The following is a 72,089-nucleotide window of genomic DNA, read 5'->3' as shown; positions in this document are numbered from 1 at the left end:
GCATTATGTATAGCCAATAAATTAAAGAAAGTCCTAAATTACATTATTGATGACTCTCAAAATGGCTTAATGTCTGGTAGATATATAATTGATAATATATGACTCGTCCTTGATATCTTAGACTATTCAGATTTAGAACTAGACAACAGTTTCATTCTCTTTCTAGATTTCCATAAGGCCTTTGACTCTATAGAGCATCAATTTATGTTCAAAGCTCTTGATTTATTTGGATTTAGAGAATGTCGTGTATGATACACTAATATTGTTCTAAGCTGTTTAAGTAGATAACTGGAAAGCGCACACGGCAGACTTATGACAGTAACGTAGTATATTTATTATTACGCTGTAACAACCTAGCTATCCTGAGTAGAGCGGAGTACCAAGAGAGCGCCCTGGTGGCGATTCTGCCTTATATACTCTTCAGGAACAACCAATAGCTGACCGCCACCTCATTCAGCACCAATCACATTTGAATGTGCACATTCAAAACCAACCAACCCACACTGGTTAATATTCTGTGTTGGGAACACCACAGCTCCTCCCCTGTAAATTCAAACTTCATTTTTTTTCTTTCTAGGGTTCTAACATATCCTTTTTGCTCTTAAGCTCATAACCATGTACAGTATTTCTTCAACAGTAACCATACATTACATTACAGATTTCTTTTCTCTTTTTTTTTTTTACATAACCAATCTGCATGTCAGTCACAAGTTCAGTCTATCAGGAGGACGTCTGTCTCTCACAGGACGAGTGTTCCTTTCCACAACTGGTGGTGGAGGTTCTACAGGTCGTTCTTCCACAACCTGTGGTTCAGGATGTTCTGACACATCAGTGTCTGCATTGAAATAATCAATCTCCCAAGAAGCTCTATCACAAGAGTCCATTTGAGTCTGATTTGGATTTCCCTTGACACCCAACATCTGGTTCACATGTCTTTTCACACAATTTCCATTTACTTCAACACTGTATGTGACAGGACCCAACACTTCACTTATAACTCCATTCAACCATTTCTCCCCTCCCCCGTAATTTTTTTTACCAACACGTGTTGACCAACCTTAAAAGACCTAACATGGGGAAGATTTGGCTCAGACTCGGTCTGCATTCTCTGAGAGAACTTTGGTTTGATAAGACACAACCTGGTTCTTACCTGTCTTCTCAGAAATAGCTCAGCTGGGGTCTTTCCTGTCTTAGTATGGGGTGTGTTTCTGTACCCAATCAGAAAATTTGCGACACAGTGCTCAAGCGTCATACCACCGATGGCTCTAATCTTTGCAAGGGATTTCTTAAGATTTTGGACCAATCTTTCAGCTAAACCATTACTTGCAGGATGGTATGCAGGTGACTTGATGTGTTTTACTCCATTTTTAGTCAAAAATGACTCAAACTCTTGCGATACGAACTGAGGTCCGTTATCAGTTACAACCTCTTTAGGCAACCCATAAGCTGCAAATAAATTTCTCATTGCTTCAATTGTCTTAGATGAAGTAGTAGTGGTCATGGGAACTATCTCTGGCCATCTAGCATAGGCATCCATCACTACTAAAAACATCTGCTTGTGGTCCTCAGCCAAATCAAGATGTACTCTTTCCCATGGACTCGAAGACCATTTCCATGTATGTATCGGTGCGGTAGCAGGCATACTACGCTGCTGCTGACAAATAGTACAGATTCACTTCACGTTCAATACTGTCATCTAATGTAGGCCACCAGAATAAACTTCTGGCTAGGGACTTCATTTTAACTATTCCCCAGTGGTGCTCATGTAATTCCGACAATAGCCTGTCTCTTAGTTTATCAGGCACTACCACACGGTAACCCCATAATAAACAATCATCCTCAATGCTAAGCTATAATTTTCTCTGAAAATAAGGCTTCAGTGACTCATCCTGTACATGTTTAGGTCATCCAGTTAACACCAACTGTTTAACCACTCTTAACACAGGATCTCGGTCTGTTTCTTTGGCTATTTCTCTAGCAGTACGAGGTAAGTCTTCCAGGTAAGACACTCTGTAAATTGGGTTTGACACCACATCTACATCAGGCTTCACAGGTAATCTTGATAAAGCATCAGCATTGCTATGCTGCTCTGACTTCTTGTACTGGATTTCGTATGTATACGCTGCCAAAATTAGAGCCCACCTTTGTAATCTAGCGGTGGCCAGTGTTGGCACACCTGTTTTAGGCCCCAGAATTTTCAACAGTGGCTTGTGGTCTGTCAATAACAAGAATTTCCTTCCATAAAGATACTCATGGAATTTCATAACTCCAAAAACCAGACCCAGTGCCTCTTTTTCCAGTTGAGAGTAATTGTGTTCTGTTTTAGTTAACATTCTGGATGCAAATGCGATAGGTCTCTCACTTCCATCTTTCATTTTGTGGCTGATTACAGCACCAACTCCATAAGGAGAAGCATCACATGCTAGTATGATATGTAACTCTGCATCAAAATGTACTAACAATTTATCTGACTGAAGAGACTTCTTTGCACTATCAAATGCACTTTGACATTTCTCTGACCATTCCCAGGTTGCATCTTTATGCAGCAATGCTGTCATTGGATGAATCAGAGTAGATAGATTAGGGATAAACTTCCCATAGTAGTTTAACAGAGCTAAGAATGACCTGAGTTCAGTTACATTTTTCGGAACTGGAGCCCTCTGAATAGCATGTCTTTTCCTTCACTGGATGTATGCCCATGGCATCAATGACATGCCCTAAGTATGAAACGCTGTTCTGCATGAATGCACACTTCTCTCTTTTAACCCTGAGATTGTAAGTTTCAAGTCTACTAAGCACCTCTTCCAAGTTAGTCAGGTGCCTTTCTGTATCCTTTCCAGTAATTAAGATGTCATCTAAATAACAGATGACCCCTTCCATGCCCTGAAGAACCTGATCCATAATCTTTTGAAAAATAGCAGGGGCGCTAGCAACACCGTAGGGTAACCTATTGTAGTGATACAACCCTCTGTGTGTGTTGATAGTTCGGTAATGTCTTGAATTGTCCTCTAACAGAACTTGCTGATAAGCCTGCGACAAGTCTAATTTGGTAAACTGCTGACCTCCTGCTAGTTTAGCAAATAAATCTTGGGTTTTGGGTAGTGGATACTGTTCCACATTCAACCATGGATTGATGGTGACCTTGTAGTCTCCACATATTCTCACACTGTCATCCTTTTTAGGCACACAAACTATTGGAGCTGCCCACTCACTGTAATTAATGGGTGAGATGACACCTTCAGCTTCCAATTTTGCCAGTTCTCTCTCTACGGCTTCTCTTAATGCATAAGGCACGTTTCTAGGCTTACAGAACTTGGGCACTGCATCTGGAACTACATGTAGTCTGGCTTCAATACCTGTTAACTTGCCTAGCTCAGGTTTGAACACTGATGCATGTCTGGCACACACATCATCCACTGTATCAGGAGCCACTCTGTTGACTCTTGACCAGTCTAGCTTTAATTGACTTATCCAGTCTCTGCCCATTAATGCAGGAACCTCTTCCTTTCACGACCAGTAGTTCTAGCTTTTCTGAGCGTTCCTTGCATTTCACCTTTGCTGCGAATTTTTCTATCAACGGCAATGATTCCTCACTGTAGGTTTTCAGCACACAATTTGCAGGACTAAGCTTCACATCTTTAAACCTGCGTTTAAGTAGAGTTTCAGATATCACTGACACGGCTGCGCCAGTGTCTACCTCCATTTTCACCCTTGTACCATTTACACTGACATACACATAGTAGGGTTTCACAATGTCACCTTTACCCGTGTCCATTGCAAAAAGTTCGGCCCCTCCACTGTCCAATGTCTGACCAGTGTCAATGTTCTGTACAGCATCCACCATGCACCTTGTCGGCACACAGCAGTCGTCTCTGGCACTGCAGAGCTGAGGCTGGATAGGATCTCCTTCTGCCCGAAGACTGTGAGCGTTGCTCTGGTCCACGTGCTTGAGAGCGTGGCAACATTCCAAATGCATGGTCCCTTTCGATACCTTGCCATAGCTTCCTTCTTTAGGTGAACGGCATGCTTTTGCGATGTGTCCCTTTTTCTTGCACTGGTGACACTCTGCGTCCTTGAACCTGCATTCATCCAGTCTGTGGCCCTTTCCATTGCAGCGATAGCAGGGCTTTCCATTAGCTGTAGACTTTACCATAGCCTCTCTATGCTTTAGGTTAGCCTTCTTTTCTACCACATTAGCTTTATAGCCTTTCTGTGCAAACTGTTGCGCACCGTTGCCTTTTGTTACCTCAAAAGAAAGCGCCATTTCAACTGCGAGCTGTAGCGTTAAGTCTTTTGTGTGAGCCGCATTGAGTAACCGATCTCTTAGCTCACTGCTCTTAACTCCACAGACAAACCTATCACGCAGTGCTTCATCTAAAAATGTTCCAAATTTGCATGTGGCTGCTAACTTTCTTAAACTTGCAATGTACTCACTTATTTTTTCGTTTTCCTTTTGGTTTCTTCCATGAAACTTGCATCTCTCGGCAATAAAGTTGGTTTTCGGGATGTAGTGCTTTTCTAGCATTCCCACCAGTACTTCATATGTTTTACCCGATGGCTTATCTGGTGCACACTAATCCATCAGCAAGCTATGTGCCCGTTTTCCTACCACCGTAAGAAATACCGCTTTGGTTTTCTCATCTCGAGTGTCCAATCCATTTGCTGCGAAGTACTGCTCTAACCGCTGGCGATAACTGTCAAAACTTCCCTCACTTTCCTCGAAGTGGAAATCTTCTGGCTTACCGAATGCCATCTTCTGTTCGACGGTCCTTTCACTCATCGAACGTCTCTCTCTGGTTGTTCGTCGTTTACTTCTGCCTCGCTGGAGCCGCTTGACCTGCTAACTCTGTGACTTCCAACTTAAACATCCCATCCTCGTCGCCAAACTGTCGTGTATGAAACACTAATATTGTTCTAAACTGTTTAAGTAGATAACTGGAAAGTGCACACGGCAGACTTATGACAGTAACGTAGTATATTTATTATTACGCTGTAACAACCTAGCTATCCCGAGTAGAGCGGAGTACCAAGATAGCGCCCTGGTGTGCACATTCAAAACCAACCAACCCACACTGGTTAATGTTCTGTGTTGGGAACACCACAGAGAACATTTTTAAAAAAAATCAATACACACTTTATATGCTTTTGGGAATAGTTCAATCACGTTACCTCATGGAACTACAGAAAGATTTAGAATAGAACACGGAATCTGTCAGGGATGGCCCATCTCCACATATTTTTTTTACTTCCTGTGCAAATTTTAGCCTATTACATTAAAAAGAGTAGTTTAAAAGGAATCTTGATAGCAGAAAGCATAATCTCTCTGAGTCAGCTAGCAGATGATACGACTCTATTTCTACAGGATAAATCTGAAGTTGATATTGCAGTTAAACTCTTTGATAATTTTTCTGCAGCTTCTCATCTCAAGTTTATCATATCCAAATGTGAATCGCTTTGCTTCCCATCAAGGCCTGCAGTGATTCAGAAGTTTCAGGAATTCCTGTAAAATTAAAAGTTAAATACCTTGGGGTCACCATTGTTAAAGACCAAACTGCAAGAATGAGTGAAAACTTTAATCCACCTATTTCTTCACTACAGCAGAGATTTAATTTATGGATTCAGAGAGACTTAACCATAACTGGGCGAGTCTTGCTCTCCAAAGCTGAAGGTCTATCTAGACTTGTCTATACTAGCTCAGCTCTCGATATCACAAAAGCTATATGTACAAAAATTGATAAGAACTTGTTTTATTTTATATGGAAAAAAATCATTTCATTCGAAAAAAATGTAACGATTAACAAGCTCAGTAATTTTGGTTTCAATGTTTTAGACTTTCATGCTCTACACTCCACTTTTAAAATTAAAGATACTTGACAAATCCAAATTCGTTATGGAACTTTATATCAATATATGTATTTGACACGTTAGGAGGATTTAATTTTATATTAAGATGTAATTACAATATAGAAAAGCTCTCTCCAAAACTCTCCAATTTTCATAAACAGATACTATTATGCTGGTCCATGGTATACAAACATAATTTTTTCCCCTCGCCAATACTACATTTGGAATAACCAGGATATATGTTTCAAGCACACATCATTGTTTTTTTTAAGAAATGGGTTGATAATGGCATACTACTTGTCTGTCAGTTGTTTAACAAAGAAGGTCATATGTTTACTTACAATGAATTTTTATCAGAATATAACATCCCTGTATTCCCTAGAGAATTCACTATTGTCTTTGATGCTATTCTGTCAGGTATTAAATCTCTGTTGTCATCTTCTACCAGAGATATTATCATTCAAACTACTCCACCAGAATTAAACATAGGGAATTCAGATCCTTTTTTGAGTAGAAAAACTAATAATAAATGTATAAGGGAAATAATCCAGAGGGGCACAGTTAGTAAACCTGCTTCTGTTTTTGTTTGGAATAATTTATATATTGCTATAGACTGGGAAAAAATCATGGTTATTGCCCGATAACTATTTTGCTTCAAATAAGGTGCGAGATGTGTCTTTGAAAATATTGCACAGATGTTATCCAGTTAATTCTGTTATTATAAAATATAGGCTAAATGTTAATCCTCTTCGTTCATTCTGTCACCACACAGATGAAACTATAACTCATCTTTTTTGGGACTGTACCTTTAGTCAGTATTTTTGGTATGACCTTCATCTGTTGTTAAACAGAAAATTAGATATTCAACTCAAACTCAAAATTGAATTAATTTTATTTGGTCTCTTTGATGACGAAATGCCCGTCAAGAAAATGTATGTCATTAATTTTGTTTCTCTATTAGCAAGATTACATATACACACCAGCAATTTTGCAAAACAGAAACCCAACCTTACTGTTTTCATGTCTTACTCAGACTGTGAGGAATCTGGGTGTGATCCTGGACGACCAACTGTCGTTTGCTGCAAACGTTGCATTGGTTGCTCGCTCCTGCAGATTTCTCCTCTATAACATCAGGAGGATTCGCCCATTCCTCACCGACGAGATGGCACAGGTGCTCATCCAGGCTCTGGTCATCTCCCTGCTGGACTATGGCAACTCTCTCCTTGCTAGCGCCCCGGCGTCGGCCATCAGACTTCTGGAGTTTGTTCAGAAAGCTGCAGCTCGTCTGGTGTTCAACCGCCCTAAGTTCTCCCCAAATGCCCTACACAACTCCCCTTCTCGTGTCCCTACACTGGCTCCTAGGAGCTGCTCTCATTCAGTTTAAGACTGGCGCTAGCCTACAGGGCAGTGAAAGGAACAGCTCCTTCCTATCTCCAGGCCATGGTCAAGCCCTACACCCCTGCCCGACCACTTCACTCTGCTGCCTCGGGACGCCTGGTTGCCCCATCGCTCAGAGGCCCCTGCTGCCGATCGACCCGGTCACGGCTCTTTTCTGTCCTGGCCCCACAGTGGTGGAATGAACTCCCCACCGATGCCAGGACAGCGGAGTCGCTGCCCATCTTTTAGCACAGGTTGAAAACTCACCTCTTCAAGAACTACTGCCCTGTTACTTGCTCTTAGCACTTATTGTATTCACTCATTTAAAAAAAAATCTTTCTTGCAGTTTTACTTTAGCACTGGTTTTGCTCTTAGATGCTTGTTTGAGAGAAGATGCATTTTGACCTCTGATGACTAGTAGTTCTTCTGATTTCCTATGTTAAATGCCCTTATTGTAAGTCGCTTTGGATAAAAGTGTCAGCTAAACGACTGTAATGTAATGTAATGTACTTAAAATCCTACCTGGACACACTAAAATGCTGCACAAAATCTAAAGATGTGAAAACTAGAGCCTTATGTAATGAATTTGATTTAATCTGATTTGTAATTTATTTTAATTTTGTTTATCCATCCATCCATTATCCAAACCGCCATTTGGTTTCTTGCGTCCCGGCTGTGGCGGTTCCCAGCTGCCCCACCCCTCCACCCACCCCACCCCCGAATTCGCTACAATATTTTTAAAAGTATGAATATTAGGAAAAAGTTGAATGTAAGCAGAAATTTCCTAAAAAAGCTGAACATTTTGTTAGTTGAATGGTTTTTGTAGCACAAAGTATGCAGAATTAGTTAGACGCCGAAAAACGTACGGAAGAAGAATAAATAGAATAATAAGAAAAATAATAAAGAATAGAATAACCATAATCCAGGTAAGGAAATCCCAGAAAGTTGAATCAGTTCATCTGGACACAAAGTTTAGAGGGATCAATGTTTCATCGCTCATCTAAGTGACCTCTTCAGTTTCAGCTGACTGCAGGTATTCCCACCCTTATAGACAATACAGTGGCATAACAAGCTACGATCTAACACAGGTATCATATGCACATTTCCATTACCATTACATAGAGTTACAATGGCAATGTTTACAATTCACATAGGATCGGGGAATGGTTGCAATCACAGCATTGTAAGATGGCGACAGATGTACTCTTAGCCCCCCCCCCCCCCCCAGTTCAGGAATGGTCATTCCCTCTTCACATAGATGCCCTCTTTGACTCCCTATTCAAACCAACCTTCCCCCCAATCAAGGATGGGCACATCCTCATCACTGAAAGAGTGTCCACTGGCCCGTAGAAGGGTGTAGACTGCTGAGTCCTGGCTGTAATATTTGCTAGTAATATTTGATTTGCTAATGTCCCTTACGGCTTTCCGTAGCGCCACAACAAAGTCACGTGATGTACGTAACAACGTCAGTCGGAATCCGGTCGGTGAATAAACACCCAGCACGAGAGAAGTCGTCCTTGCTTTATTAATGTTATAAGTTAACATAGCCAGAGGGCACAGATCATTACATGGTGTCAGAGTAGCGGAGTTTAAATACCCAATATGGATTCGTACGGCGTTCCAGCTCCACGGATGGACTGGGAATCGGCGAACTTACCTGAAGCATGGAGACGATTTCGACAAACAACGGAGCTAATGTTCACGGGCCCCCTGCGCGGGAAGAACGAAGAGGAGAAATGCAGCTACCTCCTGCTCTGGATAGGGGAAAAAGGGCGCGATGTGCACAACACTTGGACACTCAGCGGAGAACAAGCCAAGAAGCTAGAAACGTACTACGATAAGTACACTGAGTACATCACCCCCAAAGCAAACCCGATTTATGCCAGATATAAATTTCATGAAAAGATGCAGGGAGAGAGTGAATCCTTCGAACAATTTGTAACTGAGCTAAAGCTCCTAGTCAAAGACTGTGGCTACCCAAATGCCGACGAGATGGTCAGGGACCGCATCGTGTTTGCCACCAACTCACCCAGAGTGAGAGAAAAGCTACTTAGCCAGGGAGCTGAGCTAACGCTAGAAAAGGCCATAGATGTAGCCCGCTCACACGAGCTAGCAAAGCAACAGCTAAAGTCTATGGGCCAGGGCAGCACACATGAAACGGTGCACGCAATAGGCAGAAAGACTTACAAACCGAACGCACCCAAAGCAGCTAACGCTAACTTCAGACAAAGGGAGGGTAACGTTAGCACCGCCGCTAGGGCGTGTAGCTATTGTGGAGGGCTACACGGCGCTAAAGCCACTTGCCCAGCTAAGGGTAAACAATGCATTAAATGCAAGAAGCTCAATCATTTTGCTAAAGTATGCAAGTCTAGCTCCCAGGGACAGACAAAGTACTACCGCGGCACAGTACATGCCGTCGGAGAGAACCCAGAAGAGTACACCACTGACAGAGAGCAGGAAGAACTGTACTTCGACAACATTACAGTGGAGAGCACCGCTGTGGGAGAACAGACAGAGCTGTACATAGACTGCATCTCAATAGAGAACAACGGAAAAAGCAACGAGCAGGCCTACGTAGAGGTTGGAATAGGCACACCTCCACAGAAGGTAAAGTTTAAACTAGACACTGGGGCACAGGCCAATACTATTCCCACCAACCTGTTCCAGGCGCTGTTCAAAAATGTGACACTGAAACCAGCAATACACAGACTCACTGAATATGGAGGAGGCGCGCTGAGCGTGAAAGGCACATGCAAACTCAAATGTAAGTACAGAGACAATGCAATTATGCTGGACTTTTACGTCATTGACACAAACGCCCCACCAGTCATGGCAATGAAAACATGCCGTGACCTAAACTTGGTAAAAATAGTGATGGCTGTGAGCGAGGAAAACAATGTCACATCACAGAGCATAATGGATGAGTATGCAGATGTTTTCCAAGGAATAGGAGAGTTCCCAGGCGAGTGCACCTTCCGCGTCACACCAGATGCAACGCCGGTCGTCTGCCCGCCACGCAGAATCCCCATCGCCCTACGCAGCAAACTGAGGGACGAGCTTGACAGCATGGAGAAAGGCGGCATAATCTGTAAGGTAACAGAACCCACAGAATGGGTGAACGCACTCGTCATTGTTGAGAAGCCAAAGACAGGCAAACTTAGAGTGTGTTTAGACCCCAGAGCTCTTAACAAAGTGATACAACGACCTCACTATCCCCTCCCCACGCTGGAGGACGCCACCACAAAGCTCGCTGGAGCTGAGTACTTTAGCGTGTTAGACGCGCGGTCAGGCTATTGGGCCATCAAACTGAGCACTGAATCCTCAATGTTGACGACATTTAACACAGTGTTTGGCAGGTATCGTTTCCTCAGACTGCCATTCGGAATCGTGTCCGCTCAAGACGAGTTCCAGAGACGCGTGGATGAAACATATGAAGGATTGGACGGTGTGACGGCCATAGTGGACGATATACTAGTGTTCGGCAAGACTAAAGAGGAACATGACCAGCGTCTCAGAGCGATGCTGAAGCGCACAAGGGAGCGAGGGGTGAGGCTCAACCCCGACAAGTGTCACATATGCGTGTCCGAGGTAAGCTACTTCGGCCACACGCTCTCACACGAAGGCATCAAACCAGACCCACACAAGGTGAAGGCGGTCAAGGACATGCAACCCCCACAGAACAAAGCAGAGCTGGAGACAGTCCTCGGCATGATCAACTACCTCGCCAGATTCGCTCCACACCTCTCACAGATAAACTCACCCCTCAGACAGCTTCTGAAACAGGACAGTGAGTTTGTGTGGGATGCAGTCCACGACAAGGCGTTCCAAGAGATGAAGAATCTCATTACACAGCACCCAGGTCCAGTACTCTCATATTTCGACCCGCAGAAAGAGCTGCGACTCCAAGTGGATGCATCCAAAAGTGGCCTTGGGGCTGTCATGCTCCAAGATGGCAAACCAATTGCCTATGCGTCCAAGTCACTCAACAGCACTGAAGAAAACTACGCACAGATAGAGAAGGAGCTCTACGCTGTGGTCTTCGGCTGCAAGAGGTTCCACGAGTACATGTACGGACGAAAAGTGATTGTGGAGTCAGACCACAAGCCTCTGGAGGCAATACTAAAAAAGCCACTGGCAGCAGCACCACCCCGGCTGCAACGGATGATCCTGGCGCTCCAAAAATACGACATCCAAATCATCCACCGCCCCGGTAAGGACATACCGGTGGCCGACACACTGTCACGCAAGTCAATAGAACACCACGACAGTGACCTACAGGAAGGGATGGAGGCCCAAGTGCACACAGTCCTCAGCAACATCCCTGTGAGCGACACAAGACTCACAGAAATCAAGCAGGAAACAGCGCAAGATCCACAGCTCACCGCACTCAGACGAGCCACACTCACTGGCTGGCCAGACACAAAGAAAAAGTGCCCGCCCAACATCCAGGAATACTGGAACCACAGAGCAGAAATCTCAGAAATGGACGGTATCCTGTTCAAAGGTGAGAGAATCATTGTCCCCCAAAAGCTTCGCAAGGACATGATACAGCGCATCCATGCCGGCCACCTTGGCGTGGAAAAAAGCAAATGCCGAGCAAGAGACTTACTGTTCTGGCCTGGCATGGGGAAACAGATCGAGGATGCGGTAGCAGACTGCAGCATATGCCAAGAACGGCGCAGTGCAAATGCAAAGGAACCAATGATGTCACACGCCATACCCGAGCGGCCGTGGCAAGTGATAGGCACAGACCTATTCACATGGAACTCACAGGACTTCATAGTCACTGTGGACTACTACTCCAGATTCTTCGAGCTAGAAAGACTTTACAGCTGCACCTCATCTGCCGTCATCATGAAGCTGAAAGCAGCAATGGCTCGACACGGAATCCCCGAGACTATCATCAGCGACAACGGTCCGTGCTACAGCTCTGGTGAGTTCCGCAACTTCTCACAGACATGGGGTTTCTCACACACCACCACAAGCCCCCACTACCCACAGAGCAACGGCCTCTCCGAGAAGACTGTCCAGACGGCCAAACGCATCCTGGACAAAGCCAAAGCTGAGAACAAAGACCCCTACATGAGCTTACTGGAGTATCGCAACACACCGGTGGACAACCTGAAATCACCGGCACAGCTACTGATGAGTCGGAGGCTGCGGTCCATTCTCCCATCAACAGCAAAACACCTGCAGCCACAGATCGCCAGTCAGGAGGATGTTCACAAAAGGAGAGAGGTATGTCAACAGCGCCAGCAGGCATACTACAACCGAACAGCCAAACCTCTGCCCCACCTGCCCGCAGGCACACCAATCCGCTTCCGGCAGGAGGATGGATCCTGGAGACCTGCAACTGTGGAAAGACCAGCGAACACAGACAGGAGCTACCACATCCAAACCAAAGAAGGTCAGATCTACCGACGCAACCGTCAACACCTGCGACAAAGCAGAGTGAACACTCACACTACACACACACACACTTCACAGCAGACTGTTACCAGCGCTAACAACAACACACAAGCCCATCAGCAAGAGCATGCTGAACCTCCAGACACGAACAATCAGCGACAACCAGACACACAGCCTGGTTACACCACGAGGTCAGGTCGCACGGTCAAACCAAGACAAATCCTTGACTTATGAATGTAAAAAAAAAAAAAAAAAAAAAGATGAAATGTTATTACGGTGTCACATTTAGACAGGGAAGGAAATGTTTTACACTACTTTGTTGCAGTCCAGTTATATAAGAGTTCCACTTTCATATTCTTTCTTATTAAGATTGTATTCGCTTATAAACGTGCTCAACGTGGTCTGTATCTCTGCAGAGAAAGCAGCACTTTTCAGAAAAAGGGAGATGTAATATTTGCTAGTAATATTTGATTTGCTAATGTCCCTTACGGCTTTCCGTAGCGCCACAACAAAGTCACGTGATGTACGTAACAACGTCAGTCGGAATCCGGTCGGTGAATAAACACCCAGCACGAGAGAAGTCGTCCTTGCTTTATTAATGTTATAAGTTAACATAGCCAGAGGGCACAGATCATTACACTGGCCTGACGTGTTAGCTCTTCTGTGCTGTGCCATCCTCTTGGCCAGTGTCTGTTTGGTTTCCCCAATGTACAAGTCACGGCAATCCTCCCAGCACCATACAGCGTACACTGTACTGTTCTGTCTGTGCCACTAAACCTCCCACTAAACTCTGTGCCCAGATGAACTGATTCAACTTTCTGGGACTCACACTAAGTTATTAATCTGCCCACTTCTCCTGAAAAGTCAAGCCAAAACCCATTTACTGTAGGCTTTTTGTGTGAAAGCATTATTACCACCTGAAAGGGAACTTGTTCTGGCACATAGACATGTACCGCGAACAAAGGTGTCATCACATATTGGTCCACGCTGTGTGACATGAGTGTGAGAAGAGCCAGGTCTCCCATAGGTCCTAGTAACATCCAATGGTGTTGCTTAGGGCTCCTGTTTCTCAGCCATTATGCATTTGATGGGAAACTATGCAAAGATTAAAGTCACAATCAGGGACAAATTCAACCAGTCTTGTAGTGCAACAGGTGCATGTATAGGCTACATGTTTTCAGAGACTGAGCCAAATTAAAGTCATGTTTATTCGTATAGCCCAAATTCACACGGTAGTCCCACGGTAGTCCCAAAGGGCTTTAAAATCAGAACAATATACAACAATATATGACAGTATACAACATGCGACACCCTCTATACTTGGACCCCAGACCTGAATGAGCAAAAACCCCACAAGAAAAACCTTATCAGGAATAAAATAACATGGGAGAAACCTCAGGAAGAGCAGAAGAAGAGGGATCCCTCTTCCAGGACAGACAGACATGCAATAGGTGTCAAATGCACAAAATTAACAGAATTATAATGTAACATAAACATAAATGAGAACAATGCAAACGATAGCATAAATCTCCAGGAGGGTGGGATTGTGACCAAGAGAAAACAGGACACATCACAAACAGGTGCCAAAGTCATCAGGTGGTCCAGAGAGAGAAAGAGAGAGAGAGAGCAACGAACATGTGGTCAGTGCATGACAGATGAGGTGGAGACAGAGGTGCACTTCCTCCTTAAATGTGAAGATTTTGAAAAACTGCGATGGGCTTTTGTCCAGGAGCTAGAACATGTTCCTCCAGAGTACCAGGAAATGGACGACGCAGGTAAGTTGCGGGTGGTCCTGGGAGGGGGGCAGCGGTGAGCATTGCAGCAAGATTTATACTTTCCTGCCACAACCTGAGAGACAGTGGGTGACGGCACCTATTGCTACTGTTGTTGTTTGATATCATAATCATTGTTGTTGTTGCTGTTATTATTATAATCATTGTTGTATTGTGTTGTTGTTTTACATGCTTTGGCAATATGTACACGTATGTCATGCCAATAAAGCACATATTGAATTGAATTTAATTGAGAGAGAGAGAGAGAGAGAGAGAGAGAGAGAGAGAGAGAGAGAGAGAGAGAGAGAGATGATCCGTAGTCATCAGACAGTCCATAAAGGAAGAAAGATTGTCCTGGAAAGTGAGGAAGAGAAATAGTCATGATGTTGAACTATTTGTTGACTCTGGTGTTCTTGCTGTCAGATTAGCTCTGAGTGTCAGTTCAATCAAGCACTTCTATTCTTCACTGAGCATCACTCAGTTATCAAATGATGTAGTGGAGAAAATAAATGCACAATATTATGAGCTTGAGGATCTTACACCCACTGTCATTTAGTCAGGGAAAGAGACTATCATTTATTCAAGGTTTTTTTAATCATCACATTCTGGTTTTAATACTGGTATGTTTTGCACCAAACACAATAACATAATCAAGGGGATATTTGCTCAGTTGTTTTCTGTGATTAACAATTAAATGAAGATGCTGTACACAAAAAAAAAGTATGACAGCAGGAATTTGAATGAGTATGTTATGTGCAGTTTTAATTTTTAAGGCCTAGTAATCATAGAGGGATTCTCTTCTTTTCCACAATGCTGGCAGGTGTGGTTTCAACCAGGGGAGATGTAGTGAATGAAGTAAAGATAATTATTTATTGTAACAGATGACTGAGCAGAAATGAATACATGTCACAGAAGACTTTTCTGCTTAGACTCAACAGGGAGATTTTTTAATCGAGGGGGCAGCAGCATAGTAAATACCCCCATGGAGTCCAGACACCAGTGGTGGTGGCTAATGACCTCTGCAGAGATGATAGATCGATATTCCAGTTCTTCTTGCCATGCCTCAGTCATGGGCATTATGCCTAACATGCATGTCTTTGATGGTGGGAGGAAACCTATGCAGACACGGGGAGAACATGCAAACTCCATACAGAAAGGACCTGGGGTGGCCCGGGTTTCGAACCCAGGACCGTCTTGCTGTGAGGCAATGGTGCTAACCACTGACCATCGTGCCACCCTAGAAAGCTGATGATACTGATGAAGAGATGGAACTTATGATCTGTGAGGACTAGGTGGTGATGGAGAGGTGGGGGGGGGGTATCAGTCAGTCAGCTAAGAGTACATCTGTCACCATCTCACAATGCTGTGATTGCAAACATTCCCAAATCCTCTGTGACTAGTACACATAACTTTGAAACTCTAGTTAATTGTCACACCCATATTTGCATATGAAACTGGTCATTGGTTTTGGTCGTTATGCCATTTATTGTACTGTATTGTTTATAAGGGGTGGGGGTACCTGCAGTCAGTTTAGACTGAAGATGTCACTTAATTGAGTGATGAAAACTATCTGTCAGTAAACGTATCCAGATGAACTGATTCAACCTTCTTTGAGTCTGCTAAATCATTTTGTAAACTAAGTTGTTTGTATTGATTACATCCATTCAACAGAGGAAGCCGTACTACGAGTACAAAAAAATGGGCTCTTTGGGAAGGATAAACCATTTTGGCCTTCAACTTAAATTGATGCTATTCAGAACTATGTTGAACAGAGACATATAAATAGTTTAATTTATCTATGGTAAGGGTCTTTTCTTAGTGACTCAAGGATGTCAATGGGGGTGAATCAAAACAAGTTTTCAGGACAGGCAGTATACTTTAAAGTGAAAAAAAACCCCATAGTAAATCCAATAAGTTATATAAAAAAGACAACTGCATGTCATGACAGTTCGCAGCTGAAGGTGTCATTCTGCATCATTTCTGTAAATGAGTTTAATATGAGGCGTAACAATGATTTCTCTTCCTAAAGACTCTGGGTGTGTGTCTGTTTTACAAGCAGCAGGGGGCGCTGTAACCCCAGGGTTTTGAACTGACAAGCGATCCCATATTGTCCTTTGCAGTGACACGTTTGTAAGAAACACGCACAGACCCTCTCACACGCAAAATTAGGGATGTTGCCCTCTGATCTGACAATATGAACAGATGATGAATTTTGCAGACAGAGGAAGATGTGTGTGGGGGGGGGGGCGGGGGGTAAGGAAAGCTTTCAGCATTCAACATTCAAGTGCTGTTGGTGAGAGAGCAGAACAGATGCCAAATAATTTTGGGATGACAAAATGAAAATAAAACTCCTCCTGTGCTGCCTCACATCCTGTTTTTATTGCCTGGCTGTTCATCCTGCCCGGCACCCCGTGCTCTGCATGGGCACAGGAAGGGTTTTGTTGTTCTAACCATACCAACCATATACCTCATACAGACCTCGCATTGTTACAGCTGGGCACTGCTACCATGCAGACCGTCCCGCCCCCATGTGCATGCTTTCACTGGATGGCTCTGAGCCATGCTGAGTCTGAACTCTTGTCAGCATCCACCCAGGCCTCAGCAGACCCGATCACTTTGTCCTTTGTTACTTCAGGCTTCAGACAAGGCCTGGGGTATTCCCTTTCACAAGCACCAATGATCGGCCAAGCGTCTTGTCTTCAAACAGAGTGTGGAGGTTTCTCCTGACGTCTGGAGAGCCAGACTAAACTGAAGATATTGCTTTCAGTCTTGTACTCACCGCTGGCACTGAAGAAGAGAGTTTTATCTACTCAGTGCGTGAGTCAGCGCCACAGAGCGAGAGAGGGTGTCAGAGATGTCAGACTACTGATAGAGGGATGAGGAAGTGGATGTAATACAATCAGGTGGAAGGGAGGGTGAAAAGTGAATGGTGAGAGATGGAAAGTAAAAGAGGACAGAAAACGCTAGACTCTGGATCAGATGCTCTCAACCCTCATCAGATTTTCATGCCCTGTCAGTTCTGGGACTACATAGAAGATGGAGAGGTTTTAGGTACTGTTTAAGGGTCAAATGTAGATAGAGAGAGGAGGGCTAGGTGGATGAGAAGGTTGTTGAGCTGTGGGAGTAGGATGGCAGGAAATGAGGGAAAATAACTTTCGGACACTGAATCATCAACACATGGGTTTCGAGGCTACCTGGGGGAGAGACAACAGGACAGGCTGGTATTCAAGTCTCCTCTGCTTACTTTGACTCTTTCGCTGGGACAGAAGAGGGAGAGATAGTGAAGAATAGTGAGAGGTCTATTTCACAGTGGTAATAGAGACCGTTTTTTTCTTCTTTTTTTTTTATATTGAATTCAAGCTCCAGCCAGTGACTGACTGGTTAAGAGTGAATCGCCCGCTATTCAAAGCTCCTCTATTCAGCCATCACTCTCTGTCTGCCTCCCTATCTCCATGCATCTTTTTTCTTCACTCAGCATGCAGTGTCTTTGGGGATCCTTTGCCCAGCACCCCCCAACCCCTCTCGTTTCTCTGGTGAGTGTCAGCCCCGCTTTGACTTTTCTCTCGGGCCCCCGGGGGCAGGGCCAAAAGACAGTACTTTACAGCCTGGTGGTCTTAACTAATGCAGCCTGCCTGTCTATGATTACACACACACCCATGCACACACACACACACACACACACACACACACACACACACACACACACACACACACACACACACACACACACACACACACACACACACACACACACACACAGAGCAGTGACTTTTGGAATGGACATATTCATCAAGGAGTAGTTTGCCTTGTGTCTCTACCAGTGTCATAAAGGAGTCTTATTTTATCCATTTTTGGTGATTTTTATTATATTCCCTAGTGTCCATGCGGCATGTTGAAGTTTCTTTTCAAGGAAAAAAAAATTAGATCAATTAATTTTTCATTATTTGGTAACCTCCATTGGCATAAACACCACCATTCACCTAATTGTTATGAGTGATATGTTTATTTCTCTTACTGTTTAACTGTATTGTTCGTGATAATATGTGGAGTGTCTGTTATCCATGTATGTATTGTGCTGCAGAGTTTAAAGTGTACCAAAAACAAATTCCACCGGCCTTGGTCGTGTGGCTAATAATCTATCTATCGATCTATCGATCTATCGATCTATCTATCTATCTATCTATCTATCTATCTATCTATCTATCTATCTATCTATCTATCTATCTATCTATCTATCTATCTATCTATCTTTTCCTTCCCATGGAGCAAACACACTGTTTTTGGTGGGTGTTATTAGAAACACCACTAATGCGACAGGCATGAGCACAAGTCCATGAATACTGGGATGGCATCCAGCGCTTTTTTACCTGTGCCCCCGTCCATAGGGTTAGTGGTTGTGTCAAGAAGGGCATCCTATGTAAAACTTTGTGAAATCAGTATGCGGATTGACAAGACCATACCAGATCGGTTGAGGCCTGGGTTAACAACAACCGCCATCAGTACCCTGCCCTCACAGGGTACCGATGGAAACTATAAAATCTGCTGTGACAACCCCCGAAAAACAGGGAGCAAGCTGAAAGAAGTTATCAGAAACACCACTCAGATTAGCTGCCACACTTGCGCTGACAGATGCGCTGTCCTGTGGTTGGGTTTATGCTAACTGTGGGTAAAAGATGACTGGTTGGAGCAGTTGGAATATTGAAATAATCCCAGTAATGACATCTCAGTAATGGCTTGTAAAACCACGTGATTTTAAAATGCAGAAAGTGTAGCAAAAAAAGAAAAATCCCAACGTCCCAATGCAGTGACTGGGACACTATGCTGTAGGAGATGCCGTCCTTCAGATGAGACGTTAAACCAAGGTCCTGACTCACTGTGGTCATTAAAGATCCCATGGCACTTATCACAAAGAGTGAGGGGTTCCCTGGTGTCCTGGCAAAATTCCCAACCTGGCACCCTCCATCTGGCCACCTAATCATTCCCCCATGTAATTGGCTCAATGATTCCTCCCTCTCCACCTCAAGCTGATGTGTGGTGAGCATTCTGGTGCAAAATGGCTGCCGTGCATCACCCAGGTGGATGCTATACATTGGTGGTGGTTGAAGTGAGTTACCCCCTTCACTGCGAAGTGCTTTGGGTATCAAGATAAAGCGCTATATAAATGTAATCCATCCATCAAAACATGAGAGTATCTAGCTTTGCTATTTCCCCATCTCTCACATTAAGTTCTACTTTGCTTACTTATGGAAGGGCAAGGGAAAATCAGTTTATTAGAATAGGACTCCATTAATTTCCACATAGATGATAAAGACAAGAACACATAAAAACACTTCATTCAGTTTCAGTGAGACCACAAATTTTCACATAAACTCGTCACACTTACCCGATTTGTGAGACGCGTGTAGCACGTGTGTGTGTGTGTGTGTGTGTGTGTGTGTGCAGTTAAAAGTTAGCATCATTCATGCACTGTAAGGACATAGAAGCTCTTTGAGCAGCATGTCTTTGGCTGCCTGTCTGCTGAACAGCCTTTCTCTGTTCCACTGGAACTGACGTGTTTCCCAGAACACCGTCACTCACATACATCAGACCTCTCATACTGTACGGCTTTATGGTTTCATTATCTTTGTACATCTGAAAATAAAAGACTTCATTTTTCATGATTTTTTTTCCATGTCGTTTAATAATGTTTCTACAAGTAGAGAGCAGATTATGGGGTTACATGAGGGGGAAAAAAAGACTATAAATAAAACATGACTGTAAGGGGGACAGGAAAACGTTTACATATCTAGACCACATATACAGTATACAACTCTTAAGTGTCAACCGAAGGTAGAAACTGTGCTCTTTCAGTGTGGGCTGTCAACCTCGTCATCTGGTTAGGCCATGCCACATAAACCCTCCAATCATATGCTAGATTAGACTATATTAATTAGTGTTGTGTTACTCACTTCTCTTACCTCACAACCTCCTCATTTTTTCTTTACATAGCATAAAGCTGGCGCAGCTCATCAGTACAAAACACTTCACAACCGGTGTCTGTTGGGCCACGTCACTATTTTCCTCTCGGTGTCTTTACGTCCAGCATTGGAACCCCATAACATTCATTGCATTGCACTGCGCCGCTGCTGTGCAAAACTGATGCTGACTCGCAATTGTTCGACACACAATATGTCTATTCGGGTCTACTTTGCTACACTTTTGAGAAAGAATATGCTGTAGCAGTTGCTGCATTACTAATGCAGGATGGATCCATGAAGGAAGATAGGGTTAACTGCAACCCTATTAAACTGGAGTAGCTAAATCCAAACCCCTTTAAGGTTTTTATGCGCTTTAGCTAATGAATGCCACACATGCATTGTAGTCCCCTCATATTAGAACTCATACTGAGAAACGAACATGGTCACTTTGGTGATGTATCTCCCCAACTGGACGCGTCTCTCCAGCTCGCTCATCTCTACTTCAGCCTCCAGCGTGACAGGACCCTGCACGGGGCTGACTAGCATCAGCTGGCCAGTCTGGCGGTCTGAACGCTGCACTGTGAAGTGACGCCGGGCCTGCCTTCCCCCAAGCAGGGAGAAGCGCAGTGTGTCGCCCATCGGACGCATGGCCGACACCCGGAACATGACACGAGGAGCTGACAGGTTGGAAACCACGGAGAGGTAATGGTAGGAGAAGGAGTTGGGGGCCTGGGAACATGCCTTGTTGTCCACAGGGCAAGGGTTACGTTCGCAACGCCTGGAGAAGAGAAGGGTAAATGAAGAGGAACGCTCAAGCTCAAGAACTTTTCATTGTACAAGCACGACAAAGTTGCAGTTGTGTCAACCTCAAATGGTGCATCCAAAGAATAAATAAGAGATAGTAGAAATAAAATATCAGCAAAGCTCATTTCAGGAACCACCTTGCTTTAAGTGTACGCTTGAAAAATGTTACCCATTTCAATTTCAATCAATATGCAAATTTCTTGCTGATATTTGGATTATTTTCCTAGAATTACATGTAGTCCTAGCTGTTTTCATTTGACATTGAACTTCATTCTCCCTCATGAGCCCTACATCCAAGATAGAAAAGAGCTTCCTCTTGACAAAAAGAAAAAATACTGGAAGAAGAAAAAGACAGATGATATTACTCACATAGGGGATGTCTTGACATAGGTAGCATTAGGAATGCGGGGACAGTCCACACGGACGCACTGGAAACCTCCGTAAGTGTTAATACACGTGTGGTCCCTCGTGCAGTTGTTCTGTCTGGTGGCACACTCATCGATGTCTGTGACACAAAGAAAAAGGAAAATAGCAAGTAAATTGCATGGAGAAAAGAGGCGTGCACTAAGAGCTCTACAGAATCCAAAACATTTGTTGTTTTTGAAAGAAACTATCACAAGAATCTGACAGAGGAAATGTGTAGAGCAAGTCATTGAAAAAAGTCACTAAATGGGAAACTGCTGCAATGTGGCATTTCAGAGTAGCAAGTGCATTGCGTCACTTGGTCCTTTTTTCCTGGGCTTCATATAGACCATGTAAGAAACATAAAGAGAAAAATATACACGCATAAATGTACATGCATACACATGTACACGCCACATGTACATGGATATATGTGTACAGAACATATACACGCGTTGAACATTTGACCTGAAATCGGTCTGGGTGATGCCAAGCCGAGCAGCTTCCCTGATTGAGCTATTGCGCTCTCTCCTATCAATTCTAATTGGCTTGTGTAACAACCCACATAAGCTATATCAACCTGCATGACCTGTTTCTATGACAGCCGCCAAGTATTGTATCTGAGAACGGAATTAAACACATGGCAGAACTCGCCCAACGCCAGGAATAAAGATTCGCCCCTAGGAGATGGGTTAAACCAGTTGTTTTAACCGTCACAACCTTCGAAAAAAAGCTTTTCTATTATCCACACAGGAAAAAAAATGCATTCCTAGAAGACGACCTTTTAAGTTGGTGTTCACAATACAGCTACCATGCAACATGCTTTGGGGAAAAAAACTGAAATGAGATGTTATTTGCAAGGTTAAAAATCTCCTCTGATTCCTCTTGGAGAAACCTGCAAAGACTGAAAAGCCACTCACCCAACACAATAACTCAAGACACTCCACCATCTATGCAGCCCCCACTCCTACACTCGTCCTCGGTGCCTCAAAGAGAGCCAACGCTGCAAAGTTCAACATTAAATATGTGACTCCGTTGAACACACTTTCTTCAAACAGGTTACCCGAGCCTAGTTCCGAAGTGTCCAGGGGCTCTTTTTAGACGGGCAGGGTGTTTATCATACAACTGACAATTCCTTATAATCTGCTGCTTTGCAGTTTAATGACGAAGTAAAGAAGTAGTAAAGGAAGTCTTATGCCGGGACCAGACTACACAATTTCAGCCCGATTTTGCCACGATTTCGTTGTCACTGACAAATTTCCATCGTCGGGCCGAATTTTGAACGTCGGGAAGGACGAACGGGCATCTTTATCTCGTGTAGTGTGAAGACCAGCGATATGGAGTCAGGGACGCCTTAAGACAACCCGACGAAAAGTCTATTATGTCACATTTTTTTTGTATTTTCTTGCCTAGTCTGACGTGTCCTATGACGTATTCCTGGACGTTGACCAATAGGATCACAGAGTGCGCTCTGGTACACATACACTTATATGTACAAAAGTATTGGGACACACCTCTTAATCATTGAATTCAGGTGTTGCATACAGACCCATTGCTACAGGTGTATAAAATCAAGCAGCTAGGCATGCAGCCTGCATTTACAAATGTGTGAAAGAATGGGTCATTCTGAAGAGCTCAGTGAATTCAAGCGTGGTACTGTCATAGGATGCCACCTTTGCAATAAGTCAGTTTGTGGAATTGCTTCCCAGCTAGATATTCCACGGTCAACTGTAAGTGGTATTATTGAAAAGTGAAAGCATTTAGGAACAACAGCAAGTCAGCCACGAAGTGGCAGACCACGTAAAGTCACACAGCAGGGTCAACGAGTGCGGAAGTGCATAGTGCGTAAAAGTCATCAACGCTCTGTTGACTCAATAACTGCAGAGTTTCAAACGTCCTCTGGCATTAACATCAGCACAAAAACTGTGCACCGGGAGCGTCATGGAATGGGTTTCCATGGCCGAGCAGCTGCATGCAAGCCTTACATCACCAAGCACAATGCCAAGCGTCAGATGGAGTGGTGTAAAGCACGCTGCCCCTGGACTCTGGAGCAGTGGAAACATGTTCTGTGGAGTGAAGAATCACGCTTCTCTGTCTGACAGTCTGATGGATGAGTCTGGGTTTGGCAGATGCCAGGAGAACGTTACCTGCCTGACTGCATTGTGCCAACTGTAAAGTTTGGTGGAGGAGGGATAATGGTATGGGGTTGTTTTTCAGGGGTTGGGCTAGGCCCCTTAGTTCCATTGAAGGGAAATCGTAATGCTTCAGCATATCAAGACATTTTGGACAATTGTGTTTCAAACTTTGTGGGAACAGTTTGGGGAGGGCCCCTTTCTGTTTCAGCATGACTGTGCCCCAGTGCACAAAGCAAGGGTTAGCCATTCATAACTCACCCAACCATTAAGACATGGTTGGGTGAGTTTGATGTGGAAGAACTTGACTGGCACACACAGAGCCCTGACCTCAACCCCATCGAACAACTTTGAGATGAACTAGAACGGAGATTGCAAGCCAGGTCTTCTCATCAAACATCAGTGCCTGACCTCACAAATGCTCTTCTGGATGAATGGGCAAAAATTCCCACAGACACACTCCAAAATCTTGTGGAAAGCCTTCCCAGAAGAGTGGAAGCTATTATAGCTGCTATGCAAGGGGGGGGGATCAACTCCATATTAATGCCTATGAATTTAGAATGGGATGTCATAAAAGCTCCTGTAGGTGTAATGGCCAGGTGTCCCAACACTTTTGTACATATAGTTTATGTAAACATGGCAAACAGAATATGATGCTGCTGCTGCTGTCAGGTGAACGACGAAACCGAGGAAAGGTTCGTTGAGCAGCGGCAACAATACCCCTGCCTTTTTTGACGATTCCTCGAGGGTATACGGTCACAGAGTCAAAAAGATTGGCTAAGTGTTGGCGAGAAATAGTTAGTGGAGGGCTGGAGGCACTCAGCAACCCGACGAGAAGCTGGTTAAGCTATTGTAACCAACTATGTTTGGTAACAATCCCGCTGCGAGATTCGACCCAGATTATATTGCACCATGAGGCGACATCGCTAACCGCTCGACTAAGGTGGGCCTTCCCCGTGGCAAACCGGGCAGTCATTTTGTAGGTTACAGTAGTCACATTCTCCCGGAAGCGCGCCCTCGTGCTTTGTTATTCGCGCGCTCCGAAGAGACTTTTGAGGATTGCATGCTTCCGGACACTTCCGGATCCCACCGCTGCCACCAGTGAAACCGAGCACGTTTCCACCCACTGCGGGGTTTGATCCAGGGTTGTACTGCACCACGAGGCGACATCAGTAACTGAAAGGGCCGACCCCCTGGCGATCGGCCAGTGAGTCTTTTTGTAGGTTACACTATGCTAAGTTATCATGCCCCAGTAGCCGCAACAGCGTCCACAATCGTTTTTTCTTCTTCTTTCTTTTCTTTTTTGTTTCGGAACACAAGACCGCCATCATCACTCAGCGTTTCTGTAGCCATGATTGATCATTTCTCGAGCCTCCTCCCTGTTGACCTATGAACTCGTGCATGATCGTGAAAGGCAGCATACGATGATCAGTCGGGGTAATACTTGTGTTGCCGGTCTCCTGGCCAAGACACGGCAAGGCTTTATGGCACTATGATTGCCTAATCTGACATGGTGACCTTCATGAAAGACAAAAATATTGTGTTGTCTTGGAAAATAAAAGAAATTCCCTTGACAAATAAAGGGGAAGAAGACCTTTCCCAGGTAAAACCCGAGAGAGAAGTGACACGAATGACCCAGCTGTACATAGCCCCCACTGCAAAGCATTGAATGCTACATTGTGGTGTGAACATTTTTTTTTTGTAAATCGAAAGTTGGAAAAACAAAAAGGTGTCCCTCAGGGGTGTGTCCTCTCATCTCTGCTCTACTCAATTATACACCAATGACACTCTGACATTGTAAAAATGGCTAAGTTTGCTGATGATACAGCAATGGTGGGACTGATTTCCTGTAACGATGAGACAGCTTATAGCAAGGACAAATAATCTGGAACTGAACATCCACAAAACTAAAGAACTTGTGGTTGACTTCTGTTAAAAAACAGGTAGCGCTACTACTGCTGGCCATTAACAACCATGTGTAGAGAGCGTGGATCATTTCAGATTCCTTGGGACTACAATCTCCTCCTCCCTGAAATAGGGAGACAACTTCACCACCATCGAGAAGAAAGCCCACCAAAGACTATTCTTTCTAAGACAGCTTAGGAAATTTGGAGTGTCAAGGGTTGCAACGTTACAGATCTAAGGAGCTGTAATACAAAGTGTGCTCACTTTCACAATAACTGTATGGTAGGCAATTCTGCAGCCCACGAGAAAACATTGTTTTCACCCGGCCAACCCCCTGTCCAATCATCTCCCTTTGGGTAAAAGACTGCAGTATTAAGACCAGAACATCTTGCTTCCACAATAGCACTTACCCTGCAGCAATCTGCATCCTAAATCCTTACTGACTGTACAAGTATAGACTCCTTAAGCACATGCACTTTAATTTGTCACTTTAAGGGCATGAGACATATGATTGCATTAACTGAATTATAATTGTAACAGCATGTTTTTGTGGGCACTCCTTGTATGCATTGTGTGGTAATATGTTTGCTGTTGTTATCTTTGACCACGCCGAAATAAAGTCCAAATCAAATGTAAAACTGATATGGCAAGAAATTCTTGAATCTTGAATCTTGTATGTGAGCTCACCTTTACAGCTGCGACCATCACGGGTCACGTTATATCCAGCGGGGCAGGTACAGCGGTAGCCTCCAGGGGTATTGACACAGGAATGTAGGCATAGTCTGCCAGCCGGTCCATTATGGAACAGCTCACATTCGTCAATATCTGGCACAATAATAAAAAGGATGAACAGATTCTAAGGTAAAAGAATGAACAAAACACACAACTATCGAATCCCGTGTGTATGGTACAACAGACTAAATGTGGATTTGTGCCTCTGTTTCGCCACAAGTATTGGTTCTACCGGTGCAGGTGTTGCTGTCCCTCCCAGAGATAGTGTATCCTGGTTCACAGGTGCAATGGGTGGTTCCCTGGACCTGCGTGCAGCGTGACGGACGGACTAAGGGCCCGGTGGTGGCAGCTGGTAAGCTGGTGGCAGCAGCGACCGGGAAGGTGGCTGCAGAGGTGTTTGTCATGGTGACGAAGACTTCAGGAAAAGACAAGACAGAACAATTTGGGACATTTTTTAATTCCACAAGAAAACGTACATAGCAAAACATGCGAGGCTATCATTCAAAGCCTACTGCTAAATACTAAGTGGTCGAAAGATTATCATAGCGTTTTTTTTTAATAACCTGTGTGAAAATGAAAGTTACCTGAAATTCCATATGAAATACCTCAAAAATAAAACGGATTACATTTGTCCAAAATATGAAGCTGAAAGAGTGAACGATAATTATCCATAATGCGTTTTACATTCTTGCAACAAAGTTATTTTTTTTCAAAATAGGAATCTTATTTTTAAAATGGTGGATCTCTCATTTTGAAATGAAAGACATATCAGTAGGCGTACATATTTGTGTACTCCTTCTCATCTGTGTGTGTGTGTGTGTGTGTGTGTGTGTGTGTGTGTGTGTGTGTGTGTGTGTCTGTGTCTGTGTGCACGCACACACATGCACACACTCTCCCGTCTGCAACATGATGAAGTTATGGCTGTCAGGGAGGATAAGCAAAGCCCACACAGACTGGCCAGTGTTAGGGCCGATCAGTGAGAAACCTGCCATGGTCAAGCTACTTTTAAAATCCACATCACCCTGAGTATAAACTCACCCACAGTGCCTCACTGTATGCTAGAGTGGAAAAAAAGGGGGGGGGAATAAAGAGAAACAAAACCAAAGTGGTCCTCATCACTTATTCACTGTCTCGGTGAGTAGATTGACTCAGCCACCCAGATCAGGGAGCTGACTGCTGTCTCTCACCCGGCAGCCTTTCAGATTCACCTTCACATTCGTTACAGTCTGCTGTGTCATATTTAGATTTTAAGCAACTCTAATCTGTCAAGTTAAATTCCTGAGCACAAAAAAACACTAGTTTTGTAAACTGGAAATATTGTACGCTGGCACAGGAAAGAATACTGCTTGGTAGCACAGTCTGTTTACATCATTAAGATATATTTTTCATGAAAATCCTTCTGACATCACCATGAGATTTGATTGCTGATGGCCTAAATGTGACCTGCTAATAATGCAATAAACAAAGTGCAGCAATATCAGGTACGTGCAGTCTGGGAGCAACCATACGCTGACCGACACCAAGAATATGTGGTGTGTTATACCTACATGTTGGCACAGGGCTCTGGCAGGTCATTCCAGCCCAGCCTTTGGCACAAGTACAAGAAAACTTGTTCACTTCATCCACACATGTCCCACCATTCAGGCAAGGGGAGGATGCGCATTCATTAATGTCTGAGGGAAGAGCCAGAATAAAGGGTTTATACAAGGGGACATACAATAATATACTATATTCTAGCTCACCAGAGTCTAAGACGCAAAAAAAATACTGCATATAAACCTACAGCTTGGATGCATGATATCCCATTATGTGTGTATGTGTGTCTGTGTGTCTGTGTGTGAGTGAGTGTGAGAAACAGAAGGAGATGTTAAATAAGTATATATTCCATGTAGCCAAAGTGGAGTCAATGCCCCGTTTTTAGCCTTTAGAGCGTTATCTGAAAGTTGGAAAGCTATCAGAGGAAACCCAGGCTGGAATATCACATGGCACTGCACTCTATATGAGCTCTTTGGATGACCGAGAGAGTGCATAAAAAGGAAATATGATCACAGCACACATATGAAACGTGCCTTATCTACAGAGAGAAAATGCTAGCAATATGCATGGCGCACACAGAGGAGATGAGAGGCTGAGGCAGGTAGAAAGAGGATGATGACAGGGTTGTAAGAGAGATCTGGGGATTAGATAAAGGGGTGAGTGATGGCCGGGGCTGAGAAAGTGTGGAGGAGGGAGAGGAGTGGGAAGAGGATGAGGAAGGGGGAGAAAGTGAACATTGGCATTTCGTTCCACGGAGGACAAAACAGACGAGCAGCGTGTCTATACCGGGTGGCTGGGTCACTTACTACGACATGTAGGCTGCTGGCCACTCCAGGTCAGGCTCTCCTGACACACTCTGCTCTCTGAACCCATCAGTTCATAGCCAGCATCGCACAGGAAGTGAATCTCATGGCCCACTGTCTGCGCCTTGCCCAACTTCCTGCCATTGAGCGGTGCATCCAGTTTTGGGCAAGTACCTGTCGGACATGGAAGACATTGATGTAAAAACAAAACAAAACAAAACAAAACAAATTAAACTGAACGGGGAATCCTTTCATATTGCCGGTAAGTCTGTCAAGAGGTTTTTCTCACTGTTGTTAGCTCGTGAAGTCTGTTTCGACGTACTCTGCAAGAGGTTTATTTTTTTCCTCAGCGCGCGTAGACTCTGCAGGTAAGCGGCTTCATGGGCTGAGAGAAGCTTCTGGACCTGCTTCAGAGAGCTGTGCATCTCCTGTTGGCTAGGACAGTCCTAAAGTGTAGGTAGATGTGGGAGGAGCAGGTTAGATTTGATCAAAAGTTATGTGATTCCATTGTGACACACAAGGAAAGACCGTTCATTACACAGGGTGATCAGACAAGTTAGATCATCTGACAATGATTAATATACTGGCATTAAAGAACATCTTGTTTGCAAGGGATTTGCCAAAAATGTTTGGTGTTACATAGGATGGACTCATTTTTATGTGCCTGGATTTGGGGTAAATATATTGTTCAGCAATACCATTAGTATGGAGTTTAATCAGTTTAGCCTCACAAAGGCTGAAAAGTCTGAAAAGTTGAGCCCATACGGATATAATTTTAGATTTGTCAGAGCTTTTAAATGACAGACTGAGTTTAAATGAACTACAGCAATTTGGACCCTACTGATTTGACATTTTTGTGCATATTATCGCAATTTTCAATTTGCAATGAGAACCTCCTGATTCATCACGACTGGTCCCTGTGGATAGTCCTACCCCGTCTAAGTAATCCATCAGTTTGATACTTCTCTATTCAAAGGACTCTACAGTTCTCTACCTGCTGCATGTGGTCGATGGTGCATGGCTAGATAACGAGTATAGGATTTGGACCTCTTCAGCAAAATGATATAAAGGTGGGGAGCACAAGTGAATCCTGAAAGAACAAAGGGTTATTTTTTCCAGTACGCCAGGATCCGTTTTGTTCAGGGCTCTTTGCACAATGACAGGCTATCTGGAAAACGCTCTGAAAAGCAAAACATTGACCAGCAGGACTGTAAAGCGACTGAAGTATTTGGAGGCCTTGATGTGTAGTACAGTAGTTGTGCTTTGTGTGTGTGTGTGTGGGGGGGTAGTGGTCACAACAGTATTTAGTTCAGCAGCATAACTCTATTGTAACATACTGTATAGCAGGCAGCACAGACAGATCTCTCTCTGCAATAAACCAATAACTTTGTAAACAAGCTCTCCCAAAGGTAGAAACACACAGACACACCCACATTTCTCTATTCCTGGACTTCTATTCCAGGATCCCGTGAGTTCTTTTGACATGCGAAGGAATGAGGGCCCCATTTTCAGATTTGTAAAAGCCACATCAGTAATTTTACCTACAAGTGCCAAAATAGGTATGGCTTTCCCTTGTCTGCACTTATAAATATCATGAGTTCAGGGAAGGGAAAGCCATACCTATTTTAACTGCCCTTGATGGGCAATCACCTGCACTTTGATGGTATAGTGGGTGGGGGCACGGGATCAGTCGCTATTGCGTAAACACGCCCAAGATAAACACGACCTGCACTGCAGTCTCTCCTATCGGCCGGCAGCACCAAACGAGTGGCGGTAACTTGTTTTCCGTGGATGTTCTCTTTCAATCAACGACTTTGCTCCTTTTCCTCTGTCCTCTCACACATGTTTTCAGACAGCCAATTAGTGTTTTCGTCCAGCAAGCGTTATGTAAGAAAAGTCAATATTTGCTGAAAACACCTTTCTGATTTGGGCAGAGCTGGGAGTTGGAAAGACTTCAGTCGGGCTGGCAGACAGGGAACTAATGTTTATAATAAAACGTCAAAGCCCTCTTTCTGCCCAGTGCTTCAAAACATCTTGCGTTGCTTCATGTGAATGTGATGACGTTACCTCAGGATGTCGAGGGCTGTGCATTAGTGCACTTGAAGATTTATAATGTTCACTCTATTTAAAGAATGCCTTTTGGGTCATTAAAGTGCTGTTCATGCAACATACATGTGCATACAGTTTTAACAATTGAGCCATTATTCACACAAACCTCACAACTCCACACACACACACACAACACAACACACACACAACACAACACACACGCACACACACAATCAAAAACAAGTACATAGATAGAGTCATGTCTTATTTCCATGCCCATATGTCTTTCTCTGATTTACTCACTTATTCACACACACACACAAACACACACACACACACACACACACACACACACACACACACACACACACACACACACACACACACACACACACACACACACACACACACACACAGATATGAGTCGAGCCATCACACTCACTTTCTTATACCTGCAAACACAAATGGCATACAAAGGCACTCAGTCATTCTCATTTAGACACAGGCCTATACACACACATGAAAGTGCACAGACACTCACAAACAGGCGCACTATTTCCCTCCTCCTTTGTTGCGCTCTGTCTTGGCATAAGCTCAGAGCACGCTGCACTACTCAGAGATCTTTGGCCTTGGGGCATTTCAGCAATGTTCAGCAGTTTTGTGGCAAAACACAAGCTTGAAGTCTTGACTCTATTCATACATGGAGCTCGGGGACCTTGTTCGTGAACCTTGCGTTCAGATTGAGGATATCTCAAATGAAGCTCTCCCTCCTTCTGAGACAATGAACGCAAAAGCAGAGAGTAAGACCTTCTGGAAAGTGACAGCCTCATTTGAATTTACATCAAGAGTCTTCCCTTCACACTGCATTAATCTCTGATAATCATTATCACCTTCATCATCTTCATCATCAATAAATGAGTTTTCAATTGTTATTTGCTGATATCGATAGTGCTTAATTTAAGTATCAACTGCCCATTACAGGCCCTGTGTGTGTGTGTGTGTGTGTGTGTGTGTGTGTGTGTGTGTGTGTGTGTGTGTGTGTGTGTGTGTGTGTGTGTGTGTGTGTGTGTGTGTGTGTGTGTGTGTGTGTTGCCACGGCCCTGTACATCGCGTTGTCTCACTCACCTGTCCGAATGAAGGATGGATAGGACAGAAGCACAGGAGCAGGATGACAACGGGAAGCGACGCAACCATTTTCAGCTTAATCCCGGTAATCGACCAGTCTTGGGGTTCAGGAAATCCTCTTCTTTATTATTTTTTGAGTCTTCACGTGGTAAAAGGCGCGTGTAGGTGAGGAGGAGGAAGGGAAAATGTTTGGTGGAAACTTTCATCGGCAGCTCGAGTGAATCGCGGTGAATGTCGGCTTCAACCAATCAGAGAAAAGGACTTAAAGAAATATGTTGACCACATTTTTTTTTACCCCTTCAGCTTTTTTCTTTTTTTTAGACTGCACTTCCCCTCTCGGTAAAAGCGGCTTAGAGGGCAGGATTTCGTTGGGAAAGTGGAAGGAAATCAGACTTTTAGTGGGACGGCAGGACTTGATTTGATGTGTGTTACCACATCTCATTACAACACGAGTGTTGAGAGTATGCGGGGTCGTGCCCGCGCGCGCGCCCGCGTGTGTGTGTGTGTGTGTGTGTGTGTGTGTGTGTGTGTGTGTGTGTGTGTGTTTTTCCCACGAAAGGTTTTACAGTTTCATGTGATCGCCCAATACAGAGCACACACTATCACAGTGAAGGTCTCGGAAATGACTTTTAACGGTGTCTGTAAAAAAGCGCCCTGCGCTGCGGAATGTAAGCAATAGCTTACGACAGGCCGTGGTAATGTGATTATTTCGCATTGTTCGGCCTGCCCTGAAGGCCTGGCAAGCGACTGCCAAGTACGGCAATATGAAAGACAATTTTTATGTACGCGTTCATGAGGCATTGTTCCTACAAAGAAATAGGCCCCCCTGGCTGCCTGCACATAGTGCAAGGTGGTTGCTATGCAACGTACTAGTTTATTTTATGTATCTTTTTTTATTACAGATTGATTTACTCGTTTAGCTATTTATATTAATTTGTATGTTGCCGTTCATTGTGCAACTACTGGAAGAGTGTCCAGCGTCAGTAGGATGACTGAAAACTTTTTGATAGGTGGAGGTGTGTCATTTAGCGTGGTGAGGATGCTCCTCCCCCCGCCCCCTCACTCACACGCGCGCGCGTGCGCGCGCGGACTGATACTGAATTGTGTAAAGGAATTAGACGTCATCGCCGTTGCTTATGGCTATTATACCACGTCTAACGACCAATGCCATTGCATGATATGAGCCATCCGTTTTATAATCATCAATGGACAGTACTGTCCAGTCAAAGAGAGGTCGTGTGCCCTCTGCAGGAATAAGTCCAGCCATGCATATTTCTAAGTGGAGTCGACACCTTGCTTTGGAGAACTCAAACTATCTTGGCGGATGTTGGTAGCATGGATGTAAGAAGTCAGGATTCGACAGCAGCGCCGAACATGGAAACATCAATAATACTCGTAGACGTATGTAATGTGAAATAACAGGGGAGGTCTGGGGTGAGACCGCGGGAATGGCTAGGTATTTTATATTAGGTATATATAGATAGGGGGGTGCTGATTTCCTCTCTACTTTTAATTATTGCTTGCAGCTTTTTACTTATATCAACCCTTTGAGTATCTGATCCTAAATAAATACATGGTAATAAAACATCTAAGACAATGCAAAGAAGCGACATGGGATTGAGCTTTGTGTTGATGTGTAAATTTGTTAAAATGTCGATTTACTTGTTTCTGGTCATTCTTTACCAAGTCAAGTGGAGGGTACATGTGTCAGTGAGGGGGTGGTATAACCGATGGCTTTCACACAGCAAGGAGATAGCATATCCTGGTCAAGGTGGAAGATTGTGTGGGAAATTATCAGGGGACCAACTAAACAGCATTTACCCTGCAAAGTTGCATTCAACCCATACTGGTATGGGCTGAATGTGATATGGGAGTTTACATGACATAATCAATGTGTGCAAATGTCTGAGCATGTCTGTGCCAAGCACTATGTGAGCTGTGAAGTACAGGGAATGGCATTTCAAGCTGTCATAATGGATGCACATATTGATTTATATTTCCTCATAGCATCCCTTAAATGTAAGCAACAAGCACAATGAATATAGCTCAAACACCACTAAAGAGGCTCCTAGTGTTGGGCAATGCATTGCGCTCATGCAGATAGATATGAGCTCACCCGGAACCATGTGGTCTTTGGGATTGGATCATGAGATCATCATAACTAGTGACTGTTCAGCCAAGATGGGAGCAGAGCTCGTATGCACCACAAGGCAGCTGTCATTTCACACTGCAAGGTCAGACACTTCCTAATTTAAGCAGCAATTTTAAGCAGATGAGTGATACCTGGGTGGCAACAATTCTGTGGATAAAACACACCCATCCCAGGTGTGAGATGTGATAAGAAATGTGAAATGTGCATGGTCTCATTTGCATGAAGATGGGCTGAGTTTGGGTAATCTCGGGTGACATTAATTGTACATGATGGATATTATCGATTTTGTGCACATGTGGCTCAAGGATCACAAGACTGTAGCCGCAGCGGAACTGCTTACTGAACATATATTTTCTCAAAGCATTCCAGGGGAGTCATTTGCTTTTTCACTGACCAACTCACTCAATGCTATGCAATTATCCTGAACTACAACCATCTCCAGACAACGACTCATCTATAGATGAGTCATTGTCACTCATCTATAAACATCAGTATACTGATGTACCATCATGAATCATGTTGCCTCACTGTGGGGCCATCACAATCCTGTCGCCAAATCCAGACAGACCCCCAGACAACACAGTACCATTCCAAATTAACATAACAGAGCTTTTTCATCCTTAATTACCACCAATCTTTGGCCCCTTTGTGCTCTGCTGTGCTCAACCCCTCAAGATACTTTTACTTTTTACTGGATTTAATTAAACTGCCATCTCTTTTCTATGATTTGTTGTTTTTCTGCATTATATTTCTTTCTAAATCTTATCACCACTGTGTGCCATGCAGGAGCTTTATAGATATTTGGGATAATATTTCAAATAGACTCTCTTAAAGGCCAAAAAGTGCCTCTGCACCCAACCCAGTCCTCCGCTGTAGTACATTTCTTTTGCGTCCATGCATGTTTAATTTGGGTGATGGACCTGAGACCATACAAACACATATCAGATAAATTTCCCCTGACCAGCGAACAACAATAGCAACCAGTAATACTCACCCACACATTCTAATCAACCCTTCCCATTCACTAAGCTCAGGAAATGATGTCAGAGGTGATTAAGCAAAAGCTTTTTGTAATTTCCAACAGTCGCTGGTAACTCGCCAGGCTGCTTATTGAACAATCATGCTGAGAACAATGCACTTTTAGAGGTTAAATAGTCAGCTCCTGTCCTGTAGTGGGATAATTGCAAAACATAGAGCCTCTGTTATATGATATTATCGATTAGCTCCAAGATATTGGTTCTCTGCTATGGAGAAGGGCAAACCACATAAATGTAGAGCGAATAATCTAGAGAACAATCTTTTTGTTTGGATAAACTTTGCGATATCTCTCTATTTCAAAACTTTTTAAAAATCCTTTTTAAGAACATATTAGTTATCAAAAGAATTGAACAGTACATGACATTCAAGAAAATTGAATTAGTTCATTTGGACACAAGGATGGGGATACCTGTAGTCCGTTGAGACCGACGAAGTCACTTGGATGAGTGGTGAAATGTTTATTTCATACATGTTGTGTCCAGATGAACTGATTCAACTTTCTGTGATTTCCTTACCTGGATTATTGAGCATGCATCAAGTACAAGCCATGATCAATATAGGAAACAAATAGGCACCTACTTTGCCACAAGTGGAAGTGCTGAAACTACTGATTGTTAATTGCAATAACAAGTTGATTTAGGGTAACATGGCAAACCACCATGATAAGAACCAAAGAAAGGTCAACTGGCTGCTAAGCAGGGCCCATAACTCTGCAAGCACTGTTCAATTTGTTCTGGGACTTAACATCTCCAGGCATCTGCAGGACTTGATCATCCAAACTGCACTATAGGACACTATCCTGCAGGCCTAATCTATAAAATCTATCAATTTAATATTAATATAGTAGCATCATATGCACATATAAACTGCCAACACATACAAATTGATACTTATGTTTGTCCAAACTGCGTCTATCTGAAATCAGAAATTTAATCATGCTATTCCATTAATTAGGGTAAGTCCTAGTCTGTGGCTGTGGATCTCTAACCTGCTAAGCACAAACAAAATTCACAGCTTGCATGCACCTAAAATGCTGACAAAAGTTGCCTGTACTGAATCGACACAAATTTGTGGAAAATTTGCAGGCCTGTTTCATTGGGAAAAAAAATTTGGTTTCTTGTATGCCTGTATGTATGCATGCCTGTGTAACACGTACACAAACATGCAGTCTGGAGGTGGCCGGAAGAAATATTTGAATGGGGTGGCCAAAGAGGGGCCAGTGATGTTTGGGACCTCAAATTGGTTTTAAAACGTGAAATATAATTGTTAAAATACAATTGCAGCTTATATAACTTTGCAATCAAGAGGTAGAGACATATTTTGGTAAACTACTGCAAATGGCTATTTGGATTAAGTAGAATAATAATCTTGCTGAAGCCATAATTGAAAATATTATGTTCGAACCATCTTCCAGCAGTCTCCCTTGTTACTGTACAGTAGGGATGAGATGTGCAGACAGCTCTTTGGTGGAATAATGAAATATCTGGAAACAAGCTCAGGCCCTTTAAATGTGAGAGTTGGCGATCTGAGACTAATAAGGCTATTAGGGAGTGTTTATTTTCATGTGACCTGACCACTAAGCAATAAACAAAAACAACTTTTTTTTCTGCAGAAGGTGGGGTGGCAACAGGGATCAACCCTTGTTACAGCCTGCATGCCAACAGCAGATGAAACTGCCTGAGTATAATGTAGGCCACCGCACCAATACTCATTCGCACCAATTTGTGCTTCACTGAAGGAAAATCTGCAAGACATGAAAGGCCTAAATGTTGAGTGTTTGGCATTGTTTGAATTTGATAATTAAACATATGGGGAATTACCCACATCAGCGCTGCGATTGTCTACAGTAATTTGATTATGACGTGTGCGTGTGCGTGTGTTTCATGGGGGGGGGGGTCGAATGCGCATAAACATTTAGCCACAAATATGCCCATATGGTTTTGATTTTAATTTGAACCAATGCAACACATTTTATATTGCATTCGTTTCCACTTTCTCGTCCGGGAAAAGGGGGTGGTGGTGTTTGTGGGGGGGGGGGGGTCTTCCACAGAGGTATGACCACTTGTCATTTGTGCACAGCTTGCACAGAGAAGAGGAGCATGCGCTGAGGAGGATGGGACGGCGTGCAACTTGTCCGTGAAAAAGTACTTCACTGCTGTTTGGGATGGGGTCTACACGCGGTTCCCGGTCCTGGGGTCTGTTTGTGGTTCTGTTCCAGCTGACTCAGTTCAGTAACGCGAACCTGATTGTTACAGAGAAAGCGAAAAACATCAAGACACCTGCAAACGGTAAGGGAAGTTCAACTCGGACACGAGGCAGGCAGGTAGCGATGCTGTAAACCTGTTAAAGTGAGCGTGATTCAGGACTAAGGTTTTACTGCAACCCGGAGCTGTTGAAATCCTTCGAGACCTTTTAGCGAGTACACGTTAATGAACTTTATCGTCATTTTATGCAGCGGTTGAGAATGAAATCCCTGCCAGCGGTCATAAATTCGGTTCGGGAGCTCTCAGTTAATTCTGAAACATTGACGAAGCTAAAATACTTGCACAGGATGCGAAATATAAAAGCTTCTTTGGTCGACTAATCAACTCTTGTTCTTTTTTAATGTTTTACTGTACTCTCCGCTACGCGCGCACACACACATTTGCATGCCGTTGCCATAGGGATAGCGTTAGCGGTAAAATAATTGAGCGCTTCTCTTTTATTCCAGAGCTTGGGGTGAAGGAGCACTCTAAGATTGTTACGCAGCACAATAGACTGCGCAGCCGGGTCAAACCTATGGCAGCCAACATGCAAAAAATGGTTTGTGCCCTTTATTCCCCGTTTCGTGTGTGTGTGTGTGTGTGTGTGTGTGTGTGTGTGTGTGTGTGTGTGTGTGTGTGTGTGTGTGTGTGTGTGTGTGTGCACTGAATTGTGTGTAAATAGAAATGAATGTTATTTGGCCCTACCCTCTTAGTGAGGCAAACTGCATAGCCTCAGTACACGCAAGGCCTTGATTCACAGCCACATATCTGATATCCAAACCAATGTTTAGTCTCTCTGATGCATGATACTGCTGTGGGTATGCAAGGGTACTCCAATGCAAAACATAACCATTAAGTTATGTGACTTGCAGAAGTTCCAGCAGACATCAAGGCCACCTTAGAGATGCCAGAAGTCCCCTGTGCTCTTTCCCATGCTCTATCTATAGTGTTCTCTCTCCTTTGCCCATTTCCGTCTGTCAGAGAGGATAAGCTTTAAAAGAGGAACACAGCTATCACTCACACGGACACACAGACACACAGACACACACACAGAACACACACACACACACACACACACACGCACAGAACACGCACACATGCACAGAACACATATACACAGACATACCCGGCAAACACACACATACAAATACATGCATATATACACCGAGGACCCCCACCATGTAAAGTGCCACACACACACACACACACACACACACACACACACACACACACACACACACACACACACACACACACACACACACACACACACACACACGCGAAGACTTCACATTCGCCTTGATGGTTATACGTAGTAAAGAAAAGACAACTCTGTCCAGATAGAGCAGCTACATATTTTTTGGAAATGAACGCGGGGATGAGCGAGTTTTCTCGAAGGGTATCTTCCTCTATAATACTGATAGTCCCTACAGTGTGAAGTAGTAAGGCTTAGTGTGGTGCTGTCTACTATCTGTTCTGCTCCACTGCAGCTGTGTGATAATGTGACAATTAGACTCCTTCTGCTGGTGCAAAATCATTGTGGTATTTAGGAAACCCACCACAGCACCGCTGTGAAACAGCTACAAACACTAAAGAATAGGTTCAGTTTTTTTTTCTTCGACCTAATTGAAATATTTCTGGTTATTATTGTCAATCATATGCACAAAAACTCCACTGATCACTGAAGCATTGACAAATTTAACACTTGACTGCGTCTTCTCAGTCCGATGGGGCAATGGTTTAAGCCTTCAAAAACCATCTCCTTTTCATAAATAGAAAGCTTACACTCATACAGTCATGTGTATTTTAATGTTTTTCAATACTGGAACAATCAGTTAAATTTTTGTCTGTACAATTATTTTTTTTTTTTGGATATACTTTAATGATCCCTGTAGGGAAATTACGCCCTGCATTTAATCCATCCTAGTTGTGTAGCTAGGAGCAGTGGGCATCCGCTGTGCAGTGCCCGGGGACCAACTCCAGTTCATCTCGCCATGCCTCGGTCAAGGGCACAGACAGGAGTATTAACCCTAACATACATGTCTTTTTGATGGTGGGGGAAACCAGAGCACCCAGAGAAAACCCATTGCAGACACGGGGAGAACATGCAAACTCCACGCAGAGGATGACCTGGGATGACCCCAAGGTTGGACAACCCCGGGGTTCAAACCCAGGACATTCTTGCTGTGAGGCGACAGCACTAACCACCGTGCCACCGTGCCACCCGTATATGTGAATTATTTCTGACGATGGTTCAAAAATATTGAACCTATCCTTTAAGAGTTTGACTAAAGGCCTTTCAACCATTTAACTGATGCAGTTATCCAGAGCATCTTGCAATTAAATTCATAATATTAAAAACATACAGTCATGGCTCAAGTTACAATATTGTGCTTCTAAATAAATCAATGGGACAAATGCTCACAGACCTCAAGAATACCAATGTTTAGCACTGGCCCAAGTCATACCTTTTACTTGTTTTCACCTTACTAGACAGGAGCAAGATGTGAGCAAGATGTGTAAAGCTCTTTGGGACTACCTTGTGGCTTTGGGCTATACAAATAAACATGACTTGACACGTGTGGCACAACACACCTCTCCTAAAATAAAGAAAGTTGAGAGGAAAACCCAATGAAATGCCACTAAATTAATCTGCCGCGGCACAAAAAGGCAGAAGAAAGTCAGATGAGAAACTAGATAAAGCCAAATAATATTTTTGTATCATTTCTAGATGTTATTTAAGGGTGCTAGTAATTAAGTAGGCCTGTGTGCTGGAGCTGGTAGTGACTCACTGTCTTAACTGCATGAGGCCTCGGTGAGACAGTTGCTTGCTGACACAGGGGCTTAAACACACATCCTCTGGCCTCCTGCTACTTACAAAACTGCTCTGCATGCTGCTCACATAGCTAACACAGGCAAATTACCCATGATATGCCTCATACACCGTGAAAAAAAACAAACAAAAAAACAGGACAAGACAAGCATATGGGTGAGCATCCTTGCTAAATAATGATGAGTGTTCAGTAATCATCTGCATAAGAATCAAGCAGAGTGGACTCCACCTCATTTCATCATTACTTTGCTATGCTAACCTTGTTTTGCTGACAGCTGATATGACCAGAACTGAATTATAAAACTCACAATGCACTGTATATCCCCTGGATCCAATATGAAATGGGTGGTGGGCAAAGCTGTTTTTGTTTTTTGTTTTTTTGCTTTGGATTTTTACAAATAACATCCTCAAAGCTCTCTTTATGTGCAGAGCCTTTTTCTTAGACTGCTCAGCCTTAGAGAACTGCTCTCAACTGATAAGGTGGTAATGAGAAAAATGGGATGGGGATAATCATTATGCATTCACAACTGTGGTATTACAGGTAATTTTCCTCTGGAAACCCTCAGAGAAAGCTTTGCTAGGCTGAAGAAGCATTTGAAAGAGCTTTACTGATAAGCATTAAAAGGCTCAAGGCTTTAGCTGCGTCCCTGATTATCACTAGAGTTTTTTTCGACAATACAGACAGTGAGCGTTGTAGTCAGATTGTGTCGGTAAAGTGATTATAACACGGACCTTCAGGCTTTTCTTTCAGGAGGAGATGAAATACCAGTAGGGCATCTCAATGTTGCTCTTCTCTCTTGCCCTGAGTCAAGGTTTTCTAAGAGCTCCCGAGGCAAAGATAGATTGTGAATTCATTTTATTGCTTTCAAAGACTGCAATTATATATGGGCTTTTACTGTTGATGTGCAAATCAGGACTTCTGCTTTTAAGACTTGGGCTCAGTCATCTCTGTCAGAACTCTGCACTGCTCCCACAGTACATTTTAAATCAGTGGAAATGTCACAATGCTACAAACAGAACTGAGCTTCAGTTTTGGAGAGCCACAACCAAAAAATATTCATGCAAGGCAAAGCAACTTTATTAATATAGCATATTTCATATGCGAAAGCAATATGAAGTGCTTGACGTACATGTATGTACTGCTTGCTGATATTACCACAACATAGGTGCCACAGCTTAAAACCTAAAAACACACCAAGAGATGTGATTTCCACAGTTGTTAACGATATGTTGCGGTGTAAAATTAAATGTTTTAACAGGGGAATTGCTCGGTGACCTTGTTCCCCTCTGGTGGCCTTGAATCACACTTGGATGGCTTTAGTTGGCTGACATCAGAGAACAGAACGAATAATAGCCTCAAGGGTGCTTAGTATGGAGTCACTCTTAACCCACCCCCTCCTCACACAGCCAAGCTACCATCTGCACTGGGTTTGACCATGGAGTTTTCAAACCTACCCTTCTTTTCAATGGATTATTTTCCTACCATTTCTACGATAATACAATAGTGATAGTAGATCAGTGGCATATCATTGCTGGGAAGGTCCTACCTGACAAGAACCAATTTACATGAGCAAGCTCAAAAACATCCATGATTTGGTTATTTGTGGTTTAGTTATTGTCTTAAATACTCCAGTGATAGAACGAATCAAAAAGGATATTTGTTTGCATGTAAATCTTGAAGATTGAAGGTAGTTTCAAAATACTTGATTATTTGATTATTTCGAAGGGTGTTCCAGTGTGTAGTATTTCTTTCTTTTCTCTTTTTTGTGTGTGGCTATTTTCCCCTCTTTTTTCCCCAATTGTACTTGGCCAATTACCCTATTTTCCGAGCCGTCCCGGTCTCTGCTCCACCCCCTCTGCCGATCCGGGAAGGGCTGCCGACTACCACATGCCTCCTCTGATACATGTGGAGTCACCAGCTGCTTCTTTTCACCTGACAGTGAGGAGTTTTGCCAGGGGGACATAGCGTGTGGGAAGATCACGCTATTCCCCCCCAGTTCCCCCTCTCCCCCGAACAGGCATCCCGACTGACCAGAGGAGGTGCTAGTGCAGCGACCAGGACACATACCCACAATCTGGCTTCCCACCGGCAGACATGGCCAATTGTGTCTGTAGGGACGGATGCCTGACCAAGCCAGAAGTAACACGGGGATTCGAACTGGCGATCCCCATGTTGGTAGGCAATGGAATAGATCGCTATGCTACCTGGATGCCTCCAGTGTGTGGCATTTCAGTCATTTGGTGCATTTTACCAGTCTGGATGTATCCAAGAGAATGAGATCAGGGAGGTTTTACTGCATCTAGTATTTACAGTGCAAATGGTGTCTTGATTGAGATATATTGATATTTATGCTGAAATAAAAGAGTTTGATTTGGGTCTTAGAATTCTAGGCCATTCACTTGGAAGTCATGTTGATGAGAGTGGAGAATATTTTGGATGGATTTAAGGTCTTCAAAGGATTGGGAATCCTGAAGTTACGCGTGTTGATCCAGAGTTTCATAGTTGTGCATTCGATAGACAGTATCCTCCCTGCCCTTACCTTCATTTATCTTTCCTGTGCACACACAAACCTCTTGTCTGTCCTTCATTTTTCCTTCTCTTCTTCTTCAAGGTGACTAAAACAGGAGCTGTAACAAATCTTTGCATACTACTCTTGGGTCTCAGAGGGCCCAAACCACTATCTCCTCAGTAATGTCCTTTGGTTGCCATTCTGTCCAGGGTCATTCCACTACCACTTGATGTTCATTAAACAAGACATGGCTTAAATAGATTACCTAATGAATGACAGTCTATCACTGAGCTGGCCAGACAGACAATGTAATCCCACTTTGCCGATTTCAGATTCAGATTCAGACAACTTTATTTATCCCAGAAGGGCAATTCAGTTCCCCAGTCTACCCAGACCATACACAACTCACAGACAAGCGGCAATCATCGGTATGTCAGAGACAATAGACAGATCAGTTCATGGGCAAGAGATGCACACTGGCACCCTTGTGTGGCCATGTATGCAGACTCACACGAGGACCAGGCTAAGGATAAAACGTCATGTAAGTTAAAAGAATAGAATAAATAAATAAACCACCCTAAGATCCATTGCACGTTACATTCCACCACTACATTCAGTGAATGTATAGGCCTACAAACCATGTGAAAAACAGACAAGGTATAATCCAACTATTGTGGTTTAAAACAAAATAAAGCATTCACAGCAGAAGGAATGAAGGACTTTGAATAGCTATTTGTCTTCCTAGGGGGCGCTTTATAGCGCCGACCTGAGGGTATTACAGTGAATTCACTGGACAGAACATGGTCAGATTGGCTAATAATGCCTTTTGCTTTCTGGGCCATACATTTCTCCCAGAGGGAGCACAAGTCTCTCTGCTGGACTCCAATTATCTTGGAGCAGACCTTAACGATACCGTTTAGGCTATTCCTGTCCTTCACAGTCAACCCATTAAACCAACAAATAAAGAAAAAGTTAAAAGACTTTCAATAAATGACTGGTAGAAAATACATAGATGGTGTTGCAGACACCATCAGATGTCATCATCATGACGTCCATGAAAAACAAGTCCTCATGCGGGCATGTAACCCTGGCAAGGTGGCGCAGTGGATAGCGTGGTTGCCTCACAGCAAGAAGGTGCTGGGTTCGAGCCCTGGGGTAATCCAACCTTGGGAGTCATCTCGGTTCATCCTGTGTGGAGTTTGCATGTTCTCCCCGTGTCAGCGTGGGTTTCCTCGGGGGGTTTCTGGTTTCCTTCCACAATCCAAAGACATGCAGGTCAGGTGAATCGGCTGTACTAAATTGTCCCTAGGAGTGTGTGTGTGTGTGTGTGTGTGTGTGTGTGTGTGTGTGTGTGTGTGTGTGTGTGTGTGTGTGTGTGTGTGTGTGTGTGTGTGTGTGCGCGCGCGCGCGCGCGTGTGCCCTGTAATGGCCTGGCGGCCTGTCCAGGGTGTCTCCCCGCCTGCCGCCCAATGACTTCTGGGATAGGCTTCCGCGACCCTGAGAGCAGGATAAGCCATCTGGATAATGGATGGATGGTGTTACAGATGTTAAAGGAGTTAAGCTTCCACAGTTAGTGAATTCTTTGTTGTCCACCCTTGACAATCGAATCTGTGATCACATAGAACTTGAGTTGAGAGTCGAACACAGTTCCCAAGTATTTATAAGTGTCAACAATTTGAACATCCATCCTATCCTATCTATACGAATTTAGGCTATAGTGCGAAAAAGGTCTGTTACGGGGTCTAGGTGATAGGTAATCGACTAACCAGGCTGTCATACGCCAGAGGCAGTTAGGAAGCTATCGATTCCGCACACAGGGTCTTGTATCTGTTCTAACATGGTTGCCGAACTTTACACCTCGCGTCTTTTGTTACGGGTCTTGGATGGCACGTTGCTCCCATCTATTGGAATTTGGGTGGTGTTGCTTTGCCGGCTGTCTGTCGTTGTAGGGGCGTTTTGCCCCGGAAGTTGTTGTGTCCGAGCCAGATGGAATTAGTGCGTCAGCACTCATGAGCAAGCTCGTCAGTTTTAACTCCGAAACATCTGCCTTCATTCATTATACTGAAACATGGTGTCAGAAGTGGCTCGGAAACAACGCTTTTGTTATTTTCTAACTAAGAAAAGTAACGTCGTAGGCGAAATACGTTCCATATGCGAACAAACGCTGTTGTTTTCTAAATTAGCTAAATCAATTCAAGTGGCTAAGTTGTTAGCCAGCCAACGCTGACATGTCTGCAGACGAGACCTCACGTTCCATCATTATGGCGACGAACATTCCCCCTCCGAAACCCATGAATCTTACAGGCAACTGGCATACTAATTGGGACAATTTCAGAGATGAATACGAGGACTATGCGCTGGCGACTGGACTACTGGAGAAACCCAAGGAAGTCCAGGTGGTGACTTACTAAGTTTAATGGGTGGCGAATGCAGGCATGTCTATTGGCACAGTCTGTCTCACGGCGCAACAACAAGGTGACGCAAAGGTCATACTCGATGCTTTGCAGAGTTACGTCAAACCTGCCAGGAACGTCATTTACGAGCGGTTCGTCTTTGGAAATTGTAGACAGGAAGAGGGCGAGTCAGTGGACAATTCCTTAACTCGTTTGAGAGAAAGAGCTGCTGCATGCGAATACGGGGCATTGAAAGATGAGCTGATTCGTGACAAAATTGTGATGGAAATTGCAAACGAGGACATGCGGCGGCGGCGGCTACTAAAGGAGAAGGAATTAACTTTACCATTTGCCACTGAAATGTGCCAGGCTGCTGAAGTCACGGACATGAGAATGAGAGGGTTTTGGGTTTTTTTGTTTTTTTTGTTTGTTAAACAAGTTGTATAGAAGATACAATATTCAGTATTCAAATATATCTGTCAAACAAGAACAACAAATACAAACAACAGAGTTGTTAATACAACCAACAATGAAACAGAAAAAAAGCCAATTTAAATGGAGCCAGGGGGAATCTTCAAATAAAGACATTAAATAGATTGCAAAAATAGACAGTCTTCGCAGCTTTCTTATTTTTCGAGTCAGTGATGGTCTTAATGTATTGTTTGGTGTCATTTTCAAAAACTAAAAATAGGGGTTTAGAATGGCTAAATTCTGACTTATGAATGTGATACTTTGCTAAAATAATACATTTATGATTTAGAATTCTTTACTTTTGTTACTATTATTAACATGAATACCAAACAATACATTTTTCCAATAAAGAGAAAAGTCAGGGTCAACATTATCAAATATATCATGATAGGTCTTTCCAGAATTTGACAGTATAAGGACATTGCCAGAACAGGTGCAGCATAGTTTCAGGGTGCAATTCACATAAAGCGCATTTTACACACAAGTCTTTCTTAAACTTATTAACTAGATAGGCGTTTACAGGATAGAAACTATGTAACATTTTAAAAGAAATTTCCCTTATTTTATTAGTAAGAAGATATTTGCACGGGGGACACCATATATTTTTCCAATTCAAGTTGCCAGCAAAACTAGACCAATATGAGACAGCAGAAGGTATACAAGTAATGTCAGATTGAAATAAGGAACGAATATTAAGGTTATTATTCCTTAAGGTGGTAGACAGGCAGACTTTACCCACAAAAAATAATTTAGGATCAAGTGCCGGCAAGGATGCTGGTCCTTCGGAACCCCTTAGGAGGGTCAGAATTCCAGAAGGAACAGCATCCATGACCATTGCAAACTCCTTTGGGGTAACAGGAATAGCATAGGCATTAAGGAATTCAGAATACCTTAACAGGAGACCATTAGCATTAAGTATTGGTTGACTACCATGATACCATTGCTAAACCAATTTCGATAGAATAAAGACCTATTCTTAAATTTAATATGTTGATTATTCCAAATGAAACAGTTGTGTGGAGAGAAATTGTGCTTGTAAATTAAAGACCATGACAAAAGCATCTGCCTGTGGAATTCAGCTAGCTTTAAGGGACGTTTCTCTATCTTGTAATCACATAAAAGTACATAATTACGACCACCAATCTTGGAAAAAATATACTCCGGTATAAAGTTCCAATAGAAGTGGGGTTGTTCAGAAAATGCTTTATCCAATTAATCTTAAAGGTATTATTAAGAGTAGTAAAATCAAGAAAATTTAGCCCCCCAGAGTCATATGTATTCATAATGACAGACCTCTTAACATAATGAGTCTTGTTTTTCCTTAAGAAGTTTAAGAGTACTGTATCTGTTGCGTTGCAAGTCTGCTTATTGACAAACAGAGGGATTGCTGCATAAATTAGACGGGATAAACCTTCTGCTTTGGCTAATAATACTCACCCTTTTAAAGATAAATCTCTTTGTAACCAATGGTTAAGCTTTTTCTTCGTTTTCTCAATAATAGGGTTAAAGATTTCATAACATCTTTCTTCTTCATTTCTCATAATGATAATCCCTAGATAGGTAATCTTTTCCTTGACCGGTATGTTAGAGATAGGAAGTATGTTACACTCTTTAAGAGAAAAAAGCTCACATTTGTTCAAATTCAAACAAAGACCAGAGGCTTCAGAAAAAGGTTCTATAGTTTTAATAGCAATGGGAACTTGACTAGCATTCTTAAGAAATAGGGTAGTGTCGTCAGCAAGTTGACTAATTATAATATCTCTCCCTACAATGGAGATCCCTTTTATAAGACTATTCTTAACATGATTAGTAAGGAGTTGAGTACATAGAAGAAATAAGTATGGAGAGGCCGGACAACCCTGCCGGATGCCACGCTTCAAATCAAACCTCGGAGATGTACCACATTTCAACTTGATGGAGCTATTACTATTAGCATACAGAGTTTTAACAGATTGACAAAAGAAGTCACCAAAACCAATTTTTTCCAGGGAACTAAAAATAAATTTGTGTTCTACCATATCAAAAGCTTTATAGAAGTCCAAACAAAGAATGAAGCTGTCATCAGGAAATAAGAATGAATAATCAATTACATCTAAAACCAGCCTGATATTGTTAGAAATATGTCTTTTTCTCATAAAACCTGACTGAACTTCATCAATAATTGGATCTAACACAGATTGAATTCTTTTACCAATTATTGAAGCAAAAACTTTGTAGTCATTATTTAACAAAGAAATGGGCCGCCAATTATCAATAAAAAGAAGATCTTTTTTGCATTTGGGAATTAAGGTGATCAAACCTTGTGTCAGTGAAGGAGGAAGCGTACCTTTACCTATACTTTCCATGATTACTCCAAGCAGAAAAGGAGCACAGTGGCAATTACAGTCCACTTGGGCCCTGTGTAAATAGTTACCTGTTAGGGTCCGCGGTGGTGTAGCGGTCTAAGCATCGGCTTTGTGTTGATGCAGTTGCCCAATGGGGACCACGATTCGCGCCCCGGTGTCGTCAGATCCGACTATGGCCGGACTCGGTGAAGCAGCAATAATTGGCAACGCTGTCTTCGGGAGGGGGGCGGAGTCGGCTTGTGTTCGTCACATGAATGCGTCTCTGTGTGTGTCGGAAAAAGCAGTGGTTCGGCCTGGATTCGCCTTGTCACGAAAGGGGCGAGGCGTCTCCTTCGAGACTGCCGGTCGGAGAGATGCAGTTGGCGAACGCATGCAGTACGAGGGTGGGTGTTTGAACTAGAATAGGGATCGATTGGCCACTAAAAAGGGGAAAATCAGAAATATATATTTTTTTAATTTGCATTTATTAAGGTTAAATTGTTAACGTTACTGGCGGTATATTCATGTTTTGAGTTGAATGGTGAATTTGGATGGTTTTCCCTGCAAGGTTTAATCTCAAAGGGTCAATTTACCCGAAAAAGGGAATTTATAGTGTAGATTTACCTGATTCACCTGAAACTAAAAAGAGTTAACTCAAAGGATAAAATAACTAAAAAGGTCTAGCTTGATAAAGTAGGATGTTATCCTAGGAAAAATATAGACCAGTCTCATCTTAATTGGAAAATATAAAATAGATAATTGACTAAACTAATTAGAAACCTGAACCTAAACAACCTAATTGGAATTAAAAAGGGATTCAAACCAGGGATTTAAGTATATGGATGTGTGACACATAGCTGTGAATAATTTTCATGTTCAAGTGAATTTACACTATTTTTTCATTAAATTGACAGCTTTTTCATTTTGTTACCCCAGTCTCTGGTCTGCTATTTTGTTGCTCAACCACTCCTTAAGAGCCTAGATCTGGTCCAGTGTGAGATAGCGACACAAGGGTGGACCCCCCCCCCCCAATAGGCCGCGGAACCGGTATGGCCAGTAGGGCCGTGGCCATACCTACTTTGGCGTGCCTCAAACATAAACGTGTAAAAATTCAAATCGCAAATACATTACATTCTTAATGTATTGCAATTTTGCGCGCTTCCCGGGCTAATTTCCACTAGCTGTAAGCCTACGTACAGTACGTAGCTTATCACAAGCAACAAACTCTGTTTCCTAATGATTGATTGGTTATTTGTGTCACGTGAGCTTAGCGTCACAGACGTGAATTTCACAGAACAAAATACCAGCGCTCTATGTAATTAGACTAACTCTAAACTTTAAGCAATAGTAACGTTAAAATGAATGATGAAGCGTCGAACAATAACTGATTTCTTCGGGTCAAAGTTAACCAAGGTAGCTGAGACAACCACCGTCACTCCAGCCCACAATGAGCCCTCTGAGGAACCAGAAGTAAAATGTCTAACTGTCGCTGCTCCAACTAGCCCCTCTGCCGCTGCTACCCTCAACGTTATGAGCCTATCGCCAGATGTACACAGGCTGTTGAAGTTGTTATATACAATTCCTGTGTCAACTGCCAGCGCCGAGAGGTCTTTTTCAACCCTTCGTCGTATGAAGACTTATCTAAGGTCAACAATGACTCAAAGGAGACTCAATGACTTGATGTGCAGCCACACACACAGGGATGCTTCGGCCAATGTGGATGGTCTCGCCATTGCCAGTGACGTCATCCAGCACACCGAGTGACGGAGGAACTTCTCTGGGAACTTTTAAGACGGGGTGGTGAGCGTTGACATTTTTTAATCCTATGCAACTGGACTTGACGTGTCAAATGATTTATGCTTTCTAATCATACTGATTATACTATTTGATTGTGACCCAAGTGTAGGCTATAATCAGGACAAATAAAAACGTCAATAACAAATAATAATAAATAAAGTTATGCGTTACGAGTGTGGCTTGGGGGGGGGGACGTCACATCATTCTTGGCCCTACCCATTCGAAATGCGTTCCGCGGCCCATGCCCCCCCCTCTTTGTCAGGCGTTTCCGTGTCCTGATATCTGTGGCCTTTACCTCCTGCTTTGGCCAATTTATTATTCCAGCTGGGTATCTGATGACTGGTAGGGCATATGTGTTGATGGCTTGGATCTTGTTCTTCCCATTGAGCTGGCTCCTCAGAACCTGCCTTACTCTCTGGAGGTATTTGGCTGTAGCTGACTTCCTTGCTGCCTCCTCGTGGTTTCCATTTGCCCGTGGACTACCCAGGTACTTGTAACTGTCCTGTATTTCTGTTATCCTGCCAGCTGATAATTCAAGCCCTTCAGTCCTCACCACTTTTCCTCTGGGTGGCCCAGTGCGGGCAGCACGGTGGCCCAGTGGTTAGTGCTGTTGCCTCACAGCAAGAAAGTCCTGGGTTCGTACTCCAGGCCGTCCCAGGTCCTTTCTGTGTGGAGTTTGCATGTTCTCCCCATGTCTGCATGGGTTTCCTCCCACCGTCAAAAAAGACATGCATGTTAGGTTAATACTCCTGTCTGTGCCCCTGGCCAAGGCAATAGGAAGAAATAACTGGAGTTGGTCCTTGGGTGCTGCATGGTGGCTGCCCACTGCTCCTAGCTACATAGCTAGGATGGGTTAAATGCAGAAAGTAAAGTTCATTTGCATGTAGGTACAAAATGACTAATAAAGAGTATTCTGTTCTTTTCTATTCTATTCTCTTTTTGACACTATTCAACCGCATTTGTCCAGCCCGAATGACATCCCAATGTCATTGCTGTAGATCCTTATGAGGTGGATCAGTGAGTCAATGTCTCACTCATTCCTGGCATACAGCTTGATGTCATCCATGTATAGGAGGTGGCTGATGGTAACTCCACTTCTGAACCTGCATCCATATCCACTCTTTGTGATGATCTGACTGAGGGGGTTCAGGCCTGTGCAGAACAGCAGTGGGGATAGTGCATCATCTTGGTATATGCCACATTTGATGGTTACCTATGTGATTGTCTTTGAGTTGGCCTCTAGTGTTGTTTTCTACTGCTGCATTGAGTTCTTGATGAAGACTATTAGTGTCCTATTTGCTTTGTATAGTGCCAAGCACTCCAGTAACCATGTGTGTGGTATTGAAGCGTAGGCTATCTTGTAGTCAGTCAAGGTTGTGCTCAGGTTGGTCTGTCAGGTCTTAGAGTCTTGGGTGACTGCTCTGTCAACCAGTACCTGATGCTTTGATTGACCCTTTGGTGTTGTTCCCAATTCCTTTCTGAGTTTTGCTCATCTATTGACTCATGTGCTCTTTCAGCTTAGCTGCTATGATGCCTGACAGGATCTTCCATGTTGTGGAGAGACAGGTTATCAGCCGGTAGTTTGAAGGTGTTGTACCCTTGTTGGGATCCTTCATGATCAGTACTGTTCTCCCCTGATATATAAATCTCCCTCTCACCCTTTTTCAGGTGGTGTGTGTCTTCCTCAAGCTCAGGTCCTCTACCAGAGGCCTGGGAATGTGATGGTTTTGCACAGTATCATAGCTATTCCTAGGACCATATATACAATCTTGAATTGTTCATTTTCATACTGAAGACTATCAAAGTTTGCAGCAGGTACACCTATGTCAGATCAAACCTGCTGACTTATCTAGACATCATCCACTTCAGAGACAAAATGCATTGCATTTTCTTCCAAGCCATGGCAAAGTATGTTTTTCTGAGAGAGGGGGATATATGGTTAAAAATAAACCATTTGAGGCAGAATGGGAATGCTGTTGTCTTTGGGGCGTGTTTTCTAAGTGAGAAGGAATAAGTGCTTTAAAAACTTATTTCCCTCTGTTGTGGAAACAAGACAATTGGAACAGAACCTGTTATGCACTTTTTTAAATCTAGGCATTTATTATAAAATGTATGAAGACCAGAAAAGGATGAAATATCAACGCATAATACAAAATGTTTATTATATTTTTGAAAAACAAAATTTCAGTAAATGCCAGCGTTCTCTCCATGGCCAAGATGGGTTATGTCAAAGGCAACTAGATCTATCTACAGCCTGGCATGACTGCCTAAAAAGACATTTTGAAGAACATCCATTTCAAACTCATCGACTATTCCAGGTTTTGCATGGCTAAGAAAAACTATCGACATAATCAGAATCAGAAATACTTTATTGATCCCTGAGGGAAAATTGGGTCAAGTTACAGTTGCTCACATTCTAGAAGAGAAAATATATATAAGCATAAGTGAAATTATAAGAAAAACAAGAAATGTGTAAAAAATTTGCATTTTCTACAATTTATAACAATATATACAGAAAAATGAGAAAAATATAAAAGTTTATGCATTATATTACAATATATAACAACAATATATACAGAAAAATAAATCTGTAAAAATATGTGCAAAATATTAATGCAGTACTAATGCTGTATAAATATACACCAGGGTATTGCACAGTTGAAATATCCGTCCCTGTTGTAGTCATCTGCTGCAAAATGCAAAGAGCACACCCGAAGATTTCCCAGTATTGCTGTCAGTGTGTTCTTGTCATATTTGGGGATATTTATTGCTCAGAGCCATTCTTTGCACCATTCAACGTGTTGGTAATTGATGGTAGCTTATGCTTACTCCCTCCTCTTTCCTCTTTCCATAGTTGTCGCATTGAGGCACAATACGACGAGAACATGTGTTTGCTGTCAATAAAACTAATCCACTTCAATTTATGTTGTTTTTCGGTTTTCAAGTCGGAGAGTGAAGCTTTTAAGACACTGTTCTTTCTACACGGAACTGCAAGAAACGTCCACCTACATGAACTGTCAGGATTTGGGGTTTGGGTGTCAGAAGTTCGTGCACAGTGCATCCTGGTTTCATGTAGGCACTGCTGGCATGGGTCCGCAACCAGGAGAACTCAGATTTCTTGGTCATTATAGCATGCAGTGAGGAATTTATTGCTTCAATTGACTACATTGTCACATACACAAATGCAATAAAGCATGGGATGACAGCATTATTGGGACTTAACATTTCGTACATGCTATGAGTTTATTTCTTCTGAACTTGTTAGAGGAGACGAATGAAGAGAATCAAAGTCATGTGTGTGCACTTGTGTGTGTGTGTGTGTGTGTGTGTGAGAGAGAGAGAGAGACACACACACACACACACACACACACACACACACACACACACACACACACACACACACACAGTGAGAGTACCAGAGAAAGTGATTGAGAGTGGGAGGTTAATTTGTTCTGTCTTTTTTTTTTGTAGACATAAATCTCTCACCAGGTTAGTAACTCACATAAAGCCAGTATCTCCACAGCCAGAGAGAAATCACCTTTTGCACTGCCATATTGCTGTAGTTGAGTTTGCTATAGGGATTTTCTGATTTAAGATCGCTTATCATAAAGCCTAGGGATCAATTCCTAGCTTGGTAGCCTTTTTACCTAGCTCCTAGGGGAAACTGAAAAGATTAAGGCACATGACAGAGCCAAAGTGCCACCACCAAAGCCACTCTTTCATAGGTTCAGGTGTGTTGTAACTGAAAAGACACTATGGAGGGAAAGCTATTAAAATGCCTTTATCGTAAAAACTATTTTAATACTTGTCTAAGTCAACAGCGTGCATTGGATTCTTTGGAAGGATGCTTACCTTTTACAGTCCTAATGAAGATGAACTAGTCAGGAGACATTCCTGAAAGTCTTATGACGACTGAAAGCACTTCCTAATACACGTGATCAAAATATGTGTGGAAACTGATATTGTTGTTTTAACACTGAAGGAGTGGAATGAGAAGCTGGCCTTGCTTGCAGTGGAGATGGCTGCATCATGCCACACAGGCCCCTCGCATCAGCACTCACCCCCATTCCCTCACATTGGCTGGAATACGCATCTCTCTGCCCGAGGCGTCACCTCCTTCTCTGAAGTCATTGACTCTTGGTTTGAAGAGGGACAAAACTTTCTCTACCTGAGTGGGCAATGCAGAGAGAATGCCACCTGTCAACACTACACACAGGTATAGCATTTTCCTGTAAATCCTCTGCTGCAGTACTACTCAGTCACAGAGACCCATATGCATGCATGTTTACATCCCAACCCAACACTACACTATCTGATTTGGCTTGTAAGTCCTCTCAGGTTCAAAGGTCGGAAAGGTATGTCAGTAAAATCAGCTGGTGTAGTGGTGGTGTTCACCTGAGTATAACTGATCTACGCTATGTAAAGTCATGCTGTAGATTTTCAGACAGCTGTTTGATAGTTGTATGTTGGGCTGCCTAGCCACTTTCTTGCTAAATATGCTCAATCCCTTTGTTGTTGTGTAGCTGGTGTGGGCCACTTCCAGTCAGGTGGGCTGTGCCAGCCAAGTGTGTCTAAATGAACAGGATCCGTGGGAGCTGTTTGTCTGTGCATATGCACCTGGGTAAGAACCAAACCACTTTGTCTTGTCACTTTTCTGCCAAATGAAGACATTATAACGTGTTCAAAATTCAGTAACTTTGGGGCGTTCGGGTCTATTCCATTGCCTACCAACATGGGGATCACCAGCTCAAATTCCCGTGTTACCTCCGGCTTGGTCGGGCATCCCTACAGACACAATTGGCCGTGTCTGTGAGTGGGAAGCCGAATGTGGGTATGTGTCCTGGTCGCTGCGCTAGCGCCTCCTCTGGTTGGTCAGGGTGCCTGTTCAGGGGGGGGGACTGGGGGGAATAGCGTGATCCTCCCACGCGCTACATCCCCCTGGCGAAACTCCTCACTGTCAGGTGAAAAGAAGCGGCTGGCAACTCCGCATGTATCAGAGGAGGCATGTGGTAGTCTGCAGCCCTCCCCGGATCGGCAGAGGGGGTGGAGCAGCGACCGGGACAGCTCGAACGGGTGGGGTAATTGGCCAAGTGCAGTTGGGGAGAAAAAAAATTCCGTCACTTCACACACAACATGTCAATCCACAAGGATTTCTTCAAAGTTAAATAATATAGAAATCTCACAAAAAGTTACAACTCATCTGCAACCACTGCATGTCCTCTCCTATCTAAGACTCTGGTGTTCTCCACCTTTTCTGCATTTTTGTTTTTGTACATGTCCTTTTAGTACAGCATGCATTTATGAATTGCAGAGGTAACTGGGAGGTGAATGGTCACTTGGTGGCGCCCTATAAGGCAGGGTTGTACTGCTCTCTCTGCACTTCCTCTATGTCTGGCTGCTTCAGATTGTGGGACCATATAGGAGGACTGTGTGGTGAGATAACAAAACACAAAAAATGTTCAACATTTACACCAGCCTTCAGACAGAGAGGCAAAGGATGGCCACAATAGCAAATTGTGTTACACAAAACTTGCCAGCTTTGGTGATCTATCCAAGTAAGTGTCAATGTGTGTATGCTTGCGTGTGTGGTTGTGTACATGCATGAGGTTATGTACATGTGTATGTACTGTATGTGTGTTTGTGTATATGTGCACACTTTTTCCTTTCAGAGACACCCAAGAATCCTTGCCGTATGAGTTGCGGTCAGCATGGCCAACTGAACATCTCTACCTGCAAGTGCCACTGTGACCCAGGGTTTACTGGACGCTTCTGCCAGGGTAACGAACTACCAGTGTAGTATTTGTGGTTTAGAGACTTAAACATGCTGAACATTACTCGGTTCATTCTCTTCATGCATATTAACAAAATACAGAAGCATGATTTTACAAAGAAAATATCTGGTTTCCAGTTCGTTGCAGTGTACAGTGCTTATTTGGCCGCTACAAGGAAGAGGAATGCTCATGTCTGTGCAATGTTGGCTATGGGGGTGCTGAGTGTGCAGGTGAGTACATGGTGCTGTAGTTTGCATGCATGTGTTTGTGTCTGTGTTGTGTACTTTTTTTTTTGGATATCATTCACATCTCATCAGTGCTTTAAGATGTAAAAATAGCAAGGTTTGCTTTGTTTGTTTTCTTCATGGTGCCAAGTGTGAGGATATATTGGTTTCACCCAAGACCTCTGCTGAATGTTTTTGCAAAGTGAACTGATACTATCAATGCACGTGTGCTATATTTTCCAGCTGAAAAACAGCAAGAAAATAAATGTTCCTTACGTTGATTTTTTGTTGATTTTTCTGCCCAGTTTCTAGGTCTAACCTTGCTTCTGCCAAATTTCAGCCAGATTCAATTGATTCTTAACTCTGTTGTTTTTTTTACATCCAGGATGCACCCGAGTGTTGGCTGCATTACTTAGCTAAATGTGCCTGTTACGTTTAGCCAAAACAAGAAAGATAGTCATGTTAGTGATGTTATTTCAGGAGTTGGCTGCTCTGAACATCTCTTTGAGTTGCTGCCGGTGTCTTTACTTGCTTTAGAGAAGCTGCAGTTTCCCTTCCACAGCTGTGATGTTAAGATAGACGGAGAGTGCTTCATGGTGTCTCCAGAGGCTGACACCTACTATGGCGCCAAAAGCGACTGCCAGGTGAGAGACAGACGTATGTTACCCGTTGAGAGAGCGAGATAGTTTTTTTTTAGGGCTGCAATACATTGTTTCCCCATTTCCTGCCTGAGAAAACCTTTTAGGTGTGCTTTTAGAGTTTGACTGTTTGCTCAGTTTAGCCTTTACTTTGTTTGAACCACCAGAATCGAGGGGGGATTCTTGCCCACATCCACAATCAGAAGGTTCAGGACATCTTGGCATTTTATCTCAGCCAGCTGGAGACAAGCAATGAGGTTACCAACTCCGACTTTGAGACGCACAATTTCTGGATTGGTACTATCATCAATTCTCACCTGCACAACCTCCTTATACAGATGCTAACATTTTGTCATGTAGGACTCATATAAGTGCAATCACATGGAAGTTTAAGGGATAACACTATGAAAAACATGTTAATTCTGCTTAAACAAGTCTGACTTGCCCTCTGTAGGTCTTACTTATAAACCTCTGAAGGACTCATTCCGTTGGGACACCGGAGAGATACCTGTATTCAGCAGCTTCGCCTTCGGGCAGCCTGACAACCAGGGGTGAGAGACACACCCAGTGCCTATCAAAGATCACCTCATGCATATACGCATATGGAGTGTTGCAGTGAATTTTATTACACAGAATATTTCATTTTTATCATTGAGGTGAAGGCAATGAATGCAGTGAGTTGGAACTTGGTGCTCATTTACAATAGTCAAGTCAAGCCAATTTTATTTCTATAGCCCAAAATCACTCTCAAAGGGCTTTACAATAGTGCAATATACAACACCTCCTTATCCTTAGATCCTCGACTCTGATGAGGAAAAACTCCACAAGAAAAAAACTTATCAGGAAAAAGTTGAGAGAAACCTCAGGGAGAGCAATAGAGGAGGGATCCCTCTTCCAGGATGGACAGACGTGCAATAGGTGTTGAATGCACAGAGTGGACAAGAGTAACAGAATTACTATATACAACCAGAGATTACACACAGACATGAGGTAATGCTGGATATATACAGTTAATACATAGAATATAGCAAAGCAACGACTATATAGGAGGGAAAAGCTAATTGGCCTGCAGATATTTCCAAACACATAGATATCCAGCAATATGGACATGGAACTAAATTACCTCTGACTTGAGAGAGACTATATGGGCTAGTTAAAATTGATGAATATGTCTTCATAATAATTTCAGTCTGAAATTAAACATATTATTTAAGCCGGCACTGAAATAGTCCACTGAACTAGTTACAAAGGATTTCCATTAACAGAAGCAAAGTTCTGCTGTATTTATTTATATGTTTTCCAGTACAATTTGATAAAGCCTTCAGCTGAAGTTGGACGCTGAACTGCAATACTCACTCTGGCCACCAGATGCCTGCCTGCCTGCCTGTCTGCCTGCCTGCCTGTCTGTCTGTCTGTCTGTCTGTCTGTCTGTCTGTCTGTCTGTCTGTCTGACTGACTGACTGACTGACTGACTGTCCTCACCCTTGCTCAATTCTTTTTCTTTGATCAGCTTTGGGAACTGCGTTGAGCTGCAGGCTTCAAGTGTCTTCAACTGGAATGACCAGCGCTGTAAAACACGTAACCGATATATCTGCCAGTATGGTAAGTTCTGCTGCGAAAGAGTGGCTGAACGAATTGAGGATGGGCTATAGAGCTCATGAAGAATTTATGGTTTTTACAAATGGCTGACCAAGTGTAATGTCAGATAGTCACCCATTTGATATAGAATCGACACATGATCAAGGCCTTCCATGAATTTGTGGCCATGTTGTTTATCTTTGTGATAAGAGATAAGGGGGAATTGGAAAAGAGTTAGAAATACAGGTGTAGTTGTAACATGTGAGGTGTGGGGGAAAATCAGTGATTGCGCCCAGAACAGCCATTCATTGGCTGAAATTTGCCAACCAGAACCATACATTATAAATTGTAAATTTAAAACTCTCTTTCATGCCCAGTGGATTCTGTCATTTTTAACGTTTTTTTTTTCTGATGGGAAATTACAGCACCAGTCAAAAGTTTGGACACAGCTGATTTAATGTATGTTTTCCAAAATCTTGGAATCATTGCCTATATTTAAAAAAAATTTTGAATTTCAAAAATATACATTTTAAATCCCCCACCAAGTTATTTCATTTGGTACCTAAGCGAGTTTAGTAGAAATACAGAAAAGCCCTACTATGAGTAGATGTGTCCAAACCTTTGACTGGTACTGTATTTAGTGGGCAAGCCGCAGTGACATCTTTTTGATGGCCGTTTCTTTGTAGCTCCAAGTGGGCACCTCCATTGTCATTTTTAAATCCTCTCTTGAGAACCTCTTATGGTTGTTTGGCTTGTAGAGCCACAGATAATGCTTTCTTCAGTGCATCAGGGTTCCCAGCAGAGTTTCTGTACTGTCTCTTCCAGCACCTGCAGCACTGAAGCTCTGCAGACGCCATACAGTTAGTAAGGGAACACACTGTTGGAATAGTTAATGTCTGGGTAAAGTTTAAAGTGTGAACCTGATGGGAATTCATGAATGATAAAGCAATGATTAAAACATTTACATTGGTGTTTGTCAAGAAATTCTCATTGTGACACTGCCTACTCATTTCAGTCTGGCACTTCAAGAATCAATGGCAGTCACCAGTCACACTGAAGAGCCTGTTAGGGGATCAATATGCATACATCAGCCACACAATGGCCTGCAGTGTTAAAACGCACACATACCACTTAGACTGATCAGTAGAAATGAGACGGTGGCAGATGTTTGTTTGGTTTTGCTTGATTGCGTATGTCTTTGGGGGTTGGCGCGTCTGCAATCATCTATTGATCTCCCACAGTGCTCTGAATGGAGGCCATGTTGCAAGGGTGACATTTTTACAGCCCGCATTTTGAAGACTGCTTAATCCTCCACGAGGATTGGTGGTCAGCATTGGTCAAATGACATCTTATTGCTTGTGTATAACAGGGATCATTAATAACTTAATCGTGTTCAATGGTAGCTGGGGAGACCAGGCTGTCGGATGAATAGCAAGTTAGCCTGCATAGCAGCAACGCCAACAATTTCTGGCTCACAATTAACCACAACTACACAAGCTCTTTAGAAGAAGTGAGATTTCACTGTACCACCGAAAAAGGAAAATTAACAAATTAGGTTTCAGTGATTATTAAACACACACTAATAATTTGAGGCTACAATGATATGTTGTGTTAATTGGTATTAAGATAATGAATGGAAATCACACAGCCTGAGGAGGGGATGCAGCTTTTTGTATATTTACAGTATATTCTGTAGTTGTGTGTGATATTACATGTGTATATGCGTGCACACATGCGTGTCTTCAGTGTGCTTGTTCGCTCATGCAAAGAGAGGTGTTAACAATGCTCGATGGTGTTTTAAGCCCCCAACGTACTCTTCAAGGCAGCGCTGCATGGAAGGCACTCACCGTCCCCTACAGTTTCAGCCAATCACAGCACTGGCGCTAACCCTAACCCTAACCCTAACCAGTGCTGTGATTGGATGAAACTGTTGGGGGCGGGAAGTGCCTTCCATGCAGTGCTGCCTGGAAGAGTACGTTGGGGGCTTAAAACACCATCGAAGGTTAACAATTTTAGACTCTCTCACTGAGCTTTATGTGCAAACTCACTTGGCCAAGGAAATTAATTTCAGTTCTGATTCGAATTCTCACAGAAATGATCAGGGCCCTTTGAACAGTCAATTTCAAAGAGTCAAAGAATTACTGTTAATATGGGATACATGTCCCACTTTTTCCCTCTTGCTTGTCTGGTTTTATCTTTACTGCAGTTATGTTCAAAATGTTTTAAGAACGTTTAATAATTTTAGCGTTTTAATCATTTCTAGTGTGTGTGTGTGTGTGTGTGTGTGTGTATGTACACTTCCTCAGCTCCAGAGCACATAGCACTGTGGGATGTTGGCCGGTGATGATGGACCAGAGGCTACAGTCTGCAACACTGGATGGATTTCAGGATGAGGGGGATATATATAGTATATATATGTGTGTGTGTGTGTGTGTGTGTGTGTATGTATATATATTTTAGCTAAGATACACCTGCATTTTGTGACCAATCTGCTCCCTGCACTCTCGAAAAACCTGTGAATTGTACATCAAGTGTCCAAGCAGTTAGATGTCTGTAGATGTTTGAATTTGTACTATACAGATATCGTTAATGCATTATCTCAATTGTTGCCGAATTCATTTCTCTGATGCATTATTGATGTTATCCCAAAATTTCAAGACAATTTAACCAAAAAACAACCACTACTACCACTTCATAAAATGATCTTTGCCTTACAACGCTGTCAAATGTTTGATACTTTATTGATCCCTGTCAAAAAAAAAATCGCCTTTAGCTTGGCTTCCAACAAGGAGGTTGGAAGCCAAGCTATACACGACTATAAAGGATCAGCTACACAATGACACCATTTGAGATGGCAGAGATTCGATTTTGTGTGGAGATGAATCAAGTGGGCAGATACCTGCTAACATGCCATTCGGACCAAGTACATCATGTTGACGGACAGTATCTCGAATCCTAGACAAATAATGGCAATATGGTATGAGAGCTCAGCTCACCTACAACTCACCAGGTGATCTGACAAACACTGATTTTCATTCATTCTGTGTACTTGAATTTAATTCACAAGTTTAGTATGTTGAAAAATTAAATTCATCATTATTTACTGTACTGTAGATTTGGGGTGAATACTAGGTTAAGTCAACATCTGCAACACCTGCAAGAAAACACCAGGAAATATGTTGATTGTTATGGCATTTAAGAGAATAAAATGCAATTCTTACACTGTAACTTATGAGAGGACTGTCCATTGTATGAGCAGATTTCACTTTGTTGTTATGAATTAATTTTGAGATGGGGCATCCGGGTAGTGTAGTGGTCGATTCAGTTGCCTACCAACACAGGGATCGCCAGTTCGAATTCCTGTGTTACCTCCGGCTTGGTCAGATGTGAGTATGTGTCCTGGTCGTTGCATTAGTTCCTCCTCTGGTTGGTTGGGGCGCCTGTTTGGGGGGGGGGAATAGCGTGATCCTATGTCCCCGTGGCGAAACTCCTCACTGTCAGGTGTAAAGCGGCTGGTGACTCCACATGTGTCGGAGGAGGCATGTGGTAATCTGCAGCCCTCCTCGGATCGGCAGAGGGGGTGGAGCAGCATCTCGGGAGAGTGGAATAATTTGCCGGAAACAACTGGGGAGTAAAAGGGGGAAAAAAGGCCCAAAATTTTTTTTTTTTAATTTGTGTTGCATGCCATTCACTGGCACTGATGACTGTTGTCTGACACTTCAAGTGTCAGACAAGATGGACTACGCCTTTTCACTCTATGTTGAGTCTGGATTTGTGTTTATTGAAGGCCCATACAATAGTACAGTTGTTGTGATTTAATATGAGCAGTCTTTCCCTACACTTTGCCTTGTGCCACTGCCAAAAGGTCCTGCTAAAGCCGTGTTGTACCACTTTCCTGTCTTGCCCAACATTTGCAAGCAAACAACGTAAATCAATGTATTAAACTAAACCTTAAACCAAGAGTCAATTCTCCCCCAAATGTGTTTCACATATGTAATCTTTAGTTGGCTAGCTTGTTGGCTAAGTTACCAGTGAGCCAGGGAGTTGAACATGATTTTTCTGTTGACGTGGGCCACACAGCATCAGGGAAAATTGATTGGCGTTATCTTTGCAAACAAACTGAATAAGCAACTCCCTGTTGGACTATTGATGCTTTGAAAAGTCTGTCTCGTAACAGTGAGTGATTGTGTGTGTTAGTGTGTGTGTGTGTGTGTGTGTGTGTGTGTGTGTGTGTGTGTGTGTGTGTGTGTGTGTGTGTGTGTGTGTGTGTGTGTCTGTGTCTGTGTGTGTGTGTATGTGTGTGTATGTGTACGTGCATGCTGGGGCACTTGTGCGAATAAGTGTTTGAATGCAGAAGCACATGTTGGCTAAACATGGACCAGGTCAGTTAATATATCCTGTCCGTGCGTGTGTGTGTGTGTGTGTGTGTGTGTGTGTGTGTGTGTGTGTGTGTGTGTGTGTGTGTGTGGACTGGTGGCCTGTCCAGGGTGTCTCCCCGCTTGCCACACAATGACTGCTGGGATAGGCTCCAGCATCCCCGTGGCCCTGTGTAGGATAAGCAGTTTGGATAATGGATGGATGGATTTCCTATACAAAACAATGTGGTTAAAGACAAGGTGAAAGGGCATTCAGAGAGTATCCTGCTTCTATAACATGGCATATTTCCACATGAGACAGGATATGTGGGCGAGATAGGCAGCGATGCGATTGCATCTTTTAGGATTTGTTTGGATTTAAGCTCTTTAAAGGAAAGGGAATCCTGAAGTTGCACGTGCTTGTAAATTCTCATACATTTTATAATGTTATTGGTTGGAATATTGCTCCCCTGCCTGCTCGGAGTCAGAGATGCAACCACAAAAACATGGCTGTTATAGAGAAAGTTGGGGTGTTCAGATTTTGATGTAAAATACTTTAAAATTGAAAATTTCAGTTTCTTTTGGCATAAGTAATTGAATAGGTGCATACATAATATGACCGAGGAAATGAGGTAAAAAGGTTAAAAAAATGAAGGGTTTTATTTTATGTTGTCATATACGATGTTTGATGTCAATGAAAGAAATAGACAGAAAAAAAGACATGATACAACCCATTATGCGGACAGAGATGGAGTGTATGCTTTTGGTTGGCTGACTTTCTTCAGTCAGACGAAGGGAGGAAGAGGTGGAAGGGTGAAAAGGGGAGACTATGGCTGTGGAAATGGAAATTAGCCTATCTTGCTGAGTGATGCTGCAAATGACCTTAACAGGAAGGAGGTCACAGAGGTAGACATGGGTGGGTGGCAAAGCAACAAGACAAGTCCCTTATCTGTGCTTTCATACGCTACTAAGCTTTCATTTCTTTGGCAACAATATTTGAATGAACAGCTTACTGTATTTGAATGTCTAGTTTGACCTGCTCTACTGCCAAACAACCTGTTTTGTAGAAGTTTGGCAAATTTTGGCTTCAGAGTGACGGTCAGGGCATATCATCTGCATCGGCTTCCAGATGCTACAATTGTGCGGCAATGTGTATGACAGCTCATATTTGTGTCAACTAAATTCATGTATATTTTTTTATTTTAATTTATTTCTGTTTGCGCTTCAGACTTTCAAAGAAATTAAACAAGTCAAGCACCAGTTAACATAAACAATCAAATCAAAGACACAGAACATTCATTTACAAGGCTTAGCTGGAACAGAAATACACAGACATTATACAGAAACGAACAGACTACACCTACTCTGTAAACTCAGGAAATACCACATTCACAAGGAAAATCCAGACAAAATTACAGAATGTTCATTTAAAGCAAAATAACCTTTGGATGTCTTGTCTTCAGTTCACAGTTCACTCACACAGAAACAAAATAATAAATGCTGTTGACACGTCAACAAAAATTTCTGCACGAAAACACCCATCTTCAACAACGGGGTCATCCGGAAAGGTAACCATGGTTACAACCTGACTCCGCTGTACAATCTCCTTCCTCTGACAGAAGGTTTTGAGTCCACTTGTACAGGATCAACCAAACATAAAATACTTTGATTCCACTTTCAACCAGTTAACAAATAAAGCACGTTATCCTCTGCTATTAGGCTTTGCCCCAGTGTTACACAGGCAATTATTGTTTATGTTGATAGCAATGATGGTGTCTGTACTATCATGTTTCTCATGTGATACCTATTAGCATCATGTTGTGGTACTTCTTAGCTGTTTCGTGTGCAAAGGATTAATTCAGTCATCATTATGGTATGTATTTAAGGGATGCCGGAGAGCACAATATTGGTCTTGGATCATGTCACTGGTGAAAAGTTATAATATGAATATAACGGGTGCCAAATATAGAGAAAATATATAAACTGCATGTGTTCATGCGCGTGTGTGCCTACATGTGCATGTGTATAGCCTCAGACGTGATGCTAGCATAGCCTCCTACTGGTCTCATGGTGCCCCCTGATAAGCTGGTGCTGCACAGGGTTTCAGAATAGAGCTAGCTCCAGTGGAATTAGCTTCCATTGTTATGGTAATGACAGTGATACTTCTGCCCCCGTCCAACTCAGACTGGCCATTGTATGGAAACAGGAATGCAATTTCTCCAGCAGCACCATGCGGAAGCAGGATGGCAATCCTCTGTGAGAATGAAAGGTCCCTAAATGACTCTCCATTCAGGTGAGGATAAGGGGCCAGCAGCCAATTAAAGAGGGCGCAGCTGAACAGTGGCATCCCAAAAACCTTGGGCTATTCAACATACATGTTGAGGAATAAATGAAAACACACGTGCGCGCACGCACACATGCAGAAACACACACACACACTTCTTAACTTTTTTCCCCCCACATAAAAACAGGCATTCTAGGTGTTGTTGCAAAGCAGTCTCTGAAGGGCTCTGTACTACATACATTGACAGCGCTATTATTATCACACAAAAAAATAACCTTCAACCAAATCATGTTTTGGGGCAGTAACTACTGGCAAACATAAAACTCACTACTACTAGCCAAACTTATATCAGGGAAAGACACGGAGACATTATTTCAAAATTCATAAATATTGTTTTTTGAACGTTCTTGTTATGAATTTTATTTCTGCTCATTCCATTTCAATACCAACCAACGTAAACCATCCTAGCGTACACTATGCTCTTACACTCGCATACCTGTTCATTTCGTTTCATATTTGGTGTCCTGCTATACTTCCCAGCTGGGTGGGGACGTCCCCCACTGGTCCCCACCGCAACGTTTTCTGAGGGACGGTACCGGGACGTTATTGACGTCCGCAGTCGTGGTGCGACGTATTCTGCGTGTGACGTAAATATAACGTCCGGGGAACGTTTCCATTTGGTCCCCGGGGGAACGTTCTCATTTGGTCCTTCAACAACGTGTTGACAACGTCCTGTTTTGGTCTCTCATAACATTATAAAGGGGACGTTAATGGGACTTTCCTAGGACGTTTATTTACTTTAGCGCACGCACACACACACACACACACACACACACACACACACACACACGCACGCGCGCACACAAATGTAATATATTAATATGTTATATATTGATAACATAATGATAGAACAATAATATATATAATCCAGATTATTTTGATTATTTTACCTTATTTATGTATCTATTTATTTATTTGTTTATTTATTTTATTTTACTTTACCAGATTATTTTACTGGATTATTTTGCTCCGTATTTGTTGAGCACTATCACTACTATTGGGTGTTTCTTTGTTTTATAAGTGTCACAACCTCTAAATGCAATCGCTGACAAATTTAGCATTTGTGAAACACACAATAGCATGTGCTTCTTAATAGACCTTAGTTTGTATTTATTCCATCGTTCAAGGCATTTTGCCGTATAGGCTAAATCAGATTCATGAATCTCACAATGAAGCTGATTAATGTCCTGAGATTTAAAGCTATCCTTAGACCGTTTTAGTTAGGCAAAAAGAAAGATATACATATTCAAAATTATAAATGACTGTCAACAGAAAAAAGACATGTGAAAACCATGACTTAACATTACACTGTTTCCTGATGAAGGTTTCTTAGACTTCAGCCTTCCTTCAATTAACATAAATGCTTGGATGAAAAGAGAACCCAGCCACTGAGGATGCACAAGCCAGTGCATCCTTAGTGCCGGTCCCAAGCCCGGACAAATGGGGAGGGTTGCGTCAGGGAGGGCATCCGGCATAAAATCTCTGCCAAATCAAATATGCGGATCATAAATAAGACTTGCATACCGGATCGGTCGAGGCCCGGGTTACCAACGACCGCCACCGGTACTGTTAACCAGCAGGGTGTCGGTGGAAACTATGCTACTGTTGGGCGAAGGAGAAGGAGAGGGGGAAAGCATGTCCAGAGGCAGCTAGAGAGGCGGAAGGGTAGGTAGGCATGTGGAGGTGAGAGTTGGAACTTTGAATGTTGGCACTATGACTGGTAAAGGGAGAGAGCTGGCTGACATGATGGAAAGAAGAAAGGTAGGCATACTGTGTGTGCAAGAGACCAGGTGGAAGGGGAGTAAGGCCAGGAGTATCGGAGGTGGGTTCAAACTCTTCTACCATGGTGTGAATGGGAGGAGTAATGGGGTAGGGGTAATTCTGAAGGAAGAGTATGTCAAGAGCGTGCTGGAGGTGAAGAGAGTGTCAGACAGAGTGATGAGTATGAAGCTGGAAATTGAAGGTTTATTGCTGAATGTTATCAGCGCATATGCCCCGCAAGTTGGGTGTGAGTTGGATGAAAAAGAAGAATTCTGGAGTGAGTTGGACGACATGGTGGAGAGGGTACCCAAGGAGGAGAGAGTGGGGATTGGAGCCGACTTAAACGGACATGTTGGTGAAGGGAACAGAGGTGATGAGGAGGTGATGGGAAGGTATGGAGTCAAGAAGAGAAATGTGGAAGGACAGATGGTGGTCGATTTTGCGAAAAGGATGGAAATGGCTGTGGTGAATACATATTTCAAGAAGAGGGAGGAACACAGGGTGACGTACAAGAGTGGAGGAAAGTGCACACAGGTGGACTATATCTTATGTAGAAGGCGCCATCTAAAAGGGATTGGAGACTGCAAGGTGGTGACAGGGGAGAACGTAGCTAGGCAGCATCGGATGGTGGTCTGTAGGATGACTTTGGAGACCAAGAAGAGGAAGCGAGTGAAGACACAGCCGAAGATCAAATGGTGGAAGTTGAAGAAGGAAGACTGTTGTGTGGAGTTCAGGCAGGAGTTAAGACAGGCACTAGGTGGTAGTGAAGAGTTGCCAGATGGCTGGACAACCACTGCAGAAATAGTGAGGGAGACAGCTAGGAAGGTACTTGGTGTGTCATCAGGACAGAGGAAGGAAGACAAGGAGACTTGGTGGTGGAATGAGGAAGTACAGAAAATTATACAGAGGAAAAGGTTAGCAAAGAAGAAGTGGGATAGTAAGAGAGATGAAGAAAGTAGACAGGAGTACAAGGAGATGCAGCGTAAAGCAAAGAGAGAGGTGGCAAAGGCAAAGGAAAAGGCGTATGGTGAGTTGTATGACAGATTAGACACTAAGGAAGGAGAAAAGGACTTGTACCGATTGGCTAGACAGAGGGACCGAGCTGCAAAGGATGTGCAGCAAGTTAGGGCGATCAAGGATAGAGATGGAAATGTGCTGACAAGCGAGGAGAGTGTGCTAAGAAGGTGGAAGGAATACTTTGAGGGGCTGATGAATGAAGAAAATGAGAGAGAGAGAAGGTTGGATGATGTAGGGATAGTGAATCAGGAAGTTCAGCGGATTAGCAAGGAGGAAGTGAGGGCAGCTATGAAGAGGATAAAGAGTGGAAAGGCAGTTGGTCCTGATGACATACCTGTGGAGGCATGGAGATGTTTAGGAGAGATGGCAGTGGAGTTTTTAACTAGATTGTTTAACACAATCCTGGAAAGTGAGAGGATGCCTGAGGAGTGGAGAAGAAGCATACTGGTACCGATTTTCAAGAACAAGGGCGATGTGCAGAACTGTAACAACTACAGAGGTATAAAGTTGATCAGCCACAGCATGAAGATTTGGGAAAGAGTAATAGAAGCTAGGTTAAGAGGAGAGGTGACGATCAGCGAGCAGCAGTATGGTTTCATGCCACGAAAGAGCACCACAGATGCAATGTTTGCTTTGAGAATGTTGATGGAGAAGTATAGAGAAGGCCAGAAAGAGTTGCATTGTGTCTTTGTAGATTTAGAGAAAGCTTATGACAGAGTGCCGAGAGAGGAGGTGTGGTATTGTATGAGGAAGTCAGGAGTTGCAGAGAAGTATGTAGGAGTGGTGCAGGATACGTATGAGGGAAGTGTGACAATGGTGAGGTGTGCGGTTGGAATGACAGATGGGTTCAAGGTGGAGGTGGGATTACATCAAGGATCGGCTCTTAGCCCTTTCTTGTTTGCAATGGTGATGGACAGGTTGACGGACAAGATCAGGCAGGAGTCTCCATGGACGATGATGTTCGCGGATGACATTGTGATCTGTAGCGAGAGTAGGGTGCAGGTTGAGGAGAGCCTGGAGAGGTGGAGGTATGCACTGGAGAGAAGAGGAATGAAAGTCAGTAGGAGCAAGATGGAATACCTATGCGTGAATGAGAGAGAGGACAGTGGAATGGTCAGGATGCAAGGAGTGGAGGTGACAAAGGCATTTGATTTTAGTACTTGGGGTCAACTGTCCAAAGTAACGGGGAGTGCAGTAGAGAGGTGAAAAAGAGAGTGCAGGCAGGTTGGAGTGGGTGGAGAAGTGTGTCAGGAGTGATTTGCGACAGAAGGGTATCAGCAAGAGTTAAAGGGAAAGTTTACAAGATGGTTGTGAGACCAGCTATGTTATATGGTTTGGAGACAGTGGCACTGACGAAAAGACAGGAGGCGGGGCTGGAGGTGGCAGAGTTGAAGATGCTAAGATTTTCACTGGGAGCAACGAAAAAGGACAGGATTAGGAACGATTATATTAGAGGGACCGCTCAGGTTGGACGGTTTGGAGACAAAGCAAGAGAGGCAAGATTGAGATGGCTTGGACATGTGTGGAGGAGAGATGCTGGGTATATTGGGAGAAGGAGGCTGAATATGGAGCTGCCAGGGAAGAGGAGAAGAGGAAGGCCAAAGAGGAGGTTTATGGATGTGGTGAGGGAAGACATGCAGGTGGCTGGTGTGACAGAGGAAGACGCAGAAGACAGGAAGAAATGGAAACGGATGATCCGCTGTGGCGACCCCTAACGGGAGCAGCCGAAAGTAGTAGTAGTAGTAGCTTGGATGGAAAGAGAAACGGAGACACTAAAAATTTAAATTCTACTTACCTGGTGGGATGACTAACATTTTGATTAAAGTGTATAATTATCAGTTTCAAACAGGAACAAGTGTTTCAGTCGATGAAGCAAGCATTTTGTATCTCTACATCAGTGGAGCTAGTCCTGTGGACGCACTTTTCAGGAATAATGTCTCTGGCTGCAAAAACAAGTTGAGAAACAGCTCAATACTGGAGGAGGTTTGTGCTGTCCAAGTGCCTTCAGTTTCATCAGTTTCTGTTGTGACAGCCCCAGAGCCTTGGTCCTTTGTATTGTGGGTGTTTTGTGTGTCTTGCAAGTCCTTGGCGGGTGGAGCTAAGGTGCCTATGATGATCACCCAATTAGTTACGATCGGCTCATGGGCCACAACAACAAAGGAAGATGCACACTGAATTTAGCAGTAACAAACTGAGATTTATTAAAGTAAAGAGGTGTGGAAGTCAGAGTCAGTGTTGTGTGAAAGTGCATGAGGGCAGTGGCTAATGTGAGATGTGTGTTGTCAGTGTAAAACAAAATGAGGTAACACAAAAGAAACGCGCACGCAGAGCTCAGTGAAGGGTGACTGTGTTTGAAGTCTGGGTTTAAGTAACTTATATCACTGCCCAGGTTTCCCCAGTTATTGTGATCACACCTCAGCTCCACCCCTTCAAGGACCTGCAAGAGACACAAAACACACACACAGTACACACAACCAAGCTCTGGGACCGTCACACTATGTAGTTAGTGGTTGTCAGTTAGACCCCCCTGGTTCTATTCACCTACGTCTATCACCCACCCATCTAACCCACATAGAAAGATAACTACAGAGATGCAGATATCTTGAATTAAAACACTACAGGATGCATTGTGCTAGGCTGAGGAGGAGGAATGATAGAGGAAACATGTTGACTCTGTTTTCATCATTGACGATGTCTTCAAGATGGTCATGGAGGAGTTGAGGTCAAGAAGGAATCAAATATCTACAAAAAAAACAGGGTGAAGGTTGCAATGATAAACAGACAGAACACTGCTGAAAAGAACTATCTGCCAAATTCATAAACCCTCAGAGCAGAGACATTGAGGTGGGGAACCTTGATTTAAAATTCCCTATAACCATTTAAAATTTACTATAACTACTAGATCTGGCAGTACCACTAGATCTGGCAGTACCAAATGTCATGAGAGTTGGTCTGATGGCAAATTCAATTTCAACATCTCAAAAGCGCATATGCCACTTTGTAAAGTGGTAAAAAAAACTACTTCAGATCAGTTATCACAAATTTGTCTGTTAGCATCTTGCTTGATGAAAAATAACCCCGTTCAGTTAGCTCTCCAGTGTTATCATAAAGAAATATTTCCAGATGACAATGTGTCTCCAAAACTGTAGGAGAAAAAAAAATGCTGGTAAAATACTGAAGTTGCAAACCCAAAAATTAAATGTCAATATAATGTCACTTACTCAAAATTGTGACGAAATTGTTGAATGAAGTGTTATCTGCAGGGGAGAGAAACAAAGCTGAAATGCAAGGATTTTGACAGGCTGGAGCCAAGTTGAATCACATGCAATCAGTGAACTCATAAACCTGTGCAACAAGTTTGTACATGTACTCACATAGATGTGTGTGTACGCAAATACAAAATCTGTCTCAACATGTCAATATGTAAAGCATAATCATGTACATTGATACACCACCTATATTGCTAACCCCACTGGCAGTGGCAGGTTTGGGCTTCCTGTAACAGTCCTAGGGGGATGAACAGCCTGAACTGTTAACTCTGATTTGTTCAGTCTCCATGTGGTGCGGTCTGTGGTAGCACCAAACCATACTGGAGTTGTACAGCTCAGCCACAGAGCAATTCTCTGGGGAAACCAAGAGATAGCTTGTGAAAGTCTGGCTCTGGTCTGATACTGTGGTCAGGGTGGTCCTGGTGGGGGTGTGAGGGCGCTCCTTGTGCTCTGCTATGTCTGGCTGGACTCAGGTCTGAGAGAGAGGGAGGTGGAGATAACAAACAGTAAGTTTGAGAAATCCCCTTTTGAATCTAGGGTTGGCTTTAATCTTCTAATTTTCCTTTAAATTCAGGAAGTTTTTTTTCTTAAATAATCAAAATTATAAGCCTTTACAAAATATGTGTAGCCCTGGCTAAAATGCATTTAGACATCTGGCTAAAATTCAGTTAGACACCTAAAATTCATATACATTTGGTTAAAATTAATTTAGGATATAAATAGTTTTAAAAATGAAGTTCATAGTGTAAATATTTAAGAAAATATATGGAAGGATAAAATAGAAAAGTCATAATCTTTACAGTTAAAAGGTTAGTTTATACAAATGAGGATGTAGTCAGTCTAACAGCCTAACTTGATTCGCAGCACTATGTCAATTTATGTTTTCCTTTGTTTCAATTGGCATGTTCTAAAATGATAGCCAACCCAAATTTCATTCTCAGGTAGAGGGGTGGGGCTTGGGTGTAAGCTGATTTCTGTCTTGCGCGTTGGAGAACGGCAGAAAGCGAATGGTTACCGTCAAGTGAATGGTGCAGATTGTTCGAGAGCAAAATGTGTTCCTGACTAAGTGGTTGACGAACAGTTATCCAAAGGGTTCGGATTTTTGTGATCTGCAAGAGGTAAACATGAGATTGTGTATTGCTTTTCATACTACATGTTATAGTTTAAAAACGAATTGTGTCGCTAATCGCGAGTAGCCGTTAGCATTTGCATAATAGCCGTTAGCTTTGCATTGTGATGCTAATCACGAGGAGCCATTAGTATTAGCATAATAGCAGTTAGCTCAGCTTTGAAGAATTGGTTAAGGCAAGCTATTGCTAGCTCGCCACAAAATAGTATATGGACTTGTTGCTTAGCTGATTCAATTGATTCAGGAGACGGATGATTTGTGACCGTAAGAGAGGACAGCTCCGTTGGACCACTTTGGAGAACTGTTTTCTGTTGGAGAGCTATTCGACTGTCGCGGCCGTTTCTTGGCTGCTGTTTCGTTTGCGCTCTGCCGAGCGCCCATCACCCAGTCCCCCC

General features: G+C 43.1%; 2 protein-coding genes across 2 annotated transcripts; one reads left to right on the top strand and one right to left on the bottom strand.

Annotated features, from left to right (window-relative positions):
* Positions 1-20,083: 20,083 nt before the first annotated feature.
* On the bottom strand, positions 20,084-32,003 carry LOC130111771 (fibulin-7). Its single transcript, XM_056279051.1, has 8 exons — positions 31,848-32,003; positions 28,963-29,119; positions 28,677-28,847; positions 27,882-28,007; positions 26,567-26,749; positions 26,290-26,427; positions 21,533-21,668; positions 20,084-21,137 (listed from the first exon to the last, which is right to left on the bottom strand). Exons 1-8 carry the CDS (start codon positions 31,914-31,916, stop codon positions 20,774-20,776), a joined length of 1,344 nt encoding a protein of 447 aa, XP_056135026.1. The 5' UTR covers positions 31,917-32,003; the 3' UTR covers positions 20,084-20,773.
* Positions 32,004-37,201: 5,198 nt separating this feature from the next.
* LOC130112051 (C-type lectin domain family 18 member A-like) lies at positions 37,202-60,841 on the top strand. The gene is made up of 12 exons (XM_056279353.1): positions 37,202-37,325; positions 37,748-37,839; positions 53,591-53,824; positions 54,132-54,229; positions 54,920-55,041; positions 55,278-55,385; positions 55,517-55,609; positions 56,141-56,247; positions 56,409-56,538; positions 56,696-56,792; positions 57,752-57,843; positions 60,126-60,841. The coding sequence occupies exons 1-12, from the start codon at positions 37,202-37,204 to the stop codon at positions 60,161-60,163; spliced, it is 1,335 nt and encodes a 444-aa protein (XP_056135328.1). The 3' UTR covers positions 60,164-60,841.
* The last annotated feature ends 11,248 nt before the right edge of the window (positions 60,842-72,089 follow it).

The sequence above is a fragment of the Lampris incognitus genome, chromosome 4 (assembly GCF_029633865.1).
Source record: "Lampris incognitus isolate fLamInc1 chromosome 4, fLamInc1.hap2, whole genome shotgun sequence".
NCBI lineage: Eukaryota > Metazoa > Chordata > Actinopteri > Lampriformes > Lampridae > Lampris > Lampris incognitus.
Note: the sequence above shows the minus strand (reverse complement) of the source record. Positions and strands in the feature narration are given on the sequence as shown.

Excerpts from the sequence above, each read along its gene's own strand:
- LOC130111771 (XM_056279051.1), bottom strand. The coding sequence starts at position 31,916 with ATGGTTGCGTCGCTTCCCGTTGTCATCCTGCTCCTGTGCTTCTGTCCT. Across the intron at positions 29,120-31,847 it reads TCCATCCTTCATTCGGACAG|GACTGTCCTAGCCAACAGGA; the intron begins GTGAGTGAGACA and ends CCTACACTTTAG. Across the intron at positions 21,138-21,532 it reads TATGTCAAGACATCCCCTAT|GCGTTGCGAACGTAACCCTT; the intron begins GTGAGTAATATC and ends TCTCTTCTCCAG.
- LOC130112051 (XM_056279353.1), top strand. The coding sequence starts at position 37,202 with ATGGGGTCTACACGCGGTTCCCGGTCCTGGGGTCTGTTTGTGGTTCTG. Across the intron at positions 37,840-53,590 it reads CAGCCAACATGCAAAAAATG|GAGTGGAATGAGAAGCTGGC; the intron begins GTTTGTGCCCTT and ends TTAACACTGAAG. Across the intron at positions 56,793-57,751 it reads GGGCAGCCTGACAACCAGGG|CTTTGGGAACTGCGTTGAGC; the intron begins GTGAGAGACACA and ends TTCTTTGATCAG.